At 39.5% G+C, this 72089-nt stretch overlaps 3 protein-coding genes across 3 annotated transcripts in view; all 3 read right to left on the bottom strand.

The window, feature by feature from the left end:
- Nucleotides 1-6294, bottom strand: part of plekha2 (pleckstrin homology domain containing A2) — a 9399-nt gene extending 3105 nt beyond the window's left edge. Inside the window, exons 1-9 of the mRNA XM_062998504.1 lie at nucleotides 6147-6294; nucleotides 5438-5494; nucleotides 4475-4523; nucleotides 4300-4397; nucleotides 2903-3034; nucleotides 2408-2524; nucleotides 2242-2310; nucleotides 2076-2146; nucleotides 139-202 (exon numbers count right to left, since the gene is read on the bottom strand). Of these exons, the coding sequence (XP_062854574.1) occupies nucleotides 139-202; nucleotides 2076-2146; nucleotides 2242-2310; nucleotides 2408-2524; nucleotides 2903-3034; nucleotides 4300-4397; nucleotides 4475-4523; nucleotides 5438-5494; nucleotides 6147-6287 (798 nt within the window). The 5' untranslated portion in view covers nucleotides 6288-6294. The remainder of the gene's footprint in view (nucleotides 1-138; nucleotides 203-2075; nucleotides 2147-2241; nucleotides 2311-2407; nucleotides 2525-2902; nucleotides 3035-4299; nucleotides 4398-4474; nucleotides 4524-5437; nucleotides 5495-6146) is intronic.
- A 12444-nt stretch (nucleotides 6295-18738) lies between these two features.
- LOC134318281 (uncharacterized) lies at nucleotides 18739-39159 on the bottom strand. Its single transcript, XM_062999119.1, has 9 exons — nucleotides 37155-39159; nucleotides 34985-35762; nucleotides 33402-33837; nucleotides 26599-30522; nucleotides 26377-26499; nucleotides 24506-24659; nucleotides 24298-24403; nucleotides 21321-21502; nucleotides 18739-19154 (listed from the first exon to the last, which is right to left on the bottom strand). The coding sequence occupies exons 1-9, from the start codon at nucleotides 39112-39114 to the stop codon at nucleotides 19069-19071; spliced, it is 7749 nt and encodes a 2582-aa protein (XP_062855189.1). The 5' UTR covers nucleotides 39115-39159; the 3' UTR covers nucleotides 18739-19068.
- An 8-nt stretch (nucleotides 39160-39167) lies between these two features.
- On the bottom strand, nucleotides 39168-50966 carry LOC134318018 (protein TASOR-like). The gene is made up of 12 exons (XM_062998758.1): nucleotides 50909-50966; nucleotides 50642-50790; nucleotides 50432-50527; nucleotides 50262-50334; nucleotides 46120-46211; nucleotides 45806-45943; nucleotides 43411-43529; nucleotides 42900-42913; nucleotides 42647-42746; nucleotides 41016-41110; nucleotides 40775-40875; nucleotides 39168-39197 (listed from the first exon to the last, which is right to left on the bottom strand). The coding sequence occupies exons 1-12, from the start codon at nucleotides 50964-50966 to the stop codon at nucleotides 39168-39170; spliced, it is 1065 nt and encodes a 354-aa protein (XP_062854828.1).
- Nucleotides 50967-72089: the final 21123 nt, after the last annotated feature.

Below are 72089 nucleotides of genomic sequence, written 5' to 3'. Positions count from 1 at the left end.
AAGTCTGAAACAGGTGCTGTTTACACCTTGCTTGAGCGACAGTGCATTTAGGCAACATTCAAAAACAAGTTATATTCAAACTACACCCAGGTGCACATTACATCCCCTTCATCATCAGCTAAAATGAAATAAACATACCTGAATGTAGAAGGTTCTTGCATTCGTGATGATCTCAAAAAGGTTATCACGTGACAGCAGATCTCTATTAACAATAAAAAATAAACTGAGAAAATGATCTACAAATGAGTCTTCATTGTTATATTGTTATAGTGTTAAATATTTACATGTACATGAAGACTGAACAAAACACAACCCTGCTTAGATTTTAAACCATATTATTAAAAACATACTAAACTATGCTATGAATTACAGTTTGTCTTTTCATTTGGCTACATGTACATAATAAGTATTTATAGACGTGTCATTTAATTCCACAAAGTTGAATCAGTTCATCTGGACACAAGTTTGTTGTAGAGATACGTTTCGTCACTCAATCCGAATGACTTCTTCCAGACTGAAGAAGTCATTCGGATTGAATGACGAAACGTATCTCTACAACAAACTTGTGTCCTGATTCAACTTTGTGGATTTGTGTACCTGGATTATTGAGCATGCATCAACAGTGTCATTTAATTATTTTTGCTTTAAACACGTTTTTTGTGTTTATATTATTTTCTCTTCCAAATGCATCCTTTTTATAGCAGCTTGGAAATGGTTCTATTATCTTGTTAATGCAAACTCGAAAATACTAACCCTAACCCTAGTCTAATCTTACCTGGTCTTTGCATTTAACTTAGTAAATCAAACACACCCTATAATTTAAGCATTGATTTAAGCAAAACTACTATTATAAAAACTCCTATTACAGCAGTTTTGCTGCATACTGAGATTAAGGAAAAAATGAAATGGAATGGAAAGGGGGACTACACCAAAGAATGGGGAAGTGTGATCAAAAGGGTGTTGGCTTTATGACGGGTAATACAAGGGAGGGGGTCAGGATACAAGATGACAAAAGGTGTGAGGAGACAGGATTAGGTGTGTGTAGGAGACAGGGAGTGGGGGTAATACAATAAAGCTTCTTTTGAGTTTGAGTAATACAGGATACAGGATGAAAGGATCAAACAGAAGGGTTCATTTCAATATCCAAAAGGTGAGAGAAGGGGAATAATTTATCTCAGTATAAACCCCTATTAGTAGAGGTCAAAAGTGTCAGACCACTAATGAAACAATGCTTATAATTTAATGTTTATAATTATTTAACGTTTTTCTTTCTCTTTTTCTCCGATTTCCCCCCAATTTTCTCCCCTAATCTAGTCATATCCAATTACCCCTTTTGCGTTACGCTTCACCTCTACCGATACAACCCTCCACTGCTGACTGAGGAGCGTCGCAACTGACACACACCCCTCCGACACGTGTGCAGCACGACTGCCTCTTTTCACCTGCACGAGGCGTGTTCATATGCGGATCAGTCTTGTGCACAGAGAGCCTCACCCTGATCAGCATTATTCCTCGACTCTTTTTGGCGCAATTGCACCAGTTATGAGGAACTCTGGTCCGGCTCATCCCACCCAGTACAACAGCCAATTGTTGTTCATGTGGGCGCCCAGCCCAGCCAGATGGCAGAGCTGAGATTCGATACGATGTATTCGAAATCCCAGATCTGGTGTGCTAGCGTATTTTACCGCTGCGCCACCTGAGCGGCCAAATAAACGTGTTTTCATTAAATAAGTCATTAAATAATCAGAATCAAAAAGTAAAAGGTTAAAACTTTGTTAAATTGACCATTTAAACTGCTGCATACTTAAGGTCAGATTCTGTTGAGTCTTCAGTGTGAAATATGTGAATTTAATCTGCTGATCAGACACTAATTTAAGTTATTAATTTGCTCTCAGGCGAAACAGGGTGGGTAGCACTGACACCTCACAGCAAGAAGGTCCTGGGTTCAATCCCTAGGCGGGGCGGTCCAGGTCCTTTCTGTGCAGAGTTTGCATGTTCTCCCTGTGTCTGCGTGGCTGACAGATGGTAATGAGGGTTGAAAATCCAAAAAGCACCATGATACCACATTAACTTACCCTGATTTTACAAGGCACTCATGAACTTTCTGTATGTCCCTCAGTCGAATACTGCGCAGTGGGTCTTTATCCTACAGACACAAGAATGCACTGGTTATTAGATCAATTATAGTTCTAGATAAATTAGTCTTTGTTGTTTTAAAAGGCAAGAAAAGCTTTGGCTCACCGTTTCATTCTTATAGTAACTCACAGTTTGGTCATCTAAAATGAAATATCTTCTCTTCCAGCTCTTTCTCTGAAAAAATATGTACACCATCACTAAAGCACTGCCTTAAAGTAAATAAGATCATTAGATTAGTATTAAGATAGAAATCACATGACATATGGATTACCACGTTGCCTTGTTTGACACAGTAGCCTGATCTCACAACGTTGGGCCGTAGGCTCTGACATCTTCTTAGAGTTACATGTGATGACACCTCAGTAGTAAATACATCATCTGAGTCATTCTGTTAATAAATTAAACAACACACATGGTTGGCTCTCATTTTTTTCTCTATTATATTACATGACCAAAAGTATGTGGACACCTGACCATGAGCTTGTTGAATATCCCAAAACCAGTGGCGTCAATTGGCTGCAGCTTTAATAGCCTCCACTATTCTGGAAGGAATAAGAGTGTAAGGGAACTTGTGCTCACATGAGAACCCCTGGCTTGCAATCAGTGTTCCCAAAAGTGTTTAATAGGGTTAGAGTCAGGGCTTTTTGCAAATTTATATTTTATTAGATTTCAACAATTAGGAGGTGTGTTCACATAGGTTTGGTCATGTAATTTATGTGCTTATAAATACAAGAATGTTCAATAAACAACAAAAGTGATAAAGAACCTGTTGGACTGGTGTGTGAACAACCACACCTCCCACAATCTCTGTTTTGTAAGCCTGTCGCAACGTTGATTGAGTTTGGCTCGTCACAGTGGCAGCATCGGAACTCGGAGTACCTGCTGATACTTTGGGAACCTGAATATAGAATTGGACAGTCAATTTTGATTAAAAAATACAAAGATTTAGAACTTCTGAGTTCATCTGTCAGTATGCACAGTATCTGTTGGACCTCTATACTTACTGGAAGCAAATTTAAGACAATCAGTCAAAAAACAGCAGCTAAAATAAGGCTGGAATTTTTAACAGGACAGTGATTCAAAACATACTTTAACCATCAACCAACTACTTTAAGAAACATAAGCTGAGGCTTTTGGAATTTAGTCCCCTGACTAACACATCACTGTAATCAAAGCATGTTAATTATGCAAGGCTGTTATGCAAGACTGAAGAATATGTCAAAACTAAAACTGCAGTTCTGGATAAAGAACAGTTATGCATGCCTAAAAATTGCACAAAGGCATTTAGGCAAATAAGAAAAATGGTCAGATGATATAAAAATAATAAATTGGTGATAATTCAGCTTAAATCATGTGGAGAAAAAACAGCACATTTACTGTAAAGTTTGGAGGAAAAAGCATCACAATTTAATGCTGCTTTTCTTTTACTCAAAAAAAGGTAATTGCTTATATGGACAAGCAAATCCCTAATCATAACCCAATGTCAATTCTATTGGGAATCCTAAAATTAAAAACCCATTAAAGAAACCCCTTATAACCTCTGACAAATTGAAGATGGTTTGACAAGAGCAAGGTTTGAAAAAAGATAATTAATAATAATAAATTAGGTTATTAATAATGATTAAAAATGACATTTTACAGTAGTTTTACCAATACTATTACCAATACTATAATGAATAAATACCATTATTTTTTATTTTGCTCTGATTAAACATCCACTTTTCATAGTTCATGCAACCATTTAATACTGAGAGTCGAGTACTCCTTGGTCTGAAATAGACACAATGTCGCTTTCACTGATGTATTTTAGAGTAAAATCTAAATCTCTGTCATTATACAGCATTTCTGCTACTATTTATAGCCTAGAATGACAGTTCCCCTTTAACGGCTTTAACAGAAGAATGATTAAGAGCAACAAAACAGGAAGGGCACACACATATTGGCGTGCTTACATCCTCAAATAACAGTTAAGCAAATTCAAATCAGTACTTTAGTTCCTACTGTGAAGCTCCTATAAACTAAGACATTACGTTTAACTAATCTAACCTCTGTACTAATCTAAACTTCTGTACTGGTGTGACATTTACTAATTGCTACAGAAGCAACCTTTTGCACGAGTTACCTTGCATATCAGTTGGTGTATGTGTGTGTGGTTTGACCTACTGTAATTTTGGTGGCTTTATTCAGAGCAATAACCCACTCCTTTAAGTCCACAGCATCGTTGGCTTGGAGGAAGTACCGTCGAGACAAAGCATTTATCACTGGATATAACAAAAGGTGTTAGCTGTTTAGAACAGTTTATATCGGAACAGAATGAGAACAAACAACTATCACTCACCAAAACAGTATTCAGCTTTTGGCTTCTGCTTGACTGAGGCTTCACTAACCTGTAAAAAAAACACAAAGGTCCATAAGAAAAAGTTAATAATAGATTAAAAAGTGCAAAACCAACAAGGTACTGACATGATGGTTAAATGCTCCATGTAATCTCAATTAATTTAATCTATTATAATGTAATCAAAACTTGCCTGGAAACGAATAAATGTTCTTGTCAAAAATTATTGTCAATTATATACATATAAAATTGCAGGTGCACAGTTAAAGACTTGAGCTTTTCTTGTCACTCGTGTGCATCACCTTCTAGTCTTTTATCAGCAAACACTTTCTGTTTACAGGATCATTATTCTCCCCCTAGCACTGACATTTATCAATATCCTTTTTACATTACTGTCAATTTCCATTTCAAATTTTACTTAGTGGTGTAACTTTTTAGAATATTAAAATATTTTTAGAATTGTTCATTCATTTAGTTTCTTTTTAGTCTTTTTATTACTATCATCAAACAATCATACTACAGTTTTAGTAGCATTCCTAAAATAGGCACAATTTTGATCCTGTTATTGGAATATTTAATAGAGCATGAATCTTAAGACAGAATCCATAGATAGACATTTATGGTGAAGCAAAAGAGATTGTTATGCATGTTTATGAGTGCACTTACTATTATGAAAGCTTATTAAATTAATTGTTACTGTTGTACACTTGTTAAAATACAGATTTTTTTAATTGCATGGAAAAGACACATGAAGGCATGGAGACAAAAGTTTACCATGTGTACATTTTCTAATTAAAATATTTGATACATCTTAAATTCATATTTCTTTTAAATTACTTACATTAATTCTATTTCCTAATACTTCTCAGCAAGTATTACAAATGTTCTGCATATAAAATTTCAGAACAATGAATGCTGGCAATGAATATTTAACTGTAACAGTATGGTAGTAAGAAAAAAGTTTACCTTTGATATGTAACTCAGTCGCAAACTTCCAACACAATCTGTTCCCTCTGGCAAATTCTGCATTCAAAAAAATTAGAAAAACATAAATATCCAAATATCAGTTTTAGTAGTATTTAAAAAAAGAATGTTTTTAAATCTTTACACTGAAATCATCAATATACAGTGCTATAAAAACGTAACTGCACCCTTTTAAATAGCCTTGTTAAATTTAAATCTCATTTATCTTAAACCTATGTCACAATCTAAAAAACTTCCAAGAGAGAGCTACGATAAAAAAAAAGATTTGTTAGAAATATAAAGTCTACAAGTCTGATGACTTGGCACAGTGGTCAATGTCCAGTGGCCAGCCTGCTTAAATGTTTCCATAGGCTTAGTGATAATTGATCCAGCAAGTCAAAGCAGATCCCCAAATAAAACATCTCTGGTCTCAATCAAGGTTATTGTTTATGAAAACCACTGATAACCAAGAAAAACATCACAATCTATAAAAATGTACTGTGGACAGACAAATTGGACTTTTGAACAAGGGTCATATTTTGTATGGTGGAAAACAAATAAGAACATGGTTAAACCAAACAATGGTGTAGAAGTGCTTTGCTACATTTAGAATGGCAATCTGTCCATAAGATGAAGCTCACACAACTGGATACATAAAATCAGGTCATTAAGAAATGGTTTCTGCACTAATATTACTGACAGGTTGAATTACCTGAGGATTGTCCATGTACCAGAGGAGCAAGTTGTGTGAAGTGTCCAGTATAAAGTAGCGTCGGTGAAACTTGCCACTGTTCTCATGCTCCTCAATGTCCAAAAATCCACAGACACGATTCTGTCTGTCCAGGTACGGCATGTCCCAGTACTTCTAAAAATACACACAAAATCAGTTGTTAAAAGTGAACAGTCTTGTCTGTCTACTCTAGTTTTTTCTGTTTAACGATTCGAAATACTATGTTTTCCTGATTTTTTTAAAAACAAAATGAAGACAAATTATGACAAAGTTTCCTTTTATTATAAATAAAATAAAATAAAATACTGTATTTGTGCTTATATTTTATTTATCTAAATAATGCATGTCCTTTTATGCCAAATAATGCTTATTGTGTAAAAAAACAAATGAAATTTTTAAAACAAATCCAACATTATATAAATAATTGAATAATACAAATAAAGAAAGTATCCTCACATAAATCAATTTGGCTGGAAAATCCCCCTATCTGACAACTTTGTGAAGTGCCATCAACCAGGCGAGGTGAATAGCGCCAGTGCCCTCTGCTGTTTAAAGTAAATATCGATTCGTCTTAAATGAATAACCGATTCAAATTGTGGCACATGTGCACCGATTTTTAACTGTCTTGTGGGGCATCGTTACATCGCTACTGTTTATCTTATCTTAATCTACATTACTGTCCTCTTTTAGTTAATACTAGGTCAATAGGAGTTTCTTTTTACCCTAGCCTAGTAAATACTACATACATGGGTGGTATTGTATCTTCTACCAAATCCTATTAAATGCTGTATGTCTGAAGAGCCCCCTCTACCATACTGCAGTAAACACAAAACATTTGAAGGATACCTTCTGCCATAGCATAGTAAATGCTTTATCTGTGTTTGGTCTCTTTCACAGTAGCCTAGTAAGTACCTTACTTCTGTTGGATATGTTTTAACATAGCCTAGTAAATACTGTACATCTGACGAGCATCCTCTACCATGGCCTTTTAAACACTATGGTTGGTATCTCCTACCATAACCCAGTAAATACTATACCTCTGCTGACTATATTTTAACATAGCCTGAATTGTTTCTACCATAGCCTAGTGAATACTGTACATGTGTTTGGTATTTTTTACTATAGCCTACCAACAGGAATCAGTACCTTCAATTCTCCTGCCTGGATTGCTTATAGGCTATGCAAAACTGTTTTGCATAGATTGTAAGCAGATAAGCAAATTTTAGGATGCTTCCTGGTTGGCATGCAGAATATAAATCAACACTCACCAAGGATCCCAAAGCGACTTTGGAATGCTAGCTCTAAGTTTAAAAAAGACCAACAATAAGGAAGGATGCATACAACACTATACCCTGGTAATGTTGACTGATTTTAAGCAACATTTAGCTCCTACTAGAAAATAGTCATCAGAATTTGCTTACCTGATGTGTACAAACTATGCAAAACAGTTGTAGCTGGAGTTCGATGTGTCTGTGTATCATTAGAATTATTGTATTCTTATAATACTGTATAGTACTCTATAAACACCAATCATTGACAATGACTATTGTACATCCAAACAGCACACAAACATACTAAACAGTAAAGAAGAAACAGTATTTAAACACCTCTCTTGCTACAGTCTGGCTTTACTAGGAAGTAGCAATCTTAATTTGCTTACCTGGTTTGTTTACAGGCTATGCAAACCTGTAAGGCTCAAGTTTATTCTTAACACCCACAAGTAGTGCATTTTTCTCTATGCCACTCATTATGCTACAGAACATGACAAAAATAACTCATTTAATGTTCTTCACACAAAATTTCATACTACTGTAGCCTTCTAAATACTATAAAGGAGGTAGGCATCTTCTAATGTCATTTGGTCTGATGTTTAAGCATCTTAAAATTAGTCTTATAAGTTTTTTATAACATATGACTAAAATAACTTTTACCATTAAGAGGTTAAACAAGAAAAAAGTTTTCAAACTGTTCAACAACCAGTTTTACATATTAATATAATAATAACATTTAAATTTAATGAATTATTATTAGTTTATTCTAAGATTAAAATACTGCTTAAGTTGTGCTGCAAATGTTTTTTCCAAACCAGATTTAGCTAATTAGTAATTTATCTAATTATCTAACACTGTCAGGGTAATCTTGGAAATCAAAAAGCTGTAAAGTTAACCCACCCACATTAACTTAACCAACCTGCTGCTTTATATCTCTATGTAAATTATCAACTGATATTATTTACTATTAGCAGGAAGTAGTCTGAATTTGCTATAAGTGATTTAATTTGCAACACAGCTGTGAGGACTCAGCTCAGCTTGACTGTCCTTGTGTTATTTTCAGAACTATACTATTAAACAATACTAATGTACTAAATAGTATAGTACATGGGAGTTGTACCTGACATGTATAATGTACCGTTTCTACACTCACTGTCCATTTTATCAGTTCCACTTACCATATAGAAGCACTTTGTAGTTCTATAATTACTGACTGTAGTCCATCTTTTTCTCTACATACTTTTTAGCCTGCTTTCACCCTGTTCTTCAATGATCAGGACCCCCACAGGACCACTACAGAGCAGATATTATTTGGGTGGTGGATCATTCTCAGCACTGCAGTGACACTGACATGGTGGTGGTGTGTTAGTGTGTGTTGTGCTGGTATGAGTGGATCAGACACAGCAGCACTGATGGAGTTTTTAAACACCTCACTGTCACTGCTGGACTGAGAACAGTCCACCAACCAAAAATATCCAGCCACCGCTCAGGTGGTGCAGCGGTAAAAACACACGCTGCAACCGGAGCTGGATCTCGAGTACGTCGTATCTAATCCAGTTCTGCCTTACCGACCGAGCCTGAGCGGCTATATGAACAACGATTGGCCTAAGGTCGGAAGTGGGTCTCTCTCTGTCAGAATGGTGTGGTTACGACCTCTGCTGGCTGATTAGAGGCGCCTACACGGAGATAAGGAAGGAGTGCTCTTAGGGTGTGTCTCTCTGCATGCAACACTAGGTGGCGCAACATCTCAATGTGTGGGTGGCAAGATGCATACGGCTTTCTGCTCACGTGTCGGAGGGGATGTGGGTTAGCTTCGATCTCCTCGGTCAGGGCAGAAATCGGCAGAGACAGAGAGGATGCGTCATGCAAATTGGGCAATTGGATGCACTAAAGGGGGAGAAAAAGGGGAGAAAATGCATAGAAAAAAATCCAGCCAACCCTGTGGGCAGCGTCCTGTGACCACTGATGAAGGTCTAGAAAATGACCAACTCAAACCGCAGCAATAGATGAACGATCGTCTCTGACTTTACATCTACAAGGTGGACCAACTAGGTAGGAGTGTCTAATAGAGTGGACACTGAGTGGACACAGTATTTAAAAACTCCAGCGGTGCTGCTGTGTCTGATCCACTCATACCAGCACAACACACACTAACACACCACCACCATGTCAGAGTCACTGCAGTTCGGAGAATCATCCACCACCTAAATAATACCTGCTCTGTGGTGGTCCTGTGGGGGTCCTGAGCATTGAAGAACAGGGTGAAAGCAGGCTAAAATGTATGTAGAGAAACAGATGGACTACAGTCAGTAATTGTAGAACTACAAAGTGCTTCTATATGGTAAGTGGAGCTGATAACATGGACTGTGTGTAGAAACCAGGAGGTGGTTTTAATGTTATGGCTGATCGTTGTATATGGCACTATTGTTATATAGTCTATGTGGTTTGGGACAGAGAGTCAAAATGATGAATTTGTTTACCTGCTTACATGCTAAGCAAAACAGTTTTAGCCCAATGCAAAATTCATCAAAATGAGTGTTCACCTCATGTACTACTCTACAAACCCTAGAGCATTAATGGTCTAAACAAACTCAGTTGTTCACAGTGAATTTACTAACAAAATAACAAATCTTAAAAACTGAGAGTAAGCTACAGCGGAAGATATCCACAAGAAGGTTAACTATGTAATAGGTAGTATATCGTTTTTGACATAGTACACTATGCTGTTTGAGATGGAGCAAATGTGTTTTAGCACCTGTATGAGGTAACCATTGCTTCTATAGCTTTAACAAAGAGGAGATGAATAAGTAATGAAAGATGGGTAATGACAGCGAAGTTCCTCATGAAGCACTAGAAGTTCAGTCATACAGGCTTCGCTGTTTGGAACAATACCAGCATGAAGTAAAATTCAACCAGGCAGCATCATAACATTTATTTTTCAGTTACTATAGCTTGAGTTCTTTGAGTCTGTAATAACCATCAAATGTATTCCTTTTCTGTACTACTTTGCAATCTTGTGGCTTAAAGAGAATTTAGTTTTTAGGATTGTAACGTCATGTTATACACTTTTGGTTACATTCATGACAGAACGGGTAGTTACTGGTTACACAAGATTCATCAGTTCACAAGTTCAATGTCAAACACAGTCATAAACAATTTTGTATCTCCAATTCACCTCATTTGCATGTCTTTGGACTGTGGAAGGAAACCGGAGCTCCCGGAGGAAACCCACACGGACATTCAAGCTCCACACAGAGTTTGACCCACCTGGGGATTGAACCCAGGACATTCTTGCTTTGAGGCGACAGTGCTACCCACAGAGCCACCATGTCGCCCGGCTTAAAGAGAATAACTAAACTAAACTGTCAAATGGATAGTAACTTATTAGACTTGAAACATGCCAAAATAACAACATTTATTCATAGCCAGTAAACAGATAAAATTCAGATTATTATTCCCTAGAAGAAGTTCACTAAATGTGACTGCAGAAGATTCTAAGATTATAACCTACTAGGGATGTCTGTAAAAAATTGCTTAACTTATAATTAAGTCCTTTTTTAATTAATTCTGTCAGATTAATTCTGTCACCAGCTCTACGTGCATATGGTGATTTTAATCCAAACAAGAATTTATATATATATATATATATTTTTTTTTTTGTTTATGCATTTTTTAGCGTGTCCAATTGCCCGATTGCGTCATGCTTCCTCTCCACAAATGCCGATCCCTGCTCTGATTGAGGAGAACGAAGCCAACCCACGCCCCCTCTGACACATGGGCAGCATGCTGTATGCATCTCATCACCCGCACTTTGACGAGTGCAGTGCAGCTCAGCGTTGTGTACGGAGAGACACACCCTGAGAGCACTCTTTTCTCATCTCTGTGCAGACGCCATCAATCAGCCAGCAGAGGTCGTAATTGCACCAGTCATGGGAGAGAGACCCCATCCGGCTTAGTCCCGCCCATCTGAACAACAGGCCAATCGTTGTTCATGTGGCCGCTCAGCCTTAGCCAGCAGGCAGAGCTGAAGTTTGATACGATATATTCGAGATCTCAGCTCTGGTTCCAGCGTGTGTTTTTACCGCTGCGCCATCTGAGCAGCCATCCAAACAATTTAATAAGCATTTATTTTATTGTAATAATGGACAATAAAATTATTACAAACTAAATCACAAGTGGTGAAGCTGTTTTGCATCTGTATGAAGTCTGACTGCATGTTAAACCAACATGCACATCTGTGTGTTTGTTTGTTTGTTTATTAGGATTTTAACATCATGTTTTAGACTTTGGTTACATTCATGACAGAAACGATAGTTACACAAGGCTCATCAGTTCACAAGGTTATATCGAACACAGTCGTGGACAATTTAGTGTCTCCATTTCACCTCACTTGCATGTCTTTGGACTGTGGGAGGAAACTGGAGCACCCGGAGTAAACCCACGCAGACATGGGGAGAACTCCACACAGAAAAGACCCGGACCTCCCCACCTGGGGATCAAACCCAGGACTTTCTTGCTGTGAGGTGACAGTGCTACCCACAGAGCCACCATGCCACCCTGCACATCTGTGTGTAAACTTTTTTTAGTAAACTTTTTTAGTAAAATGAGGTGGATATTTTGCATCATTCCCTAGTATAAAAGTATCCTCTGACTATCATCTTATGATAACTACACTAGTGTTGTTAAAACACGTGTGAACAACCTCATCTCTATTTTTGACAAAGCAGGTAAAATGTGTAAAATCTGTATTCTGAATGTTGAACTAGATCCTCTCACTGTGTTTATGTTTATCTTACTGTTCTACATAATGGCCACCTTCACTACACTTGTATTCATTTAACAGGTTTAGCAAAAATGTTTTGATGACATTTCTGTAATTTCTTATGATTTTGGGGGGTCAAAGTCATGTGATGTATTGGCACCCTGTCCACCCACTACAACTCTGACCATAATAAAGCAGCTGAAAAAAACAAAAAGTGAAAATGAAAGTACTAGCATTATCAAATTATCTGAAGAATATGCTGGTGAGGTAAACTGATGTACGCCTTGGTCTGGCCAGTAGCCATATATAAATGTGGACACTCAGGAATCAGGAAGAAAGACAATGCATTCAAGCATTTGAGAACGAATGCATCAGAAAAATGAAAAAAATGAAAATCTCAGAAAGGAAGATGACCATTGAGCGAGTTTATAAGATGACCAGAACTAGAAGAAGCTACTGAACCAGGAGTTTAGTACATTACATTGGGCGTGTGATGACAGGTCTTGTGGAGGGACTCAGAGGACGAGAAAGACCAAGAATAAGCTTGATTAAAAACATCCTGGCATTGATTGCTGTATCACATGTGTCACAAGACCCATCTTTGCAGCCAACCATCACGATGTGATGACGGCGTAGTAACATGGCATGACACAATGTCTAATTCTATTTATAGTTTTGGTTTCAGTAGATTCAAAATTTTACGTTTGGATTTTTACTTAGTCTTCTAGCTTACTAGCAAAGAATAGTCTAGTTTAGTCTAGTCTGTTCTTGTATAGTAATGCTATGTACAAGTTATACTGTTTAGGAAATGCTACTCCTGTACTACATTACCTTGTAAAAGAGATAAACAATTTTGAACCTACACTATATTGCCAAAAGTATTCGCTCGTCTGCCTTCACACACATATGAACTTGAGTGACATCCCATTCTTAATCCATAGGATTTAATATGATGTCGGCCCACCCTTTGCAGCTATAACAGCTTCAACTCTTCTGGGAAGGCTTTCCACAAGGTTTAGGAGTGTGTTTATGTGAATTTCTGACCATTCTTCCAGAAGCGCATTTGTGAGGTCAGACACTGATGTTGGATGAGAAGGCCTGGCTCACAGTCTCTGCTCTAATTCATCCCAAAGGTGTTCTATCGGGTTGAGGCCAGTAAAGTTCTTCCACACCAAACTCGCTCATCCATGTCTTTATGGACCTTGCTTTGTGCACTGGTGCGCAGTCATGTTGGAAGAGGAAAGAGCCATCCCCAAACTGTTCCCACAAAGTTGGAAGCATGAAATTGTCCAAAATCTCTTGGTATGCTGAAGCATTAAGAGTTCCTTTCACTGGAACTAAGGGGTCGAGCCCAACTCCTGAAAAACAACCCCACACCATAATCCCCCCTCCACCAAACTTTACACTTGGCACAATGCAGTCAGACAAGTACCGTTCTCCTGGCAACCGCCAAACCCAGACTCGTCCTTCGGATTGCCAGACGGAGAAGCGTGATTCGTCACTCCAGAGAACACGTCACCACTGCTCTAGAGTTCAGTAGCGAAGTGCTTCACACTTCACATGCGCTTGGTGATGTAAGGCTTGGATGCAGGTGCTCGGCCATGGAAACTCATTCCATGAAGCTCTCTACGCACTGTTCTTGAGCTAACCTGAAGGCCACATGAAGTTTGGAGGTCTGTAGCGATCGACTCTACAGAAAGTTGGCGACCTCTGCGCACTATGCGCCTCAGTGTCCGCTGACCCCGCTCTGTCATTTTACGTGGCTGACCACTTGGTGGCCGAGTTGCTGTCGTTCCCAACCGCTTCCACTTTGTTATAATACCACTGACAGTGAAAGAAGGTCCTGGGTTCGATCCCCAGGTGGGGCGGTCCGGGTCCTTTCTGTGTGGAGTTTGAATGTTCTCCCCATGTCTGTGTGGGTTTCCTCCGGGTGCTCCGGTTTCCTCCCACAGTCCAAAGACGTGCAGGTGAGGTGAATTGGAGACACTAAATTGTCCATGACTGTGTTCGATAAAACCTTGAGAAGTGATGAACCTTGTGTAACGAGTAACTACCGTTCCTGTCATGAATGTAACCAAACGTGTAAAACATGACGTTAAAATCCTAATAAACAAACAAACAAACAAACCACTGACAGTTGACTGTGGAATATTTAGTAGGGAGGAAATTTCACGACTGGACTTGTTGCACAGGTGGCATCCTATCACGGTACCACGCTGGAATTCACCGAGGACCTAAGAGCGACCCGTTCTTTTACTAATGTTTGTAGAAGCAGTCTGCATGCCTAGGTGCTTGCTTTTATACACCTGTGGCCATGGAAGTGATTGGAACACCTGAATTCAAAGATTTGGATGGGTGAGTGAATACTTTCGTCAATATAGTGTAGGTCTACCAGGTGTCCCACCCTGTCTTAACTACTGGCGCTCTAAATTGTAAAGCTGCTATGCAAATTTTTTTTTAGTTTTGTGGTTTTTATCTGCATCCACGAGCATATAGAATGTTACCCGACTGACTACCACACTAAGCCCTATAGTATTAAGCAGTATAGTATAGAAATAAGATAAAAACGTTATTTTATAGCACCTGTACCAAGCAACAAGTGCTTCCATAGTTACAAGATCAAAGAGGAGGTGGATGAGTGACGTCACAGTGCGGGATCGGGAATAGGAGCTTAGTTCCCCCAGAAGCACTAAAACAAGCCCAGCTTTACACAGACCTGCCACACCTTAATATCATCTCCGATACTAAAACTACAATGAAGGGCGCGACTCACCGGTTGTGTCCTCTTTTTGTCCGGGGTCCTCCTGTTGTTCTGGTTAAAAGGCGTCAGGTTTGGAGATGCAGCGCATGGTCCAGAGGATTAAATGCGAGCTTTTGGACAAAGACATGAAGGGTTAGCACTAGCACATGATAGCAGTGACATGGCTTTTCCGGGTTGACTGGCGTTGAGTTAAAACCAAAACCGCGCATCCGGTGGTGTAGACTTTTTTTTTTTCTATAGAGAAAGAGGAACAGAAGCGGCTGCAGTCTGTAGAGAAAGACTAAACCAGTCGGATGGAAATATAGAGTTTTTAAACAATCGTAACACTTTCTAACTAACTCTGGGTGAAGATGATTTTGAATTATTGGAGGTGTTTATGTTATACTGGGTTTGTAACGTTTGACTGTGTAATGAAGACTAGTTTCTCCTCTAGCTGTCGGTAACAGTTTACAATATTACACGACTTATAAAGTAGTCTATCTATAAAATGTGTACATACATAATGAAAACTGCAGTATCACAGTATTTGCAACAATCAAGCATATATTGTTTATGGGTGATTCTTCAATTGGGGGAACTTTAACGTCCCTAGGTTATACATTTGTGTTAAAAATACCTTATTACAAAACAAATATTTTAGGTATTAAAAAGATCATTCATTGCATCACTAAAAAAAATTACATACCAAAATAATTATGATTTCCATTTTTATGATGATTTAAACATCAATATTTTGCTACTTTGGCCTTGTCCCCAACCCAGACATTAAAACTTCTCTGCTCTAATAAAATGCTAAAAAGTGATCAATTCATTATAAAAATCCCAATATGAGTTTTATAATAACTTAAAAAGAAACAAAATGTAATTTATTTTTTCATATTTGTACAACCTATGCATATTTTTGAGCAATATATTACTGTCCCCAGCATTATCGTCATTACCGCAACAGTGCATGGTTTCTGTAGGGAATCATTTTAAGGTAAAACTTGTTTATGTTGTAACCATGGAAACAAAGACTCGCAAGGAAGCACATGCCAGCCATGAAAGAAGATTGAAATTTTAATGTCTGGAAATGTGAGTAATTTAATCATGTATTCCTCCTGATCATAGAGTATATTTATTCAGCGTCATTACCATTTACATCAATATGGCAATACTTTACCAAAAAAAAAAAAAAAGAAGAAATTTACACAATATTTACATGTATTTAAAGTGCATCTTGTACTAGCTGTTGACTGGCTTTAGCAAATCCATGGCTATATGAAATAATAAAATGCTATATAAGCTCAATTGTAGCCATCATTAAGTCTTTGCTCTTAAGCATGTAAGCATTATCTTGACATAATTAAACTAAATTATTACTAATTTTATTTTACAAAAGTTACGATGGTAAAAAGAGCCCGCAATTGAAGAATCACCCATATATAGGATTTAAGTGTTTCTACACTCTGTCCATTTTATCAGCTCCACTTACCATATAGAAGCACTTTGTAGTTCTACAATTACTGACTGTAGTCTATCTATTTCTCTACATACTTTTTACCTTCTTTCACCCTGTTCTTCAATGGTCAGGGCCACCACAGGAGCACCACAGAGCAGGTATTATTTGGGTGGTGGATCATTCTCAGCACTGCAGTGACACTTTAGGAAGACCATAGGGATTTATTTATTATTTATTTATTTATTTATTTATTATTATTAGTTTTTTTAATTTTTCTAATTATGTATTTATTTTTCTTCTTCTAATTGTATTTTGTTTGATCATCTGTTTTGTAATTTTGTGTAGGGGTTGATGTTCTGTTTGTTCATGTTGTTCTTTATGAAAACTTAAAATATGAAAAAAAAAAAAAAAAGAACTGCAGTGACACTGACATGGTGGTGGTTTGTTAGTGTGTGTTGTGCTGCTATGAGTGGATCAGACACAGCAGCACTGCTGGAGTTTTTAAACACCTCACTGTCACTGCTGGACTGAGAATAGTCCACCAACCAAAAATATCCAGCCAACAGCGCCCTGTGGGCAGCAGCCTGTGACCACTGATGAAGGTCTAGAAGATGACCAACTCAAACAGCAGCAATAGATGAGCGATCGTCTCTGACTTTACATCTACAGAGTGGACCAACCAGGTAGGAGTGTCTAATAGAGTGGACAGTGAGTGGACACGGTGTTTAAAAACTCCAGCAGCATTGCTGTCTGATCCACTCATACCAGCACAACACACACTAACACACAACCACCATGTCAGTGTCACTGCAGTGCTGAGAATGATCCACCACCTAAATAATACCTGCTCTGTGATGGTCCGGTGGGGGTCCTGACCATTGAAGAACAGCATGAAAGGGGCTAACAAAGCACGCAGAGAAACAGATGGACTACAGTCAGTAATTGTAGAATTACAAAGTGCTTCTATATGGTAAGTGGAGCTGATAAAATGGACAGTGTGTGTAGAAACCAGGAGGTTGTTTTAATGTTAACTTCTGATCCCCAGAGAGTTTTACAAACAAGTCTCAGGAGTTTACTTATGGTGTAGGGAAACTTCCTGACAAACACTGGCCCTCCTGATACCAATTAAACTGTTGTGAATGTTTGCGTATTGTTGCTGACCATGTGAATGTCTTTAAAGACACAATCTGCTCATTATTTCAGTATTTTAATGCATCATGAAGCTTACACAGTTCCACAAAAAGACATCATGTCAGCAAGTGAACATGGTGGGGACACAGGATGGTGATCCAATGCATAAGTATAAGTGTGTCATTTAATGGTTCAAGAAAAAAAAAGATTTTGTATTAGCCTAATCATAGTCTAGACCCCAATTTAGATGCAGTGGCACTTGAAAGCCCTTTAATATGGCTAAATTCAGAAATTATGAATAGACGAGAAAAAAAATGATGCTTTCGGTCATAGTCGTTGCTGTAAAAGGTGGCACAAGCAGAAATTAAGTTTAGAGGGCAATTACTTTTTGTGATATACGTGTTGCATAAACTTTCATTTTGTAAGTGAATCTGAAAGTGTTTGGTTTGTTATGTAAAATTAGAGAAAATCAGGTGGGAAAGAATACTCTTAAATTAATTTTATAAGCACACTTATAAGCTATGAATTCATTACTTCTGTATGTCTCAAAGATGTTTCCTATCTTTATTTACAAAAAATAATTGAAATTACATTAGATTGTAGATGGTAATGCCACTAAAACATAAAAAAAACTGTTTTTATATTTTTTAAACACATATCCTAATCACAGTTTATTTTTTTATGTATTCCTCAAACCTTAAAATATACCTGCAAGTAGCAAAAAAAAAGAAAAAAAGAAAGTAAAACACGAAGCACTACATAGCATCTTCCTGTTGTCAAGCAGAAATGGGCCATTCACAGAAGAATCAGTTCTTTCTGAACGATTCTTGGGAAAGCCGTTAGGTGAGCCAGTCCAGCAGTGACAGTGAGGTGTTTAAAAACTCCAGCAGCGCTGCTGTGTCTGATCTGCTCTGTGGTGGTCCTGGGAGAACAGCATGAAAGGGGGCTAACAAAGCATGATGGACTACAGTCAGTAATTGTAAAATTACAAAGTGCTTCTATATGGTAAGTGGAGCTGATAAAATGGACAGTGAGTGTAGAAACAAGGAGGTGGTTTTAATGTTATGGCTGATGGGTGTATATTAACCCTCTATTCATTTATAAAAACTCTGTGGTATGGTTTACTTTCAGTAAAATGAGGTGTAATATTAGTCACTAACGTCCTGGCAAAGCTATTATTTACGAGAAACAGCAAAGACAATCCACAATACTTATAAACAGTTTTATTAAAACCTAAGCAGTCAATATGATTTATAAAACCATATGAAAAACTGATGTCCACTAAAATATCAGTGATGTTTTTACAGTATTTAAAATTACAACATTTAACATTTATCAAACTTTACATAAGCCTTTACATGACAGCAAAGTTTGGGGTCAACAGTATAAATAATAACTGGTGTCAAATACAAAATAATTTACATGAACAAGAGGGCACTTAATAATAAGTAGCCTGATTTAGTAACTCTGTAAAAAAATTATTATAAGTTGTTCTTGATGCAAACACATCAACTGTAGCAACCAACTTATGAAACTGATCAAGTGTCATTTGAAAGAATGCGTTGGAACTTATAAATATTCATAGTTAAAATTCCACTTTTCTCAAAAGAGTCATCCGGTGTATCTGAAAAGAGAACAAAGAAAACACATTAATAATATATTAATAATATATGGGCTACATTTAAGATCTTTTAACATAACCAAATCTACTGTCTTTTTACACCTCTCTGATGGTGATAATTACTTCTACTGTTAAATCAACACACAAAGACTAGTTAACTGCAGAACATGATTAATTCATATACTTTCTGTTCTAAATAGTCCCTGGTTTAGAAAAAAAAACTCTTTAAAACTTGAACTTGAAAGGTGGTAAAAACTCTTTACTCATTTAAAGTCATGGGGTGCTTAAGAACATGGTCACAGAAAGGGCCCTACAACAACCTCTAGTAAAATCAGAACAATTCTAGGCACAGTTTGTCATACCAAGACAATTTGGATAGTTGTATGATTTCAACTTTGTAGGATCAGTTTGGGGAAGGCCCATTTCTGTTCCAGCATGACTGTGCCCCAGTGCACAAAGCAAGGTCCATTAAGGCAAGGTTGGGTGAGTTTGGAGTGGAAGAACTTGCCAGCTCCACACTGAGCCCTGACTTCAACCTCATCAAATACATTTGGGATGCACTAGAATGAAGATTGGGATTTCTTCTGAATAAATAGGCAAAAAAAAAAAACTTCCCCGAAGAGTTAAAACTGATTTAGCTGAAAAGGGGAGACCGACTCCGTATGAATGGCTTTTTATTTAGAATGGAATGTCATAAAAGCTCATGTATGTGAGAAATACACAGATCAGCCATAACATTAAAACCACCTCCTTGTTTCTACACACACTGTCCATTTTATCAGCTCCACTTAACAAAAAATATAAGCACTTTGTAGTTCTACAATTACTGACTGTAGTCTATCTGTTTCTCTACATGCTTTGTTAGCCCCCTTTCAAGCTGTTCTTCAATGGTCAGGACCCCCACAGGACCACTACAGAGCAAGTATTATTTGGGTAGTAGGTCAGTCTCAGCACTGCAGAGACACTGACATGGTGGTGGTGTGTTAGTGTGTGTTGTGCTGGTATGAGTGTATAAGACACAGCAATGCTGATGGAGTTTTTAAACACCTCACTGTCACTGCTGGACTGAGAATAGTCCACCAACCAAAAATATCCAGCCAACAGCGCCCCGTGGGCAGTATCCTGTGACCACTGATAAAGGTCTAGAAGATGACCAACTCAAACAGCAGCAATAGATGAGTGATCGTCTCTGACTTTACATCTACAAGGTGGACCAACTAGGTAGGAGTGTCTAAGAGTGGACATGGTATTTAAAAACTCCAGCAGCGCTGCTGTCTGATCCACTCATACCAGCACAACACACACTAACCCACCACCACCATGTCAGTGTCACTGCAGTGCAGAGAATGATCCACCACCCAAATAATACCTGCTCTGTGATGGTCCGGTGGGGGTCCTGACCATTGAAGAACAGGGTGAAAGCAGGCTAAAAAACTATGTAGAGAAACAGATGGACTACAGTCAGTAATTGTAGAACTACAAAGTGCTTCTATATGGTAAGTGGAGCTGATAAAATGGACAGTGTGTGTAGAAACAAGGAGGTGGTTTTAATGTTATGGCTAATCAGTGCAAGTGTAGCTAGTAAGCTATGTAAATACTGCGATTAGTGCGTCTCAATCAGATTCAGTGCAAAGACTGTGTATAAAAAATCTAGAGTGGGAATGCAATTTTTTTCAGTTTCTATGAACCCATAACCAAACATCATTAGTCGACAGTTAACTGATAAACAGCAATAAGATAATAAAGATAATGCATGAAGCAAAATATCCACATCATTGTTATAAACAAATCATCTTACAGACCATTTGTGTAGAGATTTACATGTGGTCAGGCTTCATACCGACACAAAACAGCTTCCGTTTGTCCTTTATCAAAATAAATAAATGCATGAAAAACCCTCTGTTCAGGTTATAATGGTAGCGCTCACTGGTGCATACACTGTAACGGTGGGTAGGAGAGAGTCTCAAATAAAAGGTCAGCTGTTGGAAATGAATTTATATGACCTTTTAAATGGTTATTGGTTATGGGATAATCATTACCATCCCTAATTTGAACAGACTTATTGCCATCTGATGATGTTCACTGATAAAAAGTAAAATTATTCCTACAAAAATAAGATGATTTCATGAAGCGCTACATAAATGAAGCGCTACAAAGCATTTACTTTACCTGTAATAAAAATAGGGAACCGGGCGGAGATGTTTTGAATCTGTAGACGAACTAGACACCGAAGGTAGTCTGGTCTGTCTCTTGAAATGACGTCACACTCATGGTAGGGTAAAACCTCTACTATTCCAGCTTCCTGGCAGCAGTCCATGAACTGCTTTCTCCTCATTGCTTCAGTACTGCACCTAATGTGAACAAAAATTGTTCAATTAACCAAACCATTAAAAAGCATAAAACATGCACATTTACTTACACACACTACATAGCCAAAAGTAGGTGGACACCTTGTGTGACGTGTACTTAACATTAACATGAAGTTGAGTCTCTTTTTCTACTATAATGTGTTCTCCTTAGTGAAGACTTCCTTTTAGTTTTTGGAATCTGTTGGAACTCTATTCTATTCAGTTGGGCAACAATGTTGAGCAATGAGACCTGGCTCACAGTCAGCTTTCCAACCTATTTTAAAGGCTTGTTGGAAGGTCTTGGAATCAGGGCTATATGCAGGCTGGTAAAGTTTTTGCTGGTGTACTTCACACTACTCAAGCCAACATGTCACATCCATTTTTATGTTTTACAACTATTTACGGTTTATTGACATTTGAGCCCTTAATAAGCCATTTCATGACATACTATTGTTGGCATTGTTGCAGTGATTATTTTGCTGCAGTGACTATTTTAGGTGCTTCAAACCAAGCTTTTTTAAGAATTCCAGGATTTTCTTAGGTGGGGCTTTCTCAAAGATGTCTTTCAGGTTCTCTTTGTAATACACTTGTCTTATGGGACTTTTAGAAGGGCAGTCGAATAAGATGTGCTTTACCGTCAGTGGTAAGTTGCATGTTTGGCAGAACAGTGCTTCAATCTCCTGTCAGAAAGTGTCTGTGCATTATGTTTATGTGACAAATACAGTATAGTGTAGATGGACTGGTCCATTACATGTTGGGGGGGGGGGGGGTAGTTGGTAGTGGTGGAGAGACTGTTATGTAATTGGTTGTTCCATTTTGCCCTGTGTTTAAGAATGGTTTTTTCTTAATGTGAGAAAGGCGCCTAAAGGTGGAATATAGCAGTTGGAAATTTCTTTCCTCACAGAGTTCCTTGCAAGTTTGTCTGCTTTCTGGTTCCCTGGGAGTCCACAGTGACAAAAAACCCAGCATAAAATTATTTGTAGTTTTGTTCTTTTATGTTTTCTATTTTCTAACAATTTTAGCAATGGTTGGGTGGAATGTTTGCATTACATTCCAATATTCCAATGTGATGCCAAAGTTTGTAGTCAGGATTTAGAGTCGGAACAAATTAGAAAGTCTGTAGGGGGTTGTGTTTAGGGGGTTGTGTTGCATAAAATCTATGGCAAGTAATAGTGAATAAACTTCTGCGTTGAAGACGGAGCTGTGTTCTGGTAAGTGGATACTGTGTTGGTGGCCAGTAGTTACAAAAGCTGCGTCCACATGTTTTGTTCTGGAGCCATGTGTTTAGATTACTTGGTGATTTGGGTAGTTTTATTTGATGTTGTAGAATTGTTTTTTGGTCGATTGGGGTCAGAGTTGGTTTCATTGCTTTTGGTTTCTTAAGTTCCCATGGTGGGGTTACTTTATATGTGTTTGTTAGAGTGTGCCATTGGATTTGGATATCTTCTAGGTTAGATTTTGTCTGTAGTCCAAGTGGATTCATCTGATTTGGTTTTAATTTATATAAATGTGGGTATTGATTATTAAAAACAGGGTGGTATGCCATTTTTTTAAATTGGTAATTGTTGCCTTTTAATGTAAAGTGTGGGCTCGCTTGCTTCTACATTTAGGATTTCCACCTGTGATGTCCTGTCATCTCCCAGGGCTAATCCGAGACCAGCATTTCATATAAATGTTTAAGTAGTTTGTGGTTTGCTGAATTTATTTCATTAGATTTATGGCCTTTTGACATTTATTTCTCTGTTGTTGGATGTGTGGTATAAAGGTCAGCTTGCTGTCTATAACTAGACCTAGAAATTTCGTTTCATTTTCGATTTTAATACGCTCATAGTTCAGAGTTAACTCTGGGTCTAGGTGTAGTGACCTTACTTGGCAGAAGTGGTTGCAAGTGGTCTAAGATTTAGAGAGCTTGAAGTTTTTGATTGTCCATTTTTGCATGCTGTTTATGCTCAGCTGGGGTTTGCGCTCTATTGGGTTTGTCACTGTTTACCCAAATAGTATTTCTTTGGCATCCTTTGCTCACTGTATGTCTTGACTTGACCATCTCTGCATAGGTTTTCACAATTTTGAAGCTAGGGGAATTTTTAACTAGTTTCCTTGCCTCAGGGTAGCCGATCTTTATGCATTTGAATTCCTGGATTTCACGCAGAGCTGTGGTTCCCTGAACAGTTGGTGCATTTTTGATGTGGTGGCAACATGGGCCATGTTCTGCAGTATTTTTGGTACTTGTAGGGTGTATAATTCCATTGGTGTTTTTAAGGTACCCAATATCAATTTCATCTATCTTTCTCTCAATTTGTCAGTGCTAATTGTCTTTTGCAACCATCATACCACTTGTAACAACTCTGAACTTGCCGAAAAGAGTGGAGACTATCATCTCACAAAGAGCCTTCCTATGCTGCACCTGATTCCAAGTATTCCCTTGTGTATTGCTTTAATTTCCATACATGCTTTAATTTCCATACATCAATAAAGTATCTATCTATCTATCTATCTATCTATCTATCTATCTATCTATCTATCTATCTATCTATCTATCTATCTAACTATCTATCTATCTATCTATCTATCTATCTATCTATCTATCTATCTAAAGGGTGATAAACTTAGTGGGGCATCATTTTAGATTACAATAGAATTCCTAGATACTCTATGCAATATTGCATGTGGTTAGTGTGGCTAAGTTAGATGAACCAACCAATTACAACAGATGTCCACATACTTTTGTAATATATAACTTGGTTGATTTTAACAATATATCCTCATCCAGCCATCTTAAAGGGAAAGTTTAAGCTTACCTTGCATTTTCCCGAAGCTTGCGGCTGTCTCTATAGTGGAGAAACCATTTCCACTTCCCTTTTTTGTCTAGTTCCTCCATAATGCCCACAACCCTTTTCATGTTTTCTTTGGATAAATTAGATAAAAGACAAGAGTCATAATCATGTATATATAATATCTATAAACATCTATATCTACAGTATAAACATATCTATGTTTATATATTACCTAAATTTAGTGTGTTTATTGTGGTTTCATCAAATACCACAAAGCCTCCCTTGGCAAAAAGCTCTTGGTGAGTGAGGTTCACTACATCATCAGGCTGATCAATGCCCGCAAACAGAACTCTGGTTGACTTTTTCAGCTCAAGCAAATGTGGAACCTGATAAAAGATGAAATGTGAGTTCTGCATTAATTTCTAAATTAACATTCAGTAATCTGTTATTCTGATATTATAGTGAGTATGAATCCCTTAATAATAGCTTAATAATAGAAATGAAATATTATATAAAAAAATAATACAATTGTTTAAAAATGTTTATAAATAGGAAAAAATTACAACCCCAAATCAGAAAAAGGACAGTATGGAAAATGCAAAAATATAATAAAATTGTCTGCTCAGCTTCATTTCATTTGTTAATATACCTCCATTCCTGCATTTTAGGCCTGCAACACATTCCAAAAAAAGTTGGGACGGGGGCAATTTAGGGCTAGTAATGAGGTGAAAAACTAAATAATGATGCGATTCCAAACAGGTGATGTCAACAGGTGATTGTAATCATGGTTTGATACAAAAGCAGCATCCAGGAAAGGCTGAGTCTTTGATGAGCAAAGATGATCAGAGGATCTCCAGTTTGTCAACAAATCCATGAGAAAATGATTGAAATGTTTAAAAACAATGTACCTCAAAGAAAGATTGGAAGGGATTTGCATATTTCTCCCTCTACAGTGCATAATATCATTAAACAATTCAAGTAATCGGGAGGAATTTCAGTGTGTAAAGGCCAAGGGCGCAAGCTTAAGCTGAACGCCTGTGATCGTCAATCCCTCAGACGGCACTGCATCAAGAACCACCACTCAACAATCGCTGATATAACCACATGGGTGAGGGATTACTTTTACTAAACCTTTGTCAAGCACTACAATACAGAGTTACATGCACAAATGCCACTTAAAACTTTACTGTGCAAAAAAGAAGCCTTATGTTAACCATGTCCAGAAGCTGTGTCGACTTCTCTGTACTCGCATCTAGGATGACCAAAGAGATGGACCATCACACAGTGAAAACGTGTATAGTGGTCAGATGAATTTTTTGGAAAAAAATGGATGCCGTGTGCTCCGGACCAAAGACAAAAAAGGACCATCCAGACTGTTATAAGCCAGGGTCTGTCATGGTATGGGGCTGAGTCAGTGCCCTTGGCAAAGGTCATTTACACTTCTGTGATGGCAGCATTTATGTAAAAAAGTACACTGAGATCTTAAAGCAACATATTCTGCCTTCAAGACGTCCTCTTTTCCAGGGACGTCCATGCATTCTTCAACAAGACAATGCAAAACCACCTGCTGCACACATTACAAAGGCATGGCTGTGGAAGAAGAAGGTACGGGTACTGGACTGGCCTGCTTGCAGTCCTGACCTGTCCCCAATAGAGAATGTGTGGAGAATTTAGAAATGAAAAACGACGACCCCGTACTGTTGCACATCTTAAGACGTGTTTGCAGGAAGAATGGGACAAAATAAAAGCTGAATCACTAAATCACTTGGTATCCTCGGTGCCAAAACGTCTTTTAAGTGTGGTGAAAAGGAATGGCAACATTACAAAGTGGTAAATGCTTTACTGTCCCAACTTTTTTTTAGAATGTGTTGCATTCCTGAAATGCAGGAATGGATGTTTATTAATAAATGAAATTAAGTTGAGCAGAAAAAAACATGAAATATCTCAGGTTCATACTGTCTGCAATCAAATCAAAGTCAAAGTAAATGTAAGAAACATTTTATTTATTATTTGCATTTTCCATGCTGTCCCAACTTTTTCTGAACAGTAACTAGAAAAGAGAACCACTTCATGCTGCATAACCACACCATCCCAGTGTCTTACCTCACATATGTGATCTGCAATGTCCTCATTTCTCATTATAATAAGAAGAGGTGTTTGCCCCCTGGCATCCAAATCAAATTCATAAGGCTCAACTGCAATGTGGCCTTCAGCCCTCAACAGATTCTGAAGATTAAAGCAAGTGTATCAAATAAACATCTTTCAACAATATCACTATAACTCCCACAGTGCTCATATACAATGTTTTACTCAATAATTACCTACCTTGGTTTCCACAAAAAAGGGGTCTGCTGATGTAACCAGTATGTAGAACTTGTACTTGAACCTGCATGTCTGTCTCACAATAGAGTTCAAATTTTCGTGAAGATTATCATACATATCTTTCTTGATGCGACCACAAAATCCAGGCTGTTTGCGTCCTGCAGCACCTTCACTATCCCATTTTGTTTTCAGCTCATCATTTTTAAGCAGGGTAGTCTTGCCAGTGCAAATGTCATTCATCATAGTCTGATAGGACTTTAGACTCTCTTTTGTTATGTCTAATATTTTGACACAATCTACATTTTTTGCTTGTTCACAAAAAAGGCTTTGAAGATGCAAGGGCTTACCATAATTTGTGGTCTTCTTCAAGCCTTTTTTGTCTGACATGTCCACATTGATTTTAAATTTAGAAAGATTTGGCCAGTTCTCATCAAACGAGGCAAAACTGTCCTGCTCATCAAGTCTTGAAAACTGAATGGTCATCGGATGCTCGGATGGGTGGGTATATCTTTTTTGTTGTGATTTTACTCTGGAGGAGGTCTTGCCGTGTTTGAGCAGATGGATCATCTTCTCAGAGAAGGTGAGATACTCAAGTTCCATTAAAGATTGGGTGATGTTAGGTTTTGCTTTCTGATCTTCTAAACGATGTAAAGAGTCATCTACATTCAATGTCATACCGTGTGTGCCTACTGATCGATTCAGAGTGGAAGGTCTTTCAATTATGACTTTTTTTCCTTTCTTGTCAAGTACAGTGACAATAGAGGAAGGAGGATCATGAAAAGGTCCCTTCTTCTCGTCATTTGAGTCAAATATTTCCTCTCTCCTGAAATACCGCCGCCAGTCAAAGCGCTGCTTGACTTCTTTACGCTGATATGGGCTAGATGTCCGTAACATTCTTGTTTCATCCCCAATACAGGAAAATGTCTTTTTCATGCTGAAGTCTGGGGTATCATTAGAGTCTTCTTCATGCCACTTATGCTGGCGGTAATTCCTTTTTTGTTTCCTCCTACTTTTACAAATACGCTTTGGTCCAAGACTCACTGCAATGTCATTAGATTCAGAAACACCTAAATCTGCATAATGTCTGAGAGAAAAAACTCCATCAGTAGGCTCATTTGAACCTGAGTAGTGCATTTGTTGTGCCCAACTAGAGATATCAGAATCCCTTTCTGTGTTCTCTCTTGTTCTGTGGGTAACTTCTTTGTGGGCAGAAATACTGTTTGTGAAATGTGAATCCTCATCATATCTACAAGATTCCCTGAGTCTTTTAAGACCCTCGGATCCAGAGCTGGACCTGAATCTCCACGAGAAAGGCATTTCCGATGAATCCTCTTCATACTGCTCTGAGAAACTACCAAAATGCCCCATTTGAGGTGTTTCCTCTTCAGAGATAAGGTTTCGGGACGATGGGATGTCTTCATAGTCAACATAAAGTGGTCTCTCTTTGGTCAAATGTTTTTCAGTTTGTTTAGGTGTAACATCATATTTACTACTATAGTAATTACCCTGAAAAAACGACTGTGCTTCGTAACCTGGATAGACAGTATCAGGAGGATCTGAACTATAAGAACAGCCAGATTTGTCAGGCCTTAACTCAGCACTGGTAGGGCTCTGCTGTACATAGTAATACCCTTGTTGATAAAGGTGAAATTCTGAATCTTCTAAATCCTCATGTACTGCTCGTTCGAGTGGCAGTTCATCCTGAGTGGGGGTACAGCTTCTGATATTTGACTTAACTTCTAAATCAATTTGCAAAGCTGATGGGGATTGATCTGTAGTGTCAAGATTATCATCCATCTCTGGGAATAGTGTTTGTTCACTGCTATTAACCTCTGTTTTAAGGTATCTGCTTGAGTTCATCGTTTGTGTTGGGGTCACATTTACCAGCACTTGATTATCAATGCTTTCATCGCTTAAGCGCTCATGACTGGAATCTTTCATGTCAAGAGGTTCTGGGTTGAGAACTTCACTGCAGGGGGGTGAGTAATTGCATTCATCTCTAGACTGACCTAGAGAAGGAGTCTCATTATGAACCGCATCGGAGTGGTTTGTGCTTTCATTATCATTCTCTTGTGGCAAACAAGTGCCACCATTTGTCAGCTGAACTATATGATGGTGTGCTGGACTAACATGACCTGCAGCAAAATTATCTGCTATAACCGGCTGACAATCCTGGATAGTCTTCTCAGATTTAATTTCACCCCCTTGCAGCTGTACAGTATCTTTCTGATCTAGAGTAGTTTCTTCACCAGAGACATTCACCGCAAAGCATGTTACTTGAGTTTCATCTTCTGAATCCTGGTCAGAAATGTCCATATCAATGGAATCCATGCATACATAATCCATTGCTTCTTCTGCTTCAATCCTTTGCTCTTCTGTATTGACTTCATTGTTTGTACTGTCACAAATGAGATCTGTGCTTTTGTGAGTTTTACTTTCATCAACTACTTCTTCTTTATTAGTTTCATCACCTGAAGCATTTTCAAGAATTTGGTTATGAACTGCGGTGTCTTCTGTTTTATCCATATCCATCTGTCCATCTACAGATATGCAGTCTCTGACATCAAGTTCTGTCTCCTCATTTACGTTAATGTTTACATCGTCCACATCTGTTGTGTCATTACTGACATCAAGTTTAAGTTCAAAGCCTTCCATGTTCGTATCATTCACATCATGTTCTTCAATGGGTATGATGTCATCGCTGACAACAAACCCTTGTTTGGCTTCCTTCTCTTCAATATGTTCATCAACAGGTGTGTCAGTTTGGACATCCTCCTTTGGTTGAGCTTTGTTCTCTGTGTTATCAGTCACATTCTGACTATCTACAGGTGTTTCATCTTTGACACTGGATACAGGTGTTTCGTCTTTGACATCGGATACAGGTGTTTCGTCATTGACATCGGATTTCTGCACATCACATGCATCACAAGTGATCTCACTTTCCATGTTAGGTGAAATGCTCTCATTTTTGTCATCATCAACTACTGTTTCCACAACTGGGTCATTCCTGACATCAGGGGTAGTTGTGTTATCTATGAGTAGTTCCTCTGTCGTCTCTTGATTTACATCAGGCACATTCATCTGTATGTCAGGTCTGACATCTGGCATGGGTGTAACTTTCTCCTGTTCATTATCATCACTATTTATACACACTGAAGCATCATCTCTCACATTTATAGGTGTGTCCTTGCTGTCACGTTTGACTTCCTCATTATCACTCACAGCCTCTGATGTTTCTTGTATGTCATTTTGCATTGGTTCATTTCCGCCATCAGTCATAGATTCCTTGTCGTCACAATCACTTTCACACAAAGCATTTTCTGTGTCATCAGGCAGAGATTTACTTTTCGTTCTTGTTTCATCGTTTGTAACACACACAGGCATAGTTTCTTCAGAACTGCTTTCTGTCTGGGGATTTAATGTCCTTTTATGCTCATTACTTTCACTGTTTTCCTCTTTGAATGCTGATTCACACTCCTTGTTTTTGGGTATATCCCCAGTACACATTTGTACAACTGCTTCATTACCTGCATTATACTTAAATGTCTGTGCCTTAATTAGAACTTTTCTTCCAGGCAATTGTTCACTTGCATTTGACAGAATCACAGGCCTGAGAAACTCAACAACTTTGTGGAATACATCAACTTTTTTTGTGCCAGAGGCCATCATTGAGAGATTTCTTTTTGTCAAGGTCTTTACCGTATTTAAGTCCTTACGGGAAAGCGCATGCTTCCGCATCTTTAACAATTTCTGTTGATCTACACGTATTTTTGAAGCCTGTTCAACCAGCTGACAATATGCACTATTGTTCTCCAAGAGCTGTGTGTAGGAACTTTCAGTGATATTAGTGACTTCATTTTCCAAGTCACTGGAATCATTGTCAGCTGGAGAACTTTCATCCAAGACATCCAAAGTGGATCGGTAATCCTGAAATACACAAAAACTCAGTTTACATTTTTTTTTTAATCAGGCAGCAACTTATATAATAGTACATTTGCAGCAAATCTTCCACCACTAATAGTAGCAGTGTCTTATGATGTAAATTAACAGTAAATTATGATAACCAAGTGTCAAAACCAAAAGAAATGCTTTTGACTTTTGATTAAAGGTAATACTGTAAATAATAGAAACATTGTAGGACAATACAATTTATAGCCAAATGTATAGCTGAATTTAGGTGTTTCAGCCACAGCCAATGCCAACAGGCCAACTCTGTGGCAACAGTTTTACATTTACATTTTCAGCATTTAGCAGACGCTTGTATCCAAAGCGACTTACAGTACTATGACAGTATACAGTCTAGGCAATTGAGGGTTAAGGGCCTTGCTCAGGGGCCCAAAAGTGGCAACCTGGAAGTGATGGGGATTGAACCAGTGACCTTTTGATTACTAGTCCAGTACCTTAACCACTAGGCTACAACCTAGTGTTCCAGAATGAATGCTCCCTTGGTCACAAAACAGTGTAGATTATGAAAAGGAATTTGGTGTAGCGCAACTCTAGTGGCCATCTGGAACTCAAGATCTTTGCGCTGGTGGGCTAGTGTGTTTTTCCACTACACCACACAAGTACCCACAGATGTTTTTTTTCTCAAATTATATCAACTTTGCTTGTATGTATCAATATATCAATATATATTTTTTCTCTGTTTGCGGAGATTTTTGGTGTTTTCATTCAACACTACACATCCCCATAATACATGTTAAGGTGAGTGGGTATTTCCGATTGCAATGGTACAAACTCCTCAATTATTGTAAAAAGGGTTAAGAAAAAATTAACTTTCAGTAAAGTAGCTTAATCTTGCACTGACAAAAATTCAAACTTTAGTCAACATAAATTCATTTGAGAAAATAAAAAGTTGCATTTAATACTTTGTACACCCCCCTTTTCCAAATGAGTCTCTTCCTATAATATCTTACAAGGTTTGAGAATGAAAAGCAGGGAATTTGAGACTATTCCTCTTCACAAAATCTCTCCAGATTGTCCAGAGTCCTATGCCTTTTCTTGCACATTCTTCTCATTACCCCAGCTCAGAGGTTTTCTATTAGGTTCAGATTAAGAAACTGAGATGACCATCTTGCTATCTTGTGTTGATCTGGTCATATGTTTTTAATCTTTGCCTTGCAGAAGATCCACTGGTGGCCTGTTTTTTGTTTCTTGGCGAAGGCAGACAGATCTTCATTAAAAATTTCGTTATTTAATGAACTTCATGATGCCATTTACTTTAACAAGGGTCAAGCTCCAAAAGCTCTGGGCATTAGGTACTATTAACCCTTTTTTCTTTTATGCCAAACCCACCTCAATTTTCATTTGATTTGACCAAAAACATAATTCCAGTTTAAGTCCCAGTGGCGTTTACATTAGGGGTAAAATTACTGGAGTAGAGTGATGGTAGTTTCTGAGACTTTTGGTAACCACAAGATTTTGTTACTCTGAAACAGTTATCCTTGGGAATTTTTTGCCTCTCGTCATCCTGTATGTGGGGGCAAAACAAACTAGGGACCTAATTCAGGCAAAGAGTTTCCGATAAGTTTAGAATTATTGCCATAACTATGGCGTAGATATGGGCATTTTCAGGTGAGTACCTATTATTTTTTTTTCTATTTTATTTATGCATTTTCTTCCATTTTAGTGTTGTCAATTTGTCTTCTGCTGCTGGGGGATCCCTGATTGCAGTTGAGGTGGGTATATTGCTGCTCACACCTCCTTCATGCAGCCCTTAACGGAACCCTTTTGCACCCATGCATTCTGCACAGGCGCCTCTCTACCTGCCAATCATGGTCCTTACACAGCTTTGTGAAGACCACTTAGTCCGTTCATCTCCGCCCTGCAGGCACTGCCAATTGTGCCCGGCACCCAGCCGACCGCTGACAATGCCGAGTTACGAACAGATGAGTTCACAATTTCGGCGCCGGTGTGCTAGCAGAATGCGAGTACCTATTTTTATAGTCATTCTCTGATATTTGATGGTCACCACACCTTATCTGAATTATTCAAATTGTGTGTTCTTTGGTCCTCCCGATGGTTCAAATTCGAACTAAGACAATTTAACCTGTCAGCTCCAATATAAATCCAAGTGAAACAGAAAGTCATGGATTACTGCTTGAAAGTTCAAAGAAATGCTAATCAACTTTTAAAAGTACAAAAACATCTGGTACATTTGCTTATAAAAAATTCCAGGGATGCCAATAATTGGTGCATGTGGTTTTGTTAAAAATAATTTCTTAATGAGGAATTTCTTTTATCAACAGTACTATTGTCTATATCAGTGGTTCCCAAACTGTCACACCCCCTTTTGGAAGATGAAAATCGGTCATGCTGAGCTGTTTAAATGAAGCGTGATCTACCAGCTACTGTGTGATCGATGTTTTGGGCTCCTCTGATCTAGACTCTCTGTCAGAGTGAATCCTGACAGACCTGAAAACACGGTTTATCGTCCACCGTAAAAAAATTCAGACGTTAAAACATTGGTTCCGCGCTTAATTTCAGTCAGACGCGCCCCCCTGTCATGCTTCTGCACCCCACACTTTGGGAACCGCTGGTCTATATTAAGACAGGATTTGTCTCCACAATACTTCTTTAAAGGTAATCATCATTACAAACCCCATTTCCAGAAAAGTTCAAACGTTTAGTAAAATGCAATAAAATCTGCATAAAATGCAAAAGAATCTGTGATTTGTTCATTCTCTTAAATCTTCAATTTAATATTTCGGCCTATTAACTTAATTGTGTTTTGTAAATATAAAGAAATTTTGAATTTAATGACTACAACACACTCAAAACACTTAACACACTCTTGGAATACTTACCATAAGAATTACCTGTGGTTGGACATTGGACGTAATGTTTGGGTTGGCTTGAATGTCCAGTTTTTTACTCTCCGTTGCGTGTTCCGAACTTGTTGTTACACTATGAACAGGTGCTGGATTCTCCTCTCTACTTTTTGTGGAACCATGAACAGCTCCTGGTACTTTTACTGAAAGGTCAAGAGCATCTGATACAGGAACTACAGTCAGTAAGGAACTGTGTTTGTCCTCCTTTGAACTCATATCACCACCGGGTAATGGTGCAGAAGCTGGAATGGAGCCCTGTATGACTTGTACAGGTTCTTTTTTATCCAGAGGTTGACAGTATTGATCAAAGTGAAAGAACCTGGATGTGGGTTTACTGTAGAACAGGCCTATCCACATATGAAAAATAAGATGGACCTGCTCAAAGGTGTCTTCAATGTTGAAATCCCATTTGCTGAAATATGGGAAGAAAGAAATGTGATTAGAGGTACAGCAGTAAGTAGTATGTTTAGCTACACAATCAGCAAAAGGGTCATTAGTAGCACAGCTGAATAAGCTACATCAATAAACTGCATACATAATCCACAATTATTTTTAGACAGATGTATTTCAGACAATACTACAGATTTTTACAGGTTTTCTATTCTAAAAAATAACTACATTATTTTTTACAACATATAAAGTGCAACAAGGTTTTTATCCTAGCTCATATTAAGAGTATGGTGATTATAATTGTCCACTAGGCATGACAGCATCACACACTTAAACCGATCAGCCATAACATTAACACCACCTCCTTGTTTTTACACTCACTGTCCATTTTATCAGCTCCACTTACCATATAGAAGCACTTTGTAGTTCTACAATTTTTAGACTGCTTTCATCCTGTTCTTTATGGGTCAGGACCCCCACAGGACCACCACAGAGTAGGTATTATTTAGGTGGTGAATGATTCAGCACTGCAGTGACAATGACATGGTGGTGGTGTGTTAGTGTGTGTTGTGCTGGTATCGTACACAGCAGTGCCGCTGGAGTTTTTAAACACCGTGTCCACTCACTGTCCACTCTATTAGACACTCCTACCTAGTTGGTCCACCTTGTAGATGTAAAGTCAGAGACGATCGCTCATCTATTGCTGCTGTTTGAGTTGGTCATCTTCTAGACCTTCATCAGTGGTCACAGGACGCTGCCCACGGGGCGCTGTTGGCTGGATATTTTTGGTTGGTGGACTATTCTCGGTCCAGCAGTGACAGTGAGGTGTTTAAAAACTCCATCAGTGATACTGTGTCTTATCCACTCATACCAGCACAACACACACTAACACACCCCCACCATGTCAGTGTCACTGCAGTGCTGAGAATGATCCACCACCTAAATAATACCTGCTCTGTAGTGGTCCTGTGAGAGTCCTGACCATTGTATGAAAGGGGGCTAACAAAGCATGTACAGAAACAGATGGAGTACAGTCAGTAATTGTAGAACTACAAAGTGTTTCTATATGGTAAGAGGATATTTAAGTATATTCTATAATTATCTTGTAAATAATAGTTAATAATAGTAAAAGGAAAATAAGAAATAAAATGATTAAAACAATTACATACCCATGCAGTGCTCTCGTCACACATTTGTCATGTTTATCATTTGTAAACTTGCTGTCATATCTGAAATCATAGTTCTCTTTCCAAAGTCTTGTCACTTGTATCGAACTCTCTTTTTCAATAATGTGTCTGCTGTGAAGAAACATGGATCTCTGCTCTTTGGTGTTTAAAGCAGTTGAGGTTGTCGAATCTAATGACGTAGGGTGTATCCATCCATTTTGTCCTTTGTTCTCTTCATAGCCTGAGCTACTAGCATGATCAGGTAGCATCACAGAATATAAACGTGGAAAGGACAGAAGAGACTGAACACATCCAACTGTGGGTTGAACCTGGGGGCATGCTCCTGTCAAATCTGACCACAAAGATGTAGGCTGTGAGTAAGAATGCTCTTTTGAAATTTCCAATATCAAATCCCCAGTCACCACAAGACCCTCTGGGAAAGGTGACTTGGGGGTTAAGTTCAATTTGTCAGAGATCTGCAACAGATCATGAAGTTCTGACTTCGGAGAGCTATTATTCTTGGCTCTGCCATGCGTCTCGTCTTGTCTGGGTTTTGCTCTCAGGTTAGGCAACGTTTTTTCACTATTAACACTGAGCGCCAAGTCAGCCAGAAGATTAAGAGCATCTGAAGGCACAGACAAACCAATGGCCAGTCCTTCTTTAGTGTTTTTGCCATCAGAGCTAATAATTTTTCCTCCGACCCTAGACCCAATAAGCGTAGATATGAGTTGTTGGTCAACTTGTTTAACAAAAGGAGAAGACTTGTGAAAAATGTTGCATCCTGTAAAAACAAGAAAAGAACAAAAACAGACAACAGAGCATGAAAAAGTAGCAGGACATAAAACAAAGCAGAATTATTAGCACAAACATATACATAACAGAAACGACAAAAGCAATAGCAAGAAAAGAAGCGGAGTAGTGCTTTCTCAGCCAAAAGAAACATTCAATATTGTTTAAATACAGTTGAGTAGAAAGGTTTGAATTACCTTAAAAGAAGAAAAATTAAGAAAAAAATCTATGACAACTAAGACAAACTAAATAAAAAAAAACAAAATGTAGATTTTATATATTTGTTTAAAGGTTATACAACACCTACACCGATCAGCCATAACATTAAGACCAGACCACCTCCACTTACCATATAGAAGCACTTTGTAGTTCTACAATTACTGACTGTAGTCCATCTGTTTCATTACCTGCATGCTTTGTTAGCCCCCTTTCATGCTGTTGTTTAATGGTCAGGACTCTCCCAGGACCACTACAGAGCAGGTATTATTTAGGTGGTGGATCATTCTCAGCACTGCAGAGACACTGACATGGTGGTGGTGTGTTAGTGTGTGTTGTGCTGGTATGAGTGGATCAGACACAGCAGCGCTGATGGAGTTTGTAAACACCTCACTGTCACTGCTGTACTGAGAATAGTCCACCAACCAAAAATATATCCAGCCAACAGCACCCCGTGGGCAGCGTCCTGTGACCGCTGATGAAGGTCTAGAAAATGACCAACTCAGCAGCAATAGATGAACGATCGTCTCTGACTTTACATCTACAAGGTGAACCAACTAGGTAGGAGTGTCTAATAGAGTGGATAGTGAGTGGACACAGTATTTAAAAACTCCAGCAGTGCTGCTGTGTCTGATCCACTCATACCAGCACAACACACACTAACACACCACCACCATGTCAGTGTCACTGCAGTGCTGAGAATCATCCACCAGTCAAATAATACCTGCTCTGTGATGGTCCTGTGAGGGTCCTGACCATTAAAGACAGGTCAGGCTAAAAAGGTATGTAGAGAAACTGATGGACTACAGTCAGTACTTGTAGAACTTCAAAGTGCTTCTATATGGTAAGTGGAGCTTACAGAAACAAGGAGGTGGTTTTAATGGTATGGCTGATCAGTGTAATTAACAAGACAAAAGCTAGACAAGAGAGAAAATGTGGATCTGTTTTAACATCTACATATTTTCAAGGCATTCTACTGATGAAAAATGTAACAATTGTTTTAAGAAGCACCAGAATTATCCATAATTATAAATGCTCATGAATCAAAACATTGGCAAATACAGTTCATTCTTAACATGTGTGACTATTAATTGTGTGATATTCTAAATATAAACATGTAAACATGCAGTAACATAACAAAAAGCCAGAGGTTTTATTACATTCCTACCATTCTCTTTTGTGATCTTTGATGAGGTCTTGCTGGTCGGCTCCAGGCTCTCCGCCAAGTCTGTATTTTGCTGTAATAAACTGCTGCTTTTAGCATCTGTATTAACACTTGTATTAACGTTTGGTTTGGGTTTTTTCGTTTCTGGTTCTCCTCCTGTTCCAGTCTTCTTCGCTCTTTTGAGAACTGTCTTTAGTTTACTTATGGATATTGCCCTGTACACAGATTTGTTTTTGATTTTCTCAGGAGAGGTTGGAATGTGGTCAGAATCTGATGGCTGCTCTGAATGTTTATGGGTTGCACAGTCTTGTTCTGTAATTTGTCCAACTGGAAGTGACTTAATAACTGAAATGTTTTGCGTGTGTGTTAAGGGCGTATGCTGATTCCCCTTGTCCATTTCTAGCGGGAATGTATTTGTTAGCCTTTCTTTTAAAGGGCTGTTTGTTGTAACCAAGTCAGGTTCCTTAGTTTCGTTTGTCTTCACGTCACCCGCAGCAACATCCATTCCATGGGGGATGAAGACCCTGCCACAATCTGTAATTATTGTTTTAAGGCCATATCGTTCTCTCATATTAAATCCTTCTTTTCTTTTTGGTGTACTGGACATAATTCTTCTTATAACAACTGGTTCTTGAATGGTGGTCTCAACATCACTGGTCTTTGAATAGGATTCAATGTCAGAAGTCTTAATATCTGACCTTAATGACCTCTTCACGGTGTCATTAGCAATCCAGTGCTTCTTGCGCCTTGGGAGAGAGCGCCAGTCTTGTTTTAGAGAGCTGTGTGAGAAATGTATTGTCTCGCTAGCACTCTGTTCAGAATTAGCTTGTGTGGAGCAAGGGGGAACATTAGTGTTATGAATAGGGGTTGGCTTTTCACTGACTGTACTTGTATTTCTTTTTACAGCCTTCTTTTTCCTCCTTTTCCCACGACGTTTTGACATGTGTTTCAATTGAGACTTCGTTTCATCATGAACAGTATTGCTTGTTTGTGGAAGTACTTTTTCACAACCTTCAATTATTGAATCAGTCCGATTTGCTAATGTAGCAGGGGAGGAGATTAATGTTGAAGGGTCAAATTCCAGTGGAACATCTTTGTCCATAACAGGCATCTGAGAACCAGATTCTATAGGGGCAGCTGATAAACAATGTACTTTTTTAGAAAGATCTTTCTCCACATCTGGTTTGGAATTTTGCCTGGTATTAGATATACTTAAGACATCATTTTCAATTTCTCTTAATAGTGGTAAACCGGTGGTCTGAACGGGACTTTCTTTTGAAACATCAACTGAGCACTTCACTTCACTGGATTCACCAATTGAAGCACACCCAGATGTTTTCTTACTGTGCTCAGCAGCATTAGCATAGTGTTCTGTAGGAAGGTCACCTGATTTAGGGGAAGGGTCTGTCCTTTCAACTGTGTTGTTTTCACTCATAACAGCTGGACCAGGTATACCAATGTTCATTGGCAAAGCAGAACAAGCCAAGTAAGCATCTGTACTCTCTTGCTTATCAGACTGCTGCTCTGCAGAGTTTTTTACCTCATCGAGAACATTTTTGCTTGAAGACAGATCAGGTTCATTTGACAGATCTTGTTCCAAAGCCATGTCAGATGATGTCTCTGGGGCCATCTCAGGTGACGATATATAGTAATAAACATCATCATCATGTTCATCAATGCGCTGCTGTTTTCCAGAGGCAAGCAACTCCGCAGCTCTTGTCACTGAAATTTCAAAACTATGTGAGTTTTTTAAGTATGTTCTGAGGCGAGAGCCAGTCTCCTCAGTCCATTTCGGAGCAATCCAAGGAAAACCAGCTGGTACATCGTACTGATCAGGAAACATGCTGGCCTCTCGACTAGGACTGCTTGACAGTCCTGGACAGATCAGAGCAGCAAAGTTCTGCAAATGTTTTTCCAGTATGTCAAGTGGCTCCTCCTGCTGTTTCAGAGGACACTTCTCCATTTCTGATTCAGCATAATTAAGGGCAGGTAGTACCTGCAGAATTTCAGCTGAAATTATATTCCTGTTGTGATCACTTTTGGTCTCTAAAAGAAAAAGAAAACAGTAATTAGACTCATAGACATGACATCAAAAATATGTAAAACCTGCAGGGCAAGTATGTCTTAAATCGTTAAGACAGGGAACATAGCCGTGGAAACCCAGGTTCAAGTCTTGCCACTGGTTGAGTAGTGGAAAAATACACAGAGCATAATGTGTTATCAATACCTGTTAAAGCTCACTGTAGGAATCTGCCTCTGGTCAATGTAAAAGTGAATGGCGGATTTACTTGTTAGCAAGGGTGTTGTGCAAATAACAGGTTGCAAAAATGCACAGGGGGAATTTGATATTTGCAAATTGGGACAAAAAATTGGAGTAATGCAAAAAATATGTACAATATTATTCATATACTATATTATTATAATATATATACACCGATCAGCCATAACATTAAAACCACCTCCTTGTTTCTACACACATTGTCCATTTTATCAGCTCCACTTACCATATAGAAGCACTTTGTAGTTCTGTTTCTCTGCATGCTTTGTTAGCCCCCTTTCATGCTGTTCTTCAATGGTCAGGACTCTCCAAGTACCACTACAGAGTAGGTTATATTTGGGTGGTGGGTCATTCTCAGAACTGCAGTGACATTAACATGGTGGTGGTGTGTTAGTGTGTGTTGTGCTGGTATGAGTGGATAAACACAGCAGTGCTGATGGAGTTTTTAAACACTGTCACTGCTGGACTGAGAATAGTCCACCAACCAAAAACATCCAGCCAACAGCGCCCCGTGGGCAGCGTCCTGTGACCACTGATGAAGGTCTAGAAGGTGACCAACTTAAACAGCAGCGATCGTCTCTGACTTTACATCTACAAGATGAACCAACTAGGTAGGAGTGTCTAATAGAGTGGACAGTGAGTGGACACGGTATTTAAAAACTCCAGCAGCGCTGCTGTGTCTGATCCACTCATACCAGCACAACACACACTAACACACCACCACCATGTCAGTGTCACTGCAGTGCTGAGAATCATCCACCCCCTAAATAATACCTGATCTGTGGTGGTCCTGATCATTGAAGAACAGTGTGAAAGGGGGCTAAAAAATATGCAGAGAAACAGATGGACTACAGTCAGTAATCGTAGAACTACAAAGTGCTTCTATATAGTAAGTGGAGTTGATAAAATGGACAGTGAGTGTAGAAACAAGGAGGTGGTTTTAATGTTATGGCTGATCAGTGTATATTATCATTATAAATTATAATTATAATAGAAATATACTAACCTCTCGGTACAGTTCTTGAGTCTGGAAAAATAAACATTCCTTGGAGGACAAATGTTTTATCAATCCCTGACCCTAAAGATTTCAACATTTTATTACTTGTGTAACATACTAAATTATACAAAAATAATCAAAATTGTATACAAATACTAATATTTTTTTAAATTATCACCTTCATAGGAGAGGAAATTAGATAAGTGTAACAGCACAAGAAAGCCACCATCTGTTAAACATACAACAAGTGCCTGTAGAAGAAAAGAAAATCAGTGTAGTGACTTTTAGTCATTAGTTTAACAACTTATTTATTTCCTTTATCCCTGATTTCAAGTGCATAAGACTTACCAAGTCTTTCCTCTTCAACTCCTGGGTTAAAAGAGCCAGGTCATTTTTTGTTTCATAGGAGATGACATCATACAAGCTAAACCATCTGCTATCTAGAAAGACTGAATAAAAAATAATATGGTATTTAATTTTAATTACATACTGCATTCTATATAGAGAATTAAACATTTGAGCAATACATTAACAAAAAAGCAGTCCTAATTCCATTTATAAGATGACATCATTTAAACCTCAATCATACCTTCACCAAGGAGGGAAGTTTCAAAAACTGCTTGTGGTAATGTCTTCCTCAGTTCTGAGACTCCGATGACATGGTGTACTTGAACTGTCTTTGGACTAAGAAAAAAAAAATTAGTATTGTGTTTTAGTTTACAATATTTCATGTAAATTAAATGCACCATAATACAATATACAAGGGATGGACGAAATAAGAGAAAAGCCATGAATTTTTAACGTCAAAAACCTAGTAAGAAACAGGGTCTCTAGAACAGCTTTAATTGTTTTTCTGGAATGCTGTCATACAGGTCTTTAACAATTTTGCACCCATCCAAAGTAACCACCGGTTGTATGATTTTACACAATTGCTGCTTATACTATTATTCACATTTACATTCTGCATTTAGCAGACGCTTTTATCCAAAGCGACTTACAGTACTGTGACAGTATACAGTCTGAGCAATTGAGGGTTAAGGGCCTTGCTCAAGGGTCCAACAGTGACAACCTGGCAGTAGTTGGGCTCAAACCAGTGACCTTTTAATTACTAGTCCAGTATCTTAACCACTAGGCTACATCTTGGCTAGATCTCCCATCATAGTTAACAGCTGGACGCTGTTGGTTAAATAAAGCCACTTGTCACAAGTTTTTTTGCTGTGACTGCTCATAGGCATTCTCAGCAAGTATATCAAAACAAAAAAAGATATTAAATATTAAAATGTTTAATCAGTGTCTGTAAGCTTAGACTTGCAACAGTGTCCATTTGTTTGTCCATGGTTGACACACACTGATACCATGTTTAAGACACCTTGGAACATGTGGTGCTAGGCTAACTTGGCTTCTTTTGGGATTTAGTTGATCACCTCCTGCTGCTTTAACACATATTAAAATGTTAATTGTTAAAAAAGAAAGTATAGAACACGTGTCAAACTCAAGGCAAGAGTCTAAAAGACGTATGATTGTCGATTGTCTTAAAATACACCGCATCCCGCCACTAGATGGCAGTGTTTCCACAATAGCGTTTAACTGAGGCGGTTTCCAACAAGTGATGTTGAGAAATATCTACAAATAATCCCAAAATGTACAAGAAGAGAAAATTGAAGCAGAAGGAAAGAAATTTAATGAAAGATGGGAAAGTGAATACACTTGTGCTTCAAGAAGAAAAACCGGTACGTCTCTTTTGTTATGAGGCCGTCTGTTGTAAAGGAGTACAATATAAATACAAATTTGTGCTTCAAGAAGAAAAAACGGTATGTCTCTTTTGTTATGAGGCTGTGTCTGTGGTAAAGGAGTACAATATAAATGTAGATATATATTATAAATATACAGTATAAATTTGGCATTTTGACACCAAACACAGAATTTAGAGAAAAACATCAAATTATCTAAGACTTAAAAGGCAGACTGCATCTCACATGTAGACTGCATGTTACAATCAGCCCTTTGAGGGCTACCATAATGCAGATGTGGCCCTTGGTGAAAATGAGTTTGACACCCCTGCATTAGAAGTTACCTGTGCAGCTGTGTTTGTAATTGTGATTTGAAAGTCACTTTAAAGTCAAACTCTATTTTTATGTGGTGTTTCTGTTATGTTGTCCATCCCTGTATATTTGCATACATTCTTTTTGTAGTGTAAATCAGTGACTTAGATGAACGTACAGATTTGCTGGGAACATTGCTCCATGGATGGACCTCAACCCAATGTTGTACACAATGGAGCCAATCTTGAGTTGGCCCCTCCAGGGCTGGTAATGAAATGCTGAAATTAAAGGTGTTCATTAAATATCAGAAAAAGGCAACAATCTAAAGTAATTATCATGTATTACTGTTAACGATCACACCAATATGCATATGGTTTAAATGTGCTGTATAATGTTAAACAATGTACATATATAGTGAATGCAATACTTACATGTGTTCTCTTGACTAAAAAGACACAAGAGAAAAGACAGACATTTAGAAATTAGCATGAGGATGCTTTGTTTACTTACTCAGCAGGTGTCATACAAAAGGTGCAAATCAAGTGTTTGAGGGTATTTACATTTGTTCTTTTTTAAACCAACGTGATTGTTGCAGAGCTAAGGTAAGCCAGTGTATAGAAAATGTAAATTTTAAGTAAAACAATGTAAATGACTGTCTTTAGTCAAGACTTAGACCTAAATATAAATGATTTGCTGTCAATTATTACATTAGATTTAAATAATTAAAATGTAATAATAAGTAGACGAGTACTTTACAAATGAATATAAAATCAGAATTTGACTTATTCATTTAATGCTTTAGTACTGTTAAGAAAAGGAGACCTGCATACATTGTGTACTGTACAGTATCCATGATAGTTAAAGATTACCATTACTGGTATTCAAGTGAAATCATTCAAGAACATTATGCAAAAAACAATAAAAGTCACTGGTTGTGCTGACCTTTTCTCCTTGAGCAGGGTGCAAGTTTTTCCGTAAGAGAAACACACGATAGCAAATGGTAGCACATGCCTTGGGCATTGCTCAACCTTTCTTCCATCGAGCAGTTCGTACATGTAATACTGCAAAACAAAGCATTAACCTTGTAAAGTAGGCCAAAATATTCAACTCTGACCCTCATTTTAACAAAGAAATTTAGTTAAACAAAAATAAAAACAGGATTTAGACCACTGCAAATGGTCTAAATAATAATACAACAATAATACAACCAATTAAACTAGTGTACAGTTATTTAAGAGTTAATTCAGTCAACCATTGAGGAATGTGAAATATAATTTAGTTCAAATATTGGTTTCTTTCATAGCAGAAATTCAACCCATTAAGGCCTAATAAACTGCATACATGTTTAATTAGCATTCAAAAGATGTATATCTGTGAAAAGCAGTGAAGTAAGCAAGTATCAAGTGAATATTGATTGTTAAAGGTTTTCCCAAAACAGAATATAAAGATTGCAAAATTGTATCAAGCATTACAGTCTGTAAGAAAAATTGTGAACAACTTGACCAAGAACAGTGGAACACATTTTATAAAATAATTTCAATAATTCCTAATTCCTAATAATGTCCTTTATCAACACGATAGGACCATTCACCTAAAATGCTGTTAAAACACACACATGCACATCTTGCAGCAGTCTTAAGTGCTAGCTCAAATCTCAGCTGTGATATTGGGGAATCTTCCATGGTCCAAGATGCATGAGAGATTGGAGATTCCCAAATAATAGTATGAGACCAAGTACGTTAAATTCCAACACAAGCATGTTTCATTCTACTTAATGAGGTACAGTTCATACAGAATCTCCGAAACCAAATCCTATTTGCTCAACACTGTGCAATGGGCAGCCTGAGACCTGGAAAGGTCTCCAAGCCACAGTGTCTCGCACCCACTGTGGAATTAATTGAAGAAACAGTGATGATCTGTTTCAACAAGGCTGTAATAGTGTAGATTTGTGTTTCTGGAGGACATATCAAACAAGTCATGTACAAAGTTGTCCTGGAAGAAAACTTCCTCTTTTCTGCTCTGACAATGTTCCCAAACACTAGAAATTGATTTCTTTCAGAAGAACAATCTAGAACAATCTAGTCGTATCCAATTACCCGACTGCATTTCACTTCCTCTCTACTGATGCTAATCCCCCCTTCTGATTGAGGTGAGCGAGACACGTCCTCCACCACTTGTGCAGTAGCCTACTGCATCTTTTCACCAGCATGAGGTTCATATGTGGATTAGCTTTGTGTATGGAGAGCCACACCCTGTCCACATTATTCCTCGACTCTGTGCAGGTGCCATCAATCAGCCAGCAGAGGTCGTAATTGCATCAGTTATGAGGTCCCTCTCCAGCTTCCCGACTTGTATGAACAACAAGCCAATCGTTGTTCATGTAGCCGCCCAGCCCAGATCGAAATGTCAGCTCTGGTGTGCTAGCATGTTTTACCGCTGCGCCACCTGAGCGGCTGGAATGTGATTTAAAAAAAGACGAATTATCACAAGGAGGCCACTGTTGAGTAAAAAAAAACATATGACAGCCTGCTTGGAGTTTGCTCAATGACAGAAAACTCTGGCAACATAATGGTGGTGGTATGTTAGTGTGTTGTGCTGGTATGAATGGATCAGACACAGCAGCGCTGCAGTGGAGTTTTTAAATACTGTTCTATCTATTGCTGCTGTTTGAGTTGGTCATCTTCTAGACCTTCATCAGTGGTCACAGGACGCTGCCCATGGGGCACTGTTGGCTGGATATTTTTGGTTGATGGATTATTCTCAGTCCAGCAGTGACAGTGAGAGATTTAAAAACTCCAGCAGTGCTGCTGTCTTATCCATTCATACCAGCACAACACACACTAACACACCACCACCATGTCAGTGTCACTGCAATGCTGAGAATGATCCACCACCTAAATAATACCTACTCTGTGGTGGTCCTGGGAGAGTCCTGACCATTGAAGAACAACATGAAAGGGGGCTAACAAATCATGCAGAGAAACAGATGGACTACAGTCAGTAACTGTAGAACTACAAAGTGCTTCTATATGGTAAGTGTAGCTGATAAAATGGACAGTGTGTGTAGAAACAAAGAGGTGGTTTTAATGTTATGGCTGATCGATGTATTAATCAGTAAATTATATATATATTATTGTCCACCTAAAATGTTTCATGATGTTGTAATGTTTATAATTTAAAAACAGACTGTAATGTGTGATACTTTTCACTGCTGCTCTTCACACTGTTTGCTTTGTGCTCTACAATAGCAGTATTCTGCATGTTTCAGATTTGGTAAAACTGGCATCAGTAAAGCTGAGTCAAAGCTAAACTGGATAAACAAAGAGACCATTGTTACCTGAGTCCGTTCAAAGGCCAGGAAGGAGCTGGTGGTTGCACATACTGCTCTGAGCTGCTCTGACACATGACAGTCATACCCAGCAGTTGGAGGTGTGAAATTCTGTGTATAGTTTTCTGTTACTTCCTTGACTCGACCCTGTTGACAAAGCATAATGATTTCTAAAAACTAAATTCTAACATATATGTGAAATACAATTTCTTTTAAACACTTTTAGTCAAAACAAACTGATCAAATTATGGTTAAAAATGGCAACAATCACAATCACAGTCATGACAGAATGCCTACTATAGTTTTTTGATTTATCTTTTTACCTTAGTCAGCTTAAACAGGACAATGTAGCCCTTTTTCCCATCATACCAGCGCTTCAGGTCAAGACAGTCTGAGTACTTTGAGATATACACACCTAACACAGACAAAGAGATCATTTTAACAACAGTAATTATAAACAACTGACTCAAACACTTACAGTACATGATATTACAAATATACACCGATCAGGTGTAACATTAAAACCACCTCGTTTCTACACTCACTGTCCATTTTATCAGTTCCACTTCCATATAGGAGCACTTTCTAGTTCTACAATTACTGACTGCAGTCCATCTGTTTCGCTACATAAATTTTTAGCCTGCTTTCACCCTGTTCTTCTATGGTCAGGACCCCCACAGGAGACCAATGTTATGGCTGATCTGTGTATATAGTATATATGTATGGTGTTTGATAATTGAAAGAAAATTTCCAAACATAGTATGTGTTACTATGTTTGGAAATTTTCTTTCAATTATCAACATTTGTTGGTGCTTTCCGATTAATTGAGCAAGCTCTGTCAACAGTTGAACATGGGGGAAGGGTTCCTTTGCTCTCTTTTTTTTTTTTTCTTAACCAGTCTAGACCAATCAGATCCCACCAGCACAGTATGCACCCAACTGAAGAAAATGTGTTGGTGATCTCATCTATGTACAAGAGTAAAAACAGCAGGAAAAAAAGACAGCATGAACGAGAAAGTGTGTGTACATGAAAAAAGCTAAACACATTCACGAGTGAACTTTGACCAATAAGTGACTTATTTAAACACCCCTCTGTGACTTATTGTAATACCATTTTATTCTGATCTCTGTACAGAATGACTGTGGGTACTATATTAAGGTTTTAATGACGTGATTTAATGACAAATAAGACTGAGCAGCACAGTATGTGCTGTGTTTTTGCACACCCGATTTAACTAGGGTACCTTATGGGTACCTATAGGAACGAGACACAGAAATGTGTTTACATTTATAGCATGTGTAATATCTAATTATTTAATTTTTATGTGCCTTGACTTGCTAAAATACTTCCTAAGTACTTCGAACTAAACACACTTGCACTTTCAGTTTCTATTTTATTTCTCTGCATTATAAAGCTATATATTTAAGCTTTCACTTTCACAACCAATGACATCCTGGTCTAAGCACAGTGTATCCAGATATGTATAAAGTCATAGTGAGTATTTCCAGATTTATTACTATTAACTAAGCAATTCTTTTCCACCTGTTTACAGTTTGTAATTTGTAATTGTTTTTATGTCAACAATAATTGTTTTATCATCAAATGCCAACATGCTTATTTGGGGCTGCTAGAGTTGCTACAGTGTATCACAAAAGTGAGTACACCCCTCACATTTCTGCAGATATTTAAGTATATCTTTTCATGGGACAACACTGACAAAATGATACTTTGACACAATAAAAAGTAGTCTGTGTGCAGCTTATATAACAGTGTAAATTTATTCTTCCCTCAAAATAACTCAATATACAGCCATTAATGTCTAAACCACCGGCAACAAAAGTGAGTACACCCCTAAGAGACTACACCCCTAAATGTCCAAATTGAGCACTGCTTGTCATTTTCCCTCCAAAATGTCATGTGACCTAGTGTTACTAGGTCTCAGGTGTGCATAGGGAGCAGGTGTGTTCAATTTAGTAGTACAGCTCTCACACTCTCTCATACTGGTCACTGAAAGTTCCAACATGGCACCTCATGGCAAAGAACTCTCTGAGGATCTTAAAAGACGAATTGTTGCGCTACATGAAGATGGCCAAGGCTACAAGAAGATTGCCAACACCCTGAAACTGAGCTGCAGCACAGTGGCCAAGATCATCCAGCGTTTTAAAAGAGCAGGGTCCACTCAGAACAGACCTCGCGTTGGTCGTCCAAAGAAGCTGAGTGCACGTGCTCAGCGTCACATCCAACTGCTGTCTTTGAAAGATAGGCGCAGGAGTGCTGTCAGCATTGCTGCAGAGATTGAAAAGGTGGGGGGTCAGCCTGTCAGTGCTCAGACCATACGCCGCACACTACATCAAATTGGTCTGCATGGCTGTCACCCAAGAAGGAAGCCTCTTCTGAAGTCTCTACACAAGAAAGCCCACAAACAATTTGCTGAAGACATGTCAACAAAGGACATGGATTACTAGAACCATGTCCTATGGTCTGATGAGACCAAGATTAATTTGTTTGGTTCAGATGGTCTCAAGCATGTGTGGTGGCAATCAGGTGAGGAGTACAAAGATAAGTGTGTCATGCCTACAGTCAAGCATGGTGGTGGGAATGCCATGGTCTGGGGCTGCATGAGTGCAGCAGGTGTTGCGAAGTTACATTTCATTGAGGGACGCATGAACTCCAATATGTACTGTGAAATACTGAAGCAGAGCATGATCCCCTCCCTCTGGAAACTGGGTCGCAGGGCAGTGTTCCAGCATGATAATGACCCCAAACACACCTCTAAGACGACCACTGCTTTATTGAAGAGGCTGAGGGTAAAGGTGATGGACTGGCCAAGCATGTCTCCAGACCTAAACCCAATAGAACATCTTTGGGGCATCCTCAAGCGGAAGGTGGAGGAGCGCAAAGTCTCGAATATCCGCCAGCTCCGTGATGTCGTCATGGAGGAGTGGAAAAGCATTCCAGTGGCAACCTGTGAAGCTCTGGTAAACTCCATGCCCAGGAGAGTTAAGGCAGTTCTGGGAAATAATGGTGGCCACACAAAATATTGACACTTCAGGAACTTTCACTAAAGGGTGTACTCACTTTTGTTGCCGGTGGTTTAGACATTAATGGCTGTATATTGAGTTATTTTGAGGGAAGAATAAATTTACACTGTTATATAAGCTGCACACAGACTACTTTTCATTGTGTCAAAGTGTCATTTTGTCAGTGTTGTCCCATGAAAAGATATACTTAAATATCTGCAGAAATGTGAGGGGTGTACTCACTTTTGTGATACACTGTATGTTGCTTTTTATAGTCAGAGTCTAAATATATACTGTATATGTATGCAGGCTAGGTATTATTTAGTCAACCACTGGGAAGGTTTGGTTTATCACTGTGTAAAAATAAGTTTGATTTGACATTATGCTTTCATGCTACAGGAGAAACTGAAACCAGTTTCACTAAAAGTCTTGGTTTCAATTTATATAGTATTAGGGTTGTCACCATTGGCAAAGCTGGGTAAAAGAAATACACTGAAAAGTGCCTGTGGTTAATACACTGATCAGCATTAAAACCACTTCCTTGTTTCTACACTCACTGTCTATTTTATCAGCTCCACTTACCATATAGAAACACTTCCATCTGTTTCTCTACATATCTTTTTAACCTGCTTATACCCTGTTCTTCAATGGTCAGGACCCCCGCAGACATGGTGGTGGTGTGTTAGTGTGTGTTGTGCTGGTATGAGTGGATCAGACACAGCAGCGTTGCAGGAGTTTTTAAATACCATGTCCACTCACTGTCCACTCTGTTAGACACTGCTACCTAGTTGGTCCACCGTGTAGATGTAAAGTCAGAGACGGTCGCTCACCTATTGCTGCTGTTTGAGTTGGTCATCTTCTAGACCTTCATCAGTGGTCACAGGACGCTGCCCACGGGGTGCTGTTGGCTGGATGTTTTTGGTTGGTGGACTATTCTCAGTCCAGCAGTGACAGTGAGGTGTTTAAAAACTCCATCAGCATTGCTGTGTCTTATCCACTCATACCAGCACAACACACACTTAACACACCACCACCATGTCAGTGTCACTGCAGTGCTGAGAATGATCCACCACCCAAATAATACCTGCTCTGTGGTGGTCCTGACCATTGAAGAACAGCATAAAAGGGGGATAACAAAGCATGCAGAAAAACAGATGGACTACAATCAGTAATTGTAGAACTTCAAAGTGCTCCTATATGGTAAGTGGAGCTGATAAAATGTGTGTGTAGAAACAAGGAGGTGGTTTTAATGTTGTGGCTGTTCGGTGTATACTTAATCTCACTAACGTATTTCAAGAAATGGGTTTCAATATTTCAATTTTGTCTATACAGTGTATTCCAGAGTGCTTGCGGGTCAAGCTGCAGAAGCAACATTCCAGGAAAAAAGGTGAGATACACTGATAAATGATTCTCTATAAACCATTTACAGCTGTGATAATAATTACCTTTTGAGCAATCTCCAAGCGTGGTGCAAGTCCCCTGCCCAACAATTAAGCCTGTATCCGCAAGCCTATTTGCCTTTAAATAAAGGTAAACAAGTCGTCAGGAAATGTATTACTTAATTAGTAGATTTATGTACAGCTGCATGATTGTGCTCAGTTTTGCATGTATGTACCCTGGATATATCATTAAACAACAAGAATCCAAATGACTCCTCCAATTCCTCCTCAGAATATCCTTTTGCCTGTTTCTCAGCACGGAAATCAGAATACTATGAAGCACACAGAAACACACGTTACATTAGTTTGCCTAGTGTTTACAGAACATCAGTGTTTACAGAAATTGCACCTAACAAAGCAAAAATATAATTAATAAGTCGACTTACCCTTTTTTGTAGCGCTGCATTGGTGACCAAACATGCAGAATTATATGTAAAACACTCCTTAGACTCCTCATACAAATAGTTATTCCGAAGAGGAGCCAAAATACTTCTATCAAAGGTTACTGAGCCTGGAAGAACAGGCTCAAGAACACCTGAAACTCAAATGGAAATAAGATTGCCAGGTTAGATATACCTTAAGACACAGTAATCAAGTATTACTATCCATATATAACTTTAGTCTAAAGGTTTTTAAGAACTGGCTATATTTACATTCAAAGATTTTGATAGCTATCTGCACTTGCACCTCTTTGGCTTGGTCTGTTACCATTTTACTTTTCAGTACAGTTTCCTGGCACATATTGGATTGAAATTAATACTTTATTAAGACCAATCCAAATGCCTAATTTTGACATGATTTAACATCATTTTAGATTAATGTCCTGCTAGAACACTCAACTGCATCCAGGATTTAACCTGGCTGATGGTTTGAGGTTGTGCTGAAGGGTTGTTTTTTTTGTAAACAGCTTCAATGGCAGCAAATCAAAACAAAAGCATAATACTATCACCACTTTAATTGACAGTAGTAACAGTGTAATTGGGGTTGGAAACCTCACAGTGTCTATTCAAAAATTGTTTCTGGCCATTGGGGACAAATAACGCAACCTTTGTTTTATCTTGCCACAAAACTCCTTTCTTCTTTTTTAAAGCAGCCTGTAAGTCCATGACAAGGGTAAGGTGGCATGACTGTGGATAGGGACATTTTTGATACAACGACAAATGACCATTTATACAATTTTCTTTGGATGTGTAATGCTTGTGGATCACTCTAAGGTGTGCAGTCGGATTTGTATGGTCACAAGCAAAACAATCAGCAGAAATGAAATTATATTATATTATAGAACTTTCTACAAATTCAAATATAGATTGTATGTATATTTGAGCCAGCATATTTTGGAAACCCCAGCTGCATAAATTGGCAAGAAGGTCCTGGGTTTGATCCCCAGGTAGGGCAGTGTCTCCCCAGGTCTTTTCTGTGTGGAGTTGTGGAGTGCATGTTCTCCCCGTGTCTGCGTGGGTTTCCTCCCACAGTCCAAAGACATGCAGGTGAGGCGAATTGGAGACACTAAATTGTCCAAGACTGTTTGATATAACCTTGTGAACTGATAAACCTTGTGTAATGAGTAACTACAGTATTCTGTCATGAATGTAACCAAGGAGTGTAAAACATGCCAAGACTTACATATACCTTTGATGTATATGTAAACTTTTAGTTAAGTTAGCTATATGTATATATATAAGAGGTTTTTAAAAGGTGGTTATGAGCAAAATAATTCTAATTAAAGCGTAGAAAAATATAATGGTAGCTTGTGTATCAGTTACTCATGTCACTATGGCACTACACACGAGTTTTAAATGTACATTGTGGTTTATTTCAAAGTCTGTCACTATAAACCAAATATTTATGAACATGTTTTAAATAAGCTTGGCAAAGTGCATTTACATTGAAAATCTAAAACATGTATTTATTTGGTTATAAAGGCAGCTGGGGCGTTTGCTTAATGTAAACATTCGCACGCAAACTAGCCGGTTAGCCGTTTGAACATTTCCTAAGAAATACATACATGTGTATACTTAAATCATACGTAAAAACAAACTCGCATATAACATGAATAGTTGCAGTCCTGATATATAATTCAGCCAAACAACTCAGTATTTAGTAAAGAATGATTAAAATAGACGTTCACCTTGTTTGGATATAGTAGTGTCATTCTCCATGAAGGCGAGGCATTGGCTGCGTTTTTGCGTTCCACTCGATTTCAGATCACTTCGATCTTTATTTCAGGACCATCCTGTTGTTTATCAGAATATACACCACCTGCACCTAGGTGGAACAATTCGAAGCTTTTATTTATAGTTCTCCACACGAACTGTGATCATTTCCTTATAACTTCTTTTCATATCTATTTTTGTAGCTCGACTGAAAACTGGGTTCGACTCAGCTTTCCAGCATACTGTTGTGCAACCAGGAAGTGCAGCTAGCATTGCTACAGCTAACACACACACGGTCATCCATTCGCTCACTTAAAGACTGGGCGTAACTACACGCCAAACTAGTTTCTTCAACCAAACATTACATTACTATATAAATGACTGAATGTGTTATATTTGCTGGATATAATCGGTTTTGGGGCTAATGCTGCGCTGCTGGGCGCTCCTGGTTGAACACTGGTTCAGCTCGTTTCCTTAGAAGCGTCAAGAACCGAAAAAGAAACAGAAAGTTAAACAGAACTGGGCCTCCATTTTGTGTCGCAGTTCATACTTGCTGTTTCGGTTTGTGGTCGCTGGTTGTCGCTCTGGAACAACCAGCGACCTATAGTTTACCTGTAGGACGAAAATATTCAGTTACGGAATGTGTCAAAATATTACGAGAATAAAGTCAAAATTATTTCAAGATTAAAGTCGAAATGATTATTAGAATAGTCAAAATATTATGAGAATAAAGTCAAAATTATTTTAAGATTAAAGTCGAAATGATTATAAGAATAAAGTCAAAATATTATGAGAATAAAGTCAAAATTATTTCAAGATTAAAGTCGAAATGATTATAAGAGTAAAGTCAAATATTATGAGAATAAAGTCAAAATTATTTCAAGATTAAAGTTGAAATGATTATTTCAAGATTAAAGGCGAAATGATTATAAGAATAAAGTCAAATATTATGAGAATAAAGTCAAAATTATTTCAAGATTAAAGTTGAAATGATTATTTCAAGATTAAAGGCGAAATGATTATAAGAATAAAGTCAAATATTATGAGAATAAAGTCAAAATTATTTCAAGATTAAAGTTGAAATGATTATTTCAAGATTAAAGACGAAATGATTATTAGAATAAAGTCAAAATATTATGAGAATAAAGTCGAAATTATTTCAAGATTAAAGTCGAAATGATTATAAGAATAAAGTCAAAATATTATGAGAATAGAGTTAAAATTATTTCAAGATTAAAGTCGAAATGATTATAAGAATAAAGTCAAAATATTATGAAAATAAAGTCGAAATTATTTCAAGATTAAAGTCGAAATGATTATTAGAATAAAGTTGAAATATTATGAGAATAAAGTAAAAATTATTTCAAGATTAAAGTTGAAATGATTATAAAAATAAAGTCAAAATATTATGAGAATAAAGTCGAAATTATTTCAAGATTAAAGTCGAAATGATTATAAGAATAAAGTCGAAATATGAAAATAAAGTCAAAATTATTTCAAGATTAAAGTTGAAATGATTATAAGAATAAAGTCAAAATATTATGAGAATAAAGTCAAAATTATTTCAAGATTAAAGTTGAAATGATTATAAGAATAAAGTCAAAATATTATGATAATAAAATCAAAATTATTTCAAGATTAAAGTCGAAATGATTATTAGAATAAAGTCAAAATATTTTGAGAATAAAGTCAAAATTATTTCAAGAATAAAGTCAAATTGATTATAAGAATAAAGTCAAAATATTATGATAATAAAATCAAAATTATTTCAAGATTAAAGTCGAAATGATTATTGGAATAAAGTCAAAATATTATGAGAATAAAGTCGAAATGATTATTAAAAGTCGAAATATTATGGCCGAAGAGTGTACAGCCGTGATAGGCTTGTCAGTTCAGAGAAGCATGGGTCTCAGTACCTGGATTGGCATGCATGCACTGAGGGCCGCTTCTAATGAGTGTTATTGTGGTTATCCAATAACCCGTGATTATTTTTGGGTGGCTGTTTGTATTGTACACTTCCATTCACATGACATAAAGACTATGTCAATGCAATAATTTATAGCGATGCCATACGGCTTAAGTTTATCGTAAACCCAGTTAAATTGGGTTAAAAAACTCAGTTTATTGCAAAGCCATTTCATTGTCCTTATACTAATAACAAACTGGTGCTGATGTGCAGGAGATTGGGGATTTTGATGCCATACGGCTTTAGTTTATTGTACGAGTCCATAAGACTCGGTTGAAGTACTGCTGACGACGCAGACGCGAGTGTGCTGGTGGCGCATGTTCTTCTAAATAAACACGGTTTATTGCAATGCCATTTCATTGTCCTTATACTAATAGCAAACTGGTGCTGATGTGCAGGAGATTGGGGATTTCTTTATTTGTGAAACCGTATAACAATATGAAAGTATAACAAATCTTGAACATCCCTCATGTTAACACAAGGAGGTTGCTATTCGACTTTAATCTCGTAATTATTTTGATTTTAATCTCGTAATTATTTCGACTTTAATCTCGTAATTATTTTGACTTTAATTTCGTAATATTTCGACTTTATTCTCATAATATTTTGACTTTAATCTCGAAATCAAAACTTGAAGTGACCCTAATACGCCGTCGTAATATTCAGCATTACAGGGCAAGCAACTGAACAATTACACTAACCTTATTCTGATGATTTACACTGAATGGTTTCAGCCAGGTTTATGTAGTCGGGACAATAGCTGCTAATGCCAATTCTCAAGCAGTCTTTCAAGTGTTCATCAGTAAGGGTGGACCAATATTTAGACTTAATTATTTTTATGTGGGAAAAGGCTGTTTCTATGACGGCGTATTAGGGCCACTTTAAAGATGTAAGTTTCGATTTCGAGATTAAAGTCGAAATACTTATGAGATTAAAGTCGAAATGATTATGAGATTAAAGTCGAAATTATTTTGAGGTTAAAGTCGAAATATTATGGCCATAGCAACCTTCTTGTGTTAAATATTGATTTCACAAATAAATAAATCCCCAATCTCTTGGCACATCAGAACCAGTTTGTTATTAGCGTAAGGATGATGAAACTGCTATGTAATAAATCGTGTTTATTTAGAAGGACGTGTGCAAGTACTTCAACCAAGTCTTATGGACTTGTACGATCAACTAAAGCCGTATGGCATTGCTATAAATTGTTGCATCGATGGATTTAGTCGTCATGTCATGTGAATGGAAGCGTACAATGCAAACAACCACCCAAAAATAATCCCGGGATATTGGATAACCACAGTAACATTGGAGGCTGCCATCAGCGCTCATGTGCCAAACCAGGTACTGAGACCCTTGCTTCTCTGAACTGACAAGCTTACAATGGCTGCTCACTCTTTAGCCATAATATTTCAACTTCATTCTTATAATCATTTCGAAATAATTTAGACTTTATTTTCATAATTTTCCACTTTTATCTCGAAATCGAAACTTAAAAATATTTTTTACAGTGGCCCTAATACGCCGTTGTATGTTTCACACAAGTAGGTTGATCCAAAAAATGTTGGCAGTCAAATGTGTGGCATATTTTTATATGTTTGGACAGGTTACCTCAGCCAGTTCCAAAATTGTCCAGCAGAGACAATTTCGAATTCATATAAATGTCTTCATGAATGACATCATATGATTATAGGATTAAAATTTCTCCGTCAGCTTCTTCCACGTATGAACAAAACAGCCGTCTTTGTAGTGTTCTTGCCCGAATAGAAACGTTGTTGGTTTCTTTGTGCTTGGTTGTTCACGATTACAAAAGGAAAAATGCAACTGGCTACTGATGTATGAAACTTTCTAGATTAGCAGTGCTTTAGGCGGGTTGAGGCATAGCTATTGTAACAAATGGCGCATTAAAGAAACAGTGGGCAGTGATAGCTCAGTGGTTAAGGTACTGGACTAGTAAACAGAAGGTTGCCGGTTCAAGCCCCACCACCACCAAGTTGCCACTGTTGGGTCCCTGAGCAAGGCCCTTAACCCTCAATTGCTTAGACAGTGTACTCTCACAGTACTGTAAGTCGCTTTGGATAAAAGCGTCTGCTAAATGCTGAAAATGTAAATGTAAAAGAAACAGTGGACACATTTTACGTCAATCACGTTGACCTGTTTGAATAAGGTGTGATTGGGATATTTTGGTAGTACACCAGCGTCTAGATTCTGAACTCCTCTGCGTTGCCACCGGTAGGCTGGGCACCATCTAGCGGGCATAATTGGCAGTGCCTGCAGCAGACACTAATTGGCCACCGAGTCTGCTGGGTGGGGATGACCGGACTATGTGGGTGGGGTCTTCAAACGCTGTGCAAGGTCACTGATTAGCAGATAGAGGCACCTGTGCAGAATGAATGGGTAAAAAGAAAGAGTTTGCTAGGACTGCACACATGTCGGAGGAGGCATGAGCAGCAATATACCCAGCAGCGGAAGACTAATTGGCTATGCTAAATCGGGAGAAAAAGGGAGAAAATGCATAACTAAATAGAAAAAAAAGAATGAGGCGCGATCTACCAGCGTGCACTGTGTGAACGAGTCCGGGGAACACATGACAACGCACTGAAATGTGTGTCATTAATGTTGAAGATAGAAGAAAGCAGAAACAAGATGGATGAATACAATTAGAGCAGCAATGGACGAGCCATTAAGAAGCCTGAACACCATCGTATCGAATCTCGGCTCTGCCTACCGGCTAAGGCTGAGCGGCCACATGAAAAACGATTGGCCTGTTGTTCAGATTTGGGCGGGACTAAACCGGATGGGGTCTCTCTCCCATGACTGGTGCAATTACGACCTCTGCTGGCTGATGGCGCCTGCACAGAGATGAGAAAAGAGTGCTCTTAGGGTGTGTCCTCTCCGTACACAACGCTGAGCTGCACTGCACTCGTTAAAATTCAGGTGATAAAATGCATACAGCATGCTGCCCACGTGTCGGAGGGGGCATGGGTTAGATTCGTTCTCCTCAATCACAGCAGGGATTGGCATTGGTGGAGAGGAAGCATGACGCAATCAGGCAATTGGACACGCTTAAAGGGAGAAAAAGGGGAGAAAGTCCTGAACACCAAGACAGTAAACATGATTGTTTGTTTATTGGGATTTTAACGTCATGTTTTACACTTTGGTTACATTCATGACAGGAACGGTAGTTACTCATTACACAAGGTTATATCAAACACAGTCATGGAAAATTTTGTATCTCCAATTCACCACAGCCGCATGTTTTTGGACTGTGGGAGGAAACCGGAGCATCCGGAGGAAACCCACGCAGACAACGGGGAGAACATGCAAACTCTACACAGAAAGGACCCAAACCGCCCCACCTGGGGATCGAACCCACCTTCTTGCTGTGAGGCGACAGTGCTACCCACTTAGCCACCGTGCCGCCCCAGTAAACATGATGTTCTGGAGAAACACTATGGTCGTCCGGAGTCAGAATCGACTTGACTGCACTTAATTATAATATTGCTAGTACAAGAACATATCACCATGTACTAATATTCCATGCAATAGTTCAGAAATCTCAAACAGAACAGCAGAGCAGCATGATGGTGTAACGATATGTGGGCTAGACGGACAGGAGGGGCGGACACAAACGCAGAGATGTGTAAACAACAGATTTAATATAACAAAAGACAGGACATACCACGCTAAGAGGACTAACAAAGCTAACAAGGCTAAACAAAGACTAAACAGGACTAAACAGACTAACAGGACTAAACAGATTAACAGGACTAAACAGACTAACAGGCTAAACAGACCAACAGGATTAAACAGACTAACAGGACTAAACAGACTGGACAGGACTAAACAGACTAACAGGCTAAACAGACTAACAGGATTAAACAGACTAACAGGACTAAACAGATTAACAGGACTAAACAGACTAACAGGCTAAACAGACTAACAGGATTAAGGACTAAACAGACTAAACAGACTAAACAGAACTAAACAGACTAAACAGGCTAACGGACAGGCTAATACACACAGGCTAACAAACAAGGACTAAGCTAACAGACAGGGGCTGAACAGTGACTAAACTAAACAGGCTAACAAAGCTACACAGGCTAAACAGACTAAACAGGTTAAACAGACTAAACAGACAGGACAGGACTAAACAGACAGAACAGGACTAAACAGACTAACTGGCTAAACAGACTAAACAGGTTAACGGACAGGCTAAACAAAGACTAAACAGGACTAAACAGACTAAACAGACCAAACAGACTAAACAGACCGGATGAAACGGCAAGGAGCAAGGAGCAAGGAGCAAGGAGCAAGGAGCAAGGAGCAAGGAGCAAACAGTCACCAGAGCAAACAGACAGAGTTACCCTCAATAATCTCCAACCAGCCTTTCCCTGAGCCTCTCCTAAATAGTAGCAGCTGGGGCTAATTAGCCCCAGCTAACCAATCAGGAGAGGGAGGCTGGCTGGAGACTGGGGAGAGAAGGGCGTGGCACACTGGAGCACAGGATCACCCTGAGGCTCCAAGCGTGACAGTAGGCCCCTCCCTGAAGGCACGACTCCTGGCGTGCCCAAATAAAAAAACCAAAAACAAAAAGGAGGTCCTGGACCCTGAGGGGCATATTTGAAGTAATTTAATATGCCTTGCGGTAGGCATGATAGGAGACCAGAAGCGCTGTCGGGGAGCGCCGACGAGAGTTCAAAAGCGCCGTCGGGGGGCGCCATCGCCGGAACAGAAGTACCATCGGAGGGCGCCAACACAGAAACAGGAGCGCCATCTGGGGGCGTCATCTCGGAAACAGGAGCGCCATCTGGGAGTGCCAACGAGGAAACAGAAGCACCTTCGAAGGACACCAACTCTGGAACAGGAGCGCCATCAGGGGGCGCCAACTCAGGAACAGGAGTGCCGTCGGAGGACACCAACTCTGGAACAGGAGCGCCATCAGGGGGCGCCAACTCAGGAACAGAAGTGCCGTCGGAGGACACCAACTCAGGAACAGAAGTGCCGTCGGAGGACACCAACTCAGGAACAGAAGTGCCGTCGGAGGACACCAACTCAGGAACAGAAGTGCCGTCGGAGGACACCAACTCAGGAACAGAAGTGCCGTCGGAGGACACCAACTCAGGAACAGAAGTGCCGTCGGAGGACACCAACTCAGGAACAGAAGTGCCGTCGGAGGACACCAACTCAGGAACAGGAGCGTCGCCGAGGGACGCCCATTCGGGAACAGGAGTGCCATCAGGGGGCACCAACTCGGGAACAGGAGCGGCATCGGGCTGCGCCAACTCGGGAACAGGAGCGCCATCGGGATGCGCCAACTCGGGAACAGGAGCGCCATCGGGATGCGCCAACTCGGGAACAGGAGCCAGCTGCGTGGAGCCTGGCGAAGAGGTTTCGGGAGTCAGCTGCGGTGAGCCTGGCGAAGAGGCTTCGGGAGTCAGCTGCGGTGAGCCTGGCGAAGAGGCTTCGGGAGTCAGCTGCGGTGAGCCTGGCGAAGAGGCTTCGGGAGTCAGCTGCGGTGAGCCTGGCGAAGAGGCCTCGGGAGTCAGCTGCGGTGAGCCTGGCGAAGAGGCCTCGGGAGTCAGCTGCGGTGAGCCTGGCGAAGAGGCCTCGGGAGTCAGCTGCGGTGAGCCTGGCGAAGAGGCTTCGGGCGTCAGCTGCGATGAGCCTGGCGAAGAGGCTTCGGGAGTCAGCTGCGGTGAGCCTGGCGAAGAGGCTTCGGGAGTCAGCTGCGGTGAGCCTGGCGAAGAGGCTTCGGGAGTCAGCTGCGGTGAGCCTGGCGAAGAGGCTTCGGGAGTCAGCTGCGGTGAGCCTGGCGAAGAGGCTTCGGGAGTCAGCTGCGGTGAGCCTGGCGAAGAGGCTTCGGGAGTCAGCTGCGGTGAGCCTGGCGAAGAGGCTTCGGGAGTCAGCTGCGAAAATCCTTGAGAAACTCCTTGAAACAGCTGTGAGGACCCTGAAGAGGCGTCCGAAGTCACTAGCGAAAACACTGGAAAAACGTCATTCAGCTGCGAGGACCCTGGAGAGGCGTCCAAAGTCAGCTGCTTGGACCCTGAATATGCGTCAAAAGCCAGCTGTTTGGACCCTGGAGAAACTGGACTCAGCTGCGAAAACACTGGAGAGGCGTCCGAAATCAGCTGCTTGGACCCTGGAGAGGCGTCAAAAGTCAGCTGTTTGGACCCTGGAGAAACTGGACTCAGCTGCGAAAACACTGGAGAGGCATCCGAAATCAGCTGCTTGGACCCTGGATATGCGTCAAAAGTCAGCTGTTTGGACCCTGGAGAAACTGAACTCAGCTGAACCTGAGTACACGGGACTGGAGCCGGCAAACAAACAGAGAGACCCTCGGAGCCCTTGGGGTCGAAACAGGAAATAGGACCTAAATAATTTTGGCTGGCTCCTAACATGGACTTGGGACAGTCACGAGCTTTATAAGCGGGCACTGGCTCCTGGACCACATCCGCAGTGGGCACTGGGGAAAACTTAACCTCCCCAGTGGGCACTGGATGCCAGGTATAAGCTGCAGTGGGCACTTTGCTACATGAAAATTTGGTTCTCATGAGGCCCTCAAAATCCTTCACCGAGTTCAGCACAACTCCCCTGTCAGACCAAAGCTGCTTAGCCCACTCACGAGCAGCACCCCTCAGTCTAGACATCATAAATCGTACCTTGTCGATTTCAGTTGGCTGGGGGTCCAGAAGGTTCTGCAGGTAGAGCTGGCTCTGTAGAAGGAAGCCTTCAACCCTATGGTTGCTTCCATCATAAGGAGCCGGCCTACTAAGCGGGAAGACTAGAGGAAACCTCATAGATCCCAAGTCTGGGAAAACATGAACAAGCAACATCTCGCTGTGTCCTAATAGGGGGAGATTATTCTGTAACGGTTTGTGGGCTAGACGGACAGGAGGGGCGGACACAAACGCAGAGATGTGTAAACAACAGATTTAATATAACAAAAGACAGGACATACCACGCTAAGAGGACTAACAAAGCTAACAAGGCTAAACAAAGACTAAACAGGACTAAACAGACTAACAGGACTAAACAGATTAACAGGACTAAACAGACTAACAGGCTAAACAGACCAACAGGATTAAACAGACTAACAGGACTAAACAGACTGGACAGGACTAAACAGACTAACAGGCTAAACAGACTAACAGGATTAAACAGACTAACAGGACTAAACAGATTAACAGGACTAAACAGACTAACAGGCTAAACAGACTAACAGGATTAAGGACTAAACAGACTAAACAGACTAAACAGAACTAAACAGACTAAACAGGCTAACGGACAGGCTAATACACACAGGCTAACAAACAAGGACTAAGCTAACAGACAGGGGCTGAACAGTGACTAAACTAAACAGGCTAACAAAGCTACACAGGCTAAACAGACTAAACAGGTTAAACAGACTAAACAGACAGGACAGGACTAAACAGACAGAACAGGACTAAACAGACTAAACAGGACTAAACAGACTAACTGGCTAAACAGACTAAACAGGTTAACGGACAGGCTAAACAAAGACTAAACAGGACTAAACAGACTAAACAGACCAAACAGACTAAACAGACCGGATGAAACGGCAAGGAGCAAGGAGCAAGGAGCAAGGAGCAAGGAGCAAGGAGCAAGGAGCAAGGAGCAAGGAGCAAGGAGCAAGGAGCAAACAGTCACCAGAGCAAACAGACAGAGTTACCCTCAATAATCTCCAACCAGCCTTTCCCTGAGCCTCTCCTAAATAGTAGCAGCTGGGGCTAATTAGCCCCAGCTAACCAATCAGGAGAGGGAGGCTGGCTGGAGACTGGGGAGAGAAGGGCGTGGCACACTGGAGCACAGGATCACCCTGAGGCTCCAAGCGTGACAGATGGTTGCTCGCCTAAGCTGAAACATTGACCTGTTGCTGCTTTAAACTGGACTGTGCTGGTTTAGCTGGTAACTGAGCACTGGGTTTATTCTGGGAAAGAGTTTCACCCTGCTGAAAACAGATTCAGTGTCACTATTGTGAAGCATCAGTGTGACTGATCCCAAAGCATTTAAATATCCCTAAAATGGGCAAAGGTAAATATAAGGTTGGGAATTCAGATCTTGCCACTGTTGGGCCCCTGAGCAAGGCCCTTGCAAAAAAATATTTACCTCCAACCTACCTTTTTTTTTTCATTTTTGCTTTTACTCTGAATATTTGCGCACAAACAACTTTGATCGCTCGCTTCTTGCTGACGTGCACTTCACTTTCTCTGCATGCTTTGTTAGCCCCCTTTCATGTTGTTCTTCAATGGTCAGGACCCCCACAGGACCACCACAGAGTAGGTATTATTTGGGTGGTGGATCATTCTCAGCACTGCAGTGACACTGACATGGTGGTGGTGTGTTAGTATGTGTTGTGCTGGTATGAGTGGATCAGACACAGCAGCGCTGCTGGAGTTTTTAAACACCTCACTGTCACTGCTGGACTGAGAATAGTCCACCAACCAAAAATATCCAGCCAACAGCGCCCTGTGACCACTGATGAAGGTCTAGAAGATGACCAACTCAAACAGCAGCAATGGATGAGTGATCGTCTCTGACTTTACATCTACAAGGTGGACCAACTAGGTAGGAGTGTCTAATAGAGTGGACAGTGAGTGGACACGGTATTTAAAAACTCCAGCAGCGCTGCTGTGTCTGATCCACTCATACCAGCACAACACACACTAACAAACCACCACCATGTCAGTGTTACTGCAGTGCTGAGAATGATCCACCACCTAAATAATACCTGCTCTGTGGTGGTCCTGATCATTGAAGAACAGGGTGAAAGCAGGTTAAAAAAGTATGTAGAGAAACAGATGGACTACAGTCAGTAATTGTAGAACTACAAAGTGCTTCTATAGGGTAAGTGGAGCTGATAAAATGGACAGTAAGTGCAGAAATAAGGAGGTGGTTTTAATGTTATGGCTGATCAGTGTATATTGTGATGGTGATTGTCTATGTTTTGGTCGGTGCTGGTTGTAGTCTGACAGCAGTAGGAAGAAATAAACAGCGATATCTCTCCTTTGAGCACTGCAGGTGAAGAAGCCTGTCACTGAAGGAGCTGCCCAGTGCTGCCACTGTCTCATACAGTGGGTGAGAGGTGTTCTTAAAAAAGTGCAAGCAGATGCTGTGAGCAAGGTTCGAACCTGCGCAGGGAGACCCCAATGGATTTCAAGTCCAACGACTTAACCAAAATCTAGAGTGTTTGAGTTAAAGGTCACTGATTCTTAAAGGTGTTTTACCTCTCTTCCAAAAGGCTTCACATGACCACAAGAGCTTTGAACAAAGGTGGTGTTTTACGACATCATTTGTCAGCCAACTATAAAGCAGTCTTGAGCAGTCTTGAGATCCTTTCTAGGCAGTGTATCCCACATTCACACCTCGACCCATGTGATTTTAATAAGCCACACAATGGCAAAGTGGGGCAAAAGTTCTCAAATGAGGCACACTTTGGTTCTTGTGAACCTAACAACTTACTTGTTGGCAGACAACAGTCAACAAAGCTGAGGACAACCTTCAAAGCCCCACTGGAGGTTGAATACCTGAGATTCTCCACCAGCTTTTAGAACTGAAGAAGCCTTTCAGATAAGAGATAAAACATCTTTAAGAACCTAAAAAGAAGTCCAGTTGCCTTCAACTCAAGCTCTTAAGACTACCATGACCTGGATGACTGAGAACCTATACAGATATATGTCCTGGAAGGTGTGTTTGCAAATGACCCACTAACAAACCTATTGAAGGAGGTGTTTAGCTCATCTGCTCTGATCAAGCTCTCTTAAGGTTGCTGATGGCTGCGCAGTTTGTATTCCATACTGTCTCTGACACCTGCCTCATACCATTCCACATCTCTTTCACCTTACTTCGCTATTGCTTTCCATATTTGTCCTGTAGTTCTTCTTACTCTCTCTCTAATTCTCAGTTTCAGCTTCTATAGTCCGCATGCCATCCCTATCATCAGCCTTTAAGGCCTGCTTCTTCATGTTTAGCAAGGCCACCAGTAACTTAGGTAGCACAGCAGTCACACAGAAGTTTAGGTAGCCTGTTATACAGTCTGTTTCCTCAGGCATGTCCTCAGCATGGAAGTCACATATCAGTTGTTTTAAAGCAGCCTTGTTTCAGCCTCCTTTTAGGACACTCATAGCCTCAGCAGACCACTTACCTTATTATAACTGGTTTATACAGAGGCATCAGTTGCACCAAGTTTTGATCCAAGTTTCCCAGTAGAGGATCATGCCTCATTGACATTGGCATATTGAAAGTCAAGTGTATTGTCCATGGTAGGGCAGCTGACATACTGGGTGTGTTTGAAAACCAAGGAAAACCTAGGCAGCTGCCTCAGTAGAGAGGATTCTAATAAGTCATTGACTTATAAGGCAGGTTATTCGAACGCGCTACTTAGACAGCAATTCCAACGGGTTTCGCTTACTAAGCTAACAGTTAGCATCTTGCTATTCAAACCAATAGGATGGGGTGGCACAGCGTGCTAGCATGTCACCTAACGTCTCCCTTCGTGTATCGAAAACGGTTAAATTCACTGACAAGCCTGAACTTGCAAATAAACAACACTTGTGCAAGTTTATACAAGCTGAAAATCAATAATAATTTATTTACGTTTGAAAATAACGTTCGTTTCTCCGCACCATCAGCCATGTTTTTTTTTTCTGTAAGAGAAGAGCTGCCGCACTGAATGCTGGGATTTCCTTGATCACTAAGGACGCTTCCGATGCTCACTCGTTCTTGAGTCAAAATAACATTGAAATTTTAAGGTCCAGTAAGGTCTGTTAAGGTCTACCAAGGTCTGTTAAGGTCCAGTAAAGGTGTGTTAAGGTCTACCAAGGTCTGTTAAGGTCCAGTAAGGTTTGTTAAGGTCTACAAAGGTCTGTTAAGGTCTACTAAGGTCTGTTAAGGTTTACCAAGGTCTGTTAAGGTCCAGTAAGGTCTGTTTAGGTCTACTAAGGTCTGTTAAGGTCTACCAAGGTCTGTTAAGGTCTAATAAGGTCTACTAAGGTCTGTTAGGGTCTACCAAGGTTTGTTAAGGTCCACTAAGGTCTGTTAAGGTCTGTTAAGGTCTACCAAGGTCTGTTAAGGTCCAGTAAGGTCTGTTAAGGTCTACAAAAGTCTGTTAAGGTCTACTAATGTCTGTTAAGGTCCAGTAAGGTCTTTTAAGGACTACAAAGGTCTGTTAAGGTCTACTAAGGTCTACTAAGGTCTGTTAAGGTCTACCAAGGTCTGTTAAGGTCTACAAAGGTCTGTTAAGGTCTGTGAAGGTCTACAAAGGTCTGTTAAGGTCCAGTAAGGTCTGTTAAGGTCCAGTAAGGTCTGTTAAGGTCTACCAAGGTCTGTTAAGGTCCAGTAAGGTCTGTTAAGGTCCAGTAAGGTCTGTTAAGGTCTACTAAGGTCTGTTAAGGTCTACCAAGGTCTTTTAAGGTCTACTAAGGTCTGATAAGGTCTACAAGGGTCTGTAAAGGACTACTAAGGTCTGTTAAGGTCTACCAAGGTCTGTTAAGGTCCAAAAAGGTCTGTTAAGGTCTACAAATGGCTGTTAAGGTCTACTAAAGTCTGTTAAGGTCTACCAAGGTCTTTAAAGGTCTACTAATGTCTGTTAAGGTCAACCAAGGTCTGTTAGGGTCCAGTAAGGTCTGTTAAGGTCTACAAAGGACTGTTAAGGTCTACTAAGGTCTGTTAAGGTCTACCAAGGTCTTTTAAGGTCCAGTAAGGTCTGTTAAGGTCTACAAGGGTCTGTTAAGGTCTACTAAGGTCTGTTAAGGTCTACAAAGGTCTGTTAAGGTCTACTAAGGTCTGTTAAGGTCCAGTAAGGTCTGTTAAGGTCTACCAAGGTCTTTTAAGGTCCAGTAAGGTCCAGTAAGGTCTGTTAAGGTCTACCAAGGTCTTTTAAGGTCCAGTAAGGTCTGTTAAGGTCTACCAAGGTCTGTTAAGGTCTACAAAGGGCTGTTAAGGTCTACCAAGGTCTGTTAAGGTCCAGTAAGGTCTGTTAAGGTCTACCAAGGTCTGTTAAGGTCCAATAAGGTCTGTTATGGTCTACAAATGTCTGTTAAGGTCCAGTAAGGTCTGTTAAGGTCCAGTAAGGTCTGTTAAGGTCTACAAAGGTCCGTTAAGGTCCACTAAGGTCTGTTAAGGTCTACTAAGGTCTGTTAAGGTCTACTAAGGTCTGTTAAGTTCTACCAATGTCTGTTAAGGTCTACTAAATTCTGTGAAAGTCTACTAAAGTCTGTTAAGGTCTACCAAACCTGTTAAGGTCCAGGAGGGTCTGGTAAGGTCTACCAAGGTCTGTTAAGGTCTACCAAGGTCTGTTAAGGTCTTCCAAGGTCTGTTAAGGTCCAGGAGGGTCTGGTAAGGTCTACCAAGGTCTGTTAAGGTCTACCAAGGTCTGTTAAGGTCCAGTAAGGTCTGTTAAGGTCTACAAAAGTCTGTTAAGGTCTACTAAGGTCTTTTAAGGTCTACCAAGGTCTGTTAAGGTCTTCCAAGGTCTGTTAAGGTCTACAAAGGTCTATTAAGGTTTACTAAGGTCTGTTAAGGTCTACCAAGGTCTGTTAAGGTCCAGTAAGGTCTGTTAAGGTCTAAAAAGGTCTGTTAAGGTCTACCAAGGTCTGTTAAGGTCCAATAGGATCTGTTAGGGTCTGTTAAGGTCTGTTAAGGTCTGTTAAGGTCTACAAAGGTCTGTTAAGGTCCAGTAAGGTCTGTTAAGGTCTACCAAGGTCTGTTAATGTCCAGTAAGTTCTGTTAGGGTCTACAAAGGTCTGTTAAGGTCTACAAAGGTCTGTTTAGGTCTACTAAGGTCTTTTAAGGTTTATCAAGGTCTGTTAAGACCCAGTAAGGTCTGTTAAGGTCTACAAAGGTCTGTTAAGGTCTACTAAGGTCTGTTAAGGTCTACCAAAGTCTGTTAAGGTCCAGTTAGGTCTACAAAGGTTTTTTAATGTCTAATAAGGTCTGTTAAGGTCTTCCAAGGTCTGTTAAGGTCTGTTAAGGTCTACTGAGGTCTGTTAAGGTCCAGTAAGGTCTGTTAAGGTCCAGTAAGGTCTGTTAAGGTCTACTAAGGTCTGTTAAGGTCTACCAAAGTCTGTTAAGGTCCAGTTAGGTCTACAAAGGTTTTTTAATGTCTAATAAGGTCTGTTAAGGTCTTCCAAGGTCTGTTAAGGTCTGTTAAGGTCTACTGAGGTCTGTTAAGGTCCAGTAAGGTCTGTTAAGGTCCAGTAAGGTCTGTTAAGGTCTACTAAGGTCTGTTAAGGTTTACCAAGGTCTGTTAAGGTCCAGTAAGGTCTGTTTAGGTCTACTAAGGTCTGTTAAGGTCTACCAAGGTCTGTTAAGGTCTAATAAGGTCTACTAAGGTCTGTTAGGGTCTGCCAAGGTTTGTTAAGGTCCACTAAGGTCTGTTAAGGTCTGTTAAGGTCTACCAAGGTCTGTTAAGGTCCAGTAAGGTCTGTTAAGGTCTACAAAAGTCTGTTAAGGTCTACTAATGTCTGTTAAGGTCCAGTAAGGTCTTTTAAGGACTACAAAGGTCTGTTAAGGTCTACTAAGGTCTACTAAGGTCTACTAAGGTCTGTTAAGGTCTACCAAGGTCTGTTAAGGTCTACAAAGGTCTGTTAAGGTCTGTGAAGGTCTACAAAGGTCTGTTAAGGTCCAGTAAGGTCTGTTAAGGTCCAGTAAGGTCTGTTAAGGTCTACCAAGGTCTGTTAAGGTCCAGTAAGGTCTGTTAAGGTCCAGTAAGGTCTGTTAAGGTCTACTAAGGTCTGTTAAGGTCTACCAAGGTCTTTTAAGGTCTACTAAGGTCTGATAAGGTCTACAAGGGTCTGTAAAGGACTACTAAGGTCTGTTAAGGTCTTCCAAGGTCTGTTAAGGTCCAAAAAGGTCTGTTAAGGTCTACAAATGGCTGTTAAGGTCTACTAAAGTCTGTTAAGGTCTACCAAGGTCTTTAAAGGTCTACTAATGTCTGTTAAGGTCAACCAAGGTCTGTTAGGGTCCAGTAAGGTCTGTTAAGGTCTACAAAGGACTGTTAAGGTCTACTAAGGTCTGTTAAGGTCTACCAAGGTCTTTTAAGGTCCAGTAAGGTCTGTTAAGGTCTACAAGGGTCTGTTAAGGTCTACTAAGGTCTGTTAAGGTCTACAAAGGTCTGTTAAGGTCTACTAAAGTCTGTTAAGGTCCAGCAAGGTCTGTTAAGGTCTACCAAGGTCTTTTAAGGTCCAGTAAGGTCCAGTAAGGTCTGTTAAGGTCTACCAAGGTCTTTTAAGGTCCAGTAAGGTCTGTTAAGGTCTACAAAGGGCTGTTAAGGTCTACCAAGGTCTGTTAAGGTCCAGTAAGGTCTGTTAAGGTCTACCAAGGTCTGTTAAGGTCCAATAAGGTCTGTTATGGTCTACAAATGTCTGTTAAGGTCCAGTAAGGTCTGTTAAGGTCCAGTAAGGTCTGTTAAGGTCTACAAAGGTCCGTTAAGGTCCACTAAGGTCTGTTAAGGTCTACTAAGGTCAGTTAAGGTCTACTAAGGTCTGTTAAGTTCTACCAATGTCTGTTAAGGTCTACTAAATTCTGTGAAAGTCTACTAAAGTCTGTTAAGGTCTACCAAACCTGTTAAGGTCCAGGAGGGTCTGGTAAGGTCTACCAAGGTCTGTTAAGGTCTACCAAGGTCTGTTAAGGTCTTCCAAGGTCTGTTAAGGTCCAGGAGGGTCTGGTAAGGTCTACCAAGGTCTGTTAAGGTCTACCAAGGTCTGTTAAGGTCCAGTAAGGTCTGTTAAGGTCTACAAAAGTCTGTTAAGGTCTACTAAGGTCTTTTAAGGTCTACCAAGGTCTGTTAAGGTCTTCCAAGGTCTGTTAAGGTCTAGAAAGGTCTATTAAGGTTTACTAAGGTCTGTTAAGGTCTACCAAGGTCTGTTAAGGTCCAGTAAGGTCTGTTAAGGTCTAAAAAGGTCTGTTAAGGTCTACCAAGGTCTGTTAAGGTCCAGTAAGGTCTGGTAAGGTCTACTAAGGTCTGTTAAGGTCCAATAGGGTCTGTTAGGGTCTGTTAAGGTCTGTTAAGGTCTGTTAAGGTCTACAAAGGTCTGTTAAGGTCCAGTAAGGTCTGTTAAGGTCTACCAAGGTCTGTTAATGTCCAGTAAGTTCTGTTAGGGTCTACAAAGGTCTGTTAAGGTCTACAAAGGTCTGTTTAGGTCTACTAAGGTCTTTTAAGGTTTATCAAGGTCTGTTAAGACCCAGTAAGGTCTGTTAAGGTCTACAAAGGTCTGTTAAGGTCTACTAAGGTCTGTTAAGGTCTACCAAAGTCTGTTAAGGTCCAGTTAGGTCTACAAAGGTTTTTTAATGTCTAATAAGGTCTGTTAAGGTCTTCCAAGGTCTGTTAAGGTCTGTTAAGGTCTACTGAGGTCTGTTAAGGTCCAGTAAGGTCTGTTAAGGTCCAGTAAGGTCTGTTAAGGTCTACTAAGGTCTGTTAAGGTATACTAAGGTCTGTTAAGGTCTACCAAGGTCTGTTAGGGTCTACAAAGGTCTGTTAAGGTCTACTAAGGTCTATTAAGGTCTACCAAAGTCTGTTAAGGTCCAGTAAGGTCTGTTAAGGTCTACAAAGGTCTGTTAAGGTCCAGTAAGGTCTGTTAAGGTCTACCAAGGTCTGTTAATCTCCATTAAGTTCTGTTAAGGTCTACAAAGGTCTGTTAAGGTCTACAAAGGGCTGGTAAGGTCTACCAAGGTCTGTTAAGGTCCAGTAAGGTCTGTTAAGGTCTACCAAGGTCTGTTAAGGTCCAGTAAGGTCTGTAAGGGTCTACAAAGGTCTGTTAAGGTCTACAATGGTCTGTTTAGGTCTACTAAGGTCTGTTAAGGTTTATCAAGGTCTGTTAACGTCCAGTAAGGTCTGTTAAAGTCTACAAAGGTCTTTTAAGGTCTACAAAGGTCTGTTAAGGTCTACAAAAGTCTGTTAGGTCTACTAAGGTCTGTTAAGGTGTACTAAAGTCTGTTAAGGTCCAATAAGGTCTGTTATGGTCTACAAAGGTCTGTTAAGGTCCAGTAAGGGCTGTTAAGGTCCAGTAAGGTCTGTTAAGGTCTACCAAGGTCTGTTAAGGTCCAGTAAGGTCTGTTAAGCTCTACCAAGGTCTGTTAAGGTCCAGTAAGGTCTGTTAAGGTCTACAAAGGTCTGTTAAGGTCTACCAAGGTCTGTAAAGGTCCAGTAAGGTCTGGTAAGGTCTACCAAGGTCTGTTAAGGTCTGTTAAGGTCTGTTAAGGTCTGTTAAGGTCTACAAAGGTCTGTTAAGGTCCAGTAAGGTCTGTTAAGGTCTACCAAGGTCTGTTAATGTCCAGTAAGTTCTGTTAGGGTCTACAAAGGTCTGTTAAGGTCTACAAAGGTCTGTTAAGGTCTACTAAGGTCTGTTAAGGTTTATCAAGGTCTGTTAAGACCCAGTAAGGTCTGTTAAGGTCTACAAAGGTCTGTTAAGGTCTACTAAGGTCTGTTAAGGTCTACCAAAGTCAGTTAAGGTCCAGTTAGGTCTACAAAGGTATTTTATTGTCTAATAAGGTCTGTTAAGGTCTAACAAGGTCTGTTAAGGTCTGTTAAGGTCTACTAAGGTCTGTTAAGGTCCAGTAAGGTCTGTTAAGGTCCAGTAAGGTCTGTTAAGGTCTACTAAGGTCTGTTAAGGTTTACTAAGGTCTGTTAAGGTCTACCAAGGTCTGTTAGGGTCTACAAAGGTCTGTTAAGGTCTACTAAGGTATATTAAGGTTTTCCAAAGTCTGTTAAGGTCCAGTAAGGTCTGTTAAGGTCTACCAAGGTTTGTTAAGGTCCAGTAAGGTCTGTTAAGATCTACCAAGGTCTGGTAATCTCCATTAAGTTCTGTTAAGGTCTACAAAGGTCTGTTAAGGTCTACAAAGGGCTGGTAGGGTCTACCAAGGTCTGTTAAGGTCCAATAAGGTCTGTTAAGGTCTTCCAAGGTCTGTTAAGGTCTAAAAAGGTCTGTTATGGTCTACAAAGGTCTGTTAAGGTTCAGTAAGGTCTGTTAGGGTCCAGTAAGGTCTGTTAAGGTCTACAAAGCTCTGTTTAGGTCTACTAAGGTCTGTTGAGGTTAAACAAGGTCTGTTAAGACCCAGTAAGGTCTGTTAAGGTCTACAAAGGTCTGTTAAGGTTCACTAAGGTCTTTTAAGGTCTACCAAAGTCTGTTAAGGTCCAGTTAGGTCTACAAAGGTTTTTTAATGTCTAATAAGGTCTTTTAAGGTCTACCAAGGTCTGTTAAGGTCTGTTAAGGTCTACTAAGGTCTGTTAAGGTCCAGTAAGGTCTGTTAAGGTCCAGTAAGGTCTGTTAAGGTCTAATAAGGTCTGTTAAGGTATACTAAGGTCTGTTAAGGTCTACCAAGGTCTGTTAGGGTCTACAAAGGTATGTTAAGGTCTACTAAGGCCTATTAAGGTCTACCAAAGTCTGTTAAGGTCCAGTAAGGTCTGTTAAGGTCCGGTAAGGTCTGTAAAGGTCTACCAAGGTCTGTTAATCTCCATTAAGTTCTGTTAAGGTCTACAAAGGTCTGTTAAGGTCTACAAAGGGCTGGTAAGGTCTACCAAGGTCTGTTAAGGTCCAGTAAGGTCTGTTAAGGTCCAGTAAGGTCTGTTAAGGTCTACCAAGGTCTGTTAAGGTCCAGTAAGGTCTGTTAAGGTCTACAAAGGTCTGTTAAGGTCTACAATGGTCTGTTTAGGTCTACTAAGGTCTGTTAAGGTCTACTAAGGTCTGTTAAGGT

The sequence above is a fragment of the Trichomycterus rosablanca genome, chromosome 7, assembly GCF_030014385.1.
Source record: "Trichomycterus rosablanca isolate fTriRos1 chromosome 7, fTriRos1.hap1, whole genome shotgun sequence".
NCBI classification, from domain to species: Eukaryota; Metazoa; Chordata; class Actinopteri; order Siluriformes; family Trichomycteridae; genus Trichomycterus; species Trichomycterus rosablanca.
The sequence above is the reverse complement of the archived record's forward strand: the minus strand, read 5'-3'. Positions and strand labels throughout refer to the sequence as shown.

What these genes read in the sequence shown, in the direction of transcription:
- LOC134318281 (XM_062999119.1), bottom strand. Translation starts at nt 39,114, where the DNA reads ATGGAGAAGTGTCCTCTGAAACAGCAGGAGGAGCCACTTGACATACTG. An exon ending in CCTTTTTTGTGGAAACCAAG is followed by an intron (nt 26,500 to 26,598) that starts GTAGGTAATTAT and finishes TTTAATCTTCAG; the next exon opens with AATCTGTTGAGGGCTGAAGG. An exon ending in GTTCCCTATTTTTATTACAG is followed by an intron (nt 19,155 to 21,320) that starts GTAAAGTAAATG and finishes TTCTCTTTTCAG; the next exon opens with ATACACCGGATGACTCTTTT.
- LOC134318018 (XM_062998758.1), bottom strand. Translation starts at nt 50,966, where the DNA reads ATGGTAACAGACCAAGCCAAAGAGGTGCAAGTGCAGATAGCTATCAAA. An exon ending in AGCTATCAAAATCTTTGAAT is followed by an intron (nt 50,791 to 50,908) that starts GTAAATATAGCC and finishes TTTGAGTTTCAG; the next exon opens with GTGTTCTTGAGCCTGTTCTT. An exon ending in AGTTGAAGAGGAAAGACTTG is followed by an intron (nt 39,198 to 40,774) that starts GTAAGTCTTATG and finishes TTTTTCTTTTAG; the next exon opens with AGACCAAAAGTGATCACAAC.